Source organism: Lutzomyia longipalpis, chromosome 4, assembly GCF_024334085.1.
Source record: "Lutzomyia longipalpis isolate SR_M1_2022 chromosome 4, ASM2433408v1".
In the NCBI taxonomy this organism is placed as follows: domain Eukaryota; kingdom Metazoa; phylum Arthropoda; class Insecta; order Diptera; family Psychodidae; genus Lutzomyia; species Lutzomyia longipalpis.
The window spans coordinates 22,486,381-22,549,463 of record NC_074710.1 but is presented as its reverse complement, the minus strand read 5'-3'; the positions used below and the strand labels follow the sequence as shown (position 1 = coordinate 22,549,463).

Below are 63,083 nucleotides of genomic sequence, written 5' to 3'. Positions count from 1 at the left end.
TATTTAATTTAAAAAGTATGATCATACAAAGTAACAAAGAATAAAGGAAAGCAATATGCGCATATCACAAAGCGGTTCAGCGTCCAGGTACAGCGTCAAACAGGTACTTCAGATCATCGTCTTGACTGATCGATCAGTTTAGCCTGAGGTGGCTCCAGTAACTTGGCCAACAACGCTGTTCACTCCATCGACGATTCCATTGGCGAGATTGGTGAGCGCAGCGGGGATTTGAGTGCCCAGGCTGACCAGAGTGTTGATCACAGTCTGGAGGGTGCTCTGCAGGGCAGAAGACACCTGTCCAACGATGTTGGTAACAACACTGATAATCTGACCAACACCATTGAGGACGATGGTGACGAGCTCGCCAGCAAGACCAACAACGGTCAGAAGAATGGTTCCAACGGCCGTAACGACGACTGAGACGGCATTTCCGAGGCTGGTCAGAGCTTGGGTCAGAGTTGCAGCCAAGGTGCTAACCAGGCCAGTTACGGTATTCCCAAGACCTCCGAGGATTCCTCCAAGAATGCCAGTGCCGGTTTGGGCGACAGCTCCGGCAGTATTGGTGGCGGTTGCAACTGGACCAGCTGGGGATCCTGCAAAAGATGAAACATCAAAGATCTCAGTTAGATCCTGAAGAATAAAAGAGAGAAGGATTGGTCTTACCATAGGTGAGAGCCGCAACAACGACGACGATGGAGAGGGTGGCGACGAAGAAACGCATTTTGCTTTATTAACTTTTAGTTCGAGTTGCTAAACTGATGCCTTCTCCAACATTTCTGGGCCTTTTTATACCCAAAAACTCTTTAATTTGATGACGAAAAAGTCGGAGAAGCCACAAAAGCCTTCAGGAAGCTCGTGTAACTGAACAACTGCTCCTGTTTGCCCACGAGGCCACAAACTTCTTGGTCCAACAGCAATGTTTTGAAGATTTCGTGTATTCACGTGTGAGAAAAATTCACGAGCTGAAAAATTTACCTTACAAAACCAGATATAATTCAAACAGATGAAGTTGTTCAAACATTAATCGCATACGTTCGAGACAATAATATTTAGCGTGTGATTTGAGATAATAATTTCTGTTTTTTTTTCTCTTCTACATGTTAAACTGCTTCAATTATTTCACTATCACTCAAAAATTTATTAACAAGATATTTGTTCAACTGGTGTGATCGTTCAAATCTTCAATAGACTGACTATGATGATTGACGACTGAGAGCACATGGAGTACATATTTCAGAGCAAATATTTTTTTCAGCTCAGTTTTAATATTTCTCCACGTGAAGTAAAATTGTTATTTTTATGGATTAAACAAAATCTTTAAAAAGATCCTCATGGCCTCGTGGCCAAATAGAAGAATTTGTTCAGCTACACGAGCTTCCTGAAAGCTTCTTTGGCTTCTCCGATTTTTCGTCATCAAATTAAAGAATTTTAGAGTATAAAAAGGCCCAGAAATGTTGGAGAAGGCATCAGTTTAGCAACTCGAACTAAAAGTTGATAAAGCAAAATGCGTTTCTTCGTCGCCACCCTCTCCATCGTCGTCGTCGTTGCGGCTCTCACCTATGGTAAGACCAATCCTTATCTCTTTTATTTTTCAGGATCTAATATAAATCGATGATGTTTCATTGCAGGATCTCCAGCTGATCCAGTTGCGACCGCCACCAATACTGCCGGAGCTGTCGCCCAAACTGGCACTGGCATTCTTGGAGGAATTCTCGGAGGTCTCGGGAATACCGTAACCGGTCTGGTTAGCACTTTGGCTGCAACTCTGACCCAAGCTCTGACCAGCCTCGGAAATGCCGTCTCAGTCGTCGTTACGGCCGTTGGAACCATTCTTCTGACCGTTGTTGGTCTTGCTGGCGAGCTCGTCACCATCGTCCTCAATGGTGTTGGTCAGATTATCAGTGTTGTTACCAACATCGTTGGACAGGTGTCTTCTGCCCTGCAGAGCACCCTCCAGACTGTGATCAACACTCTGGTCAGCCTGGGCACTCAAATCCCCGCTGCGCTCACCAATCTCGCCAATGGAATCGTTGATGGAGTGAACAGTGCTGTTGGTCAAGTTACTGGAGCCACCTCAGGCTAAACTGATCGATCAGTCAAGACGATGATCTGAAGTACCTGGACGCTGAACCTCTTTGTGATATGCGCATATTGCCTTTCTAATCTTTGTTACTTTGTATGATCATACTTTTAAATTAAATATTTTGAAGAGCAAAATTTTATGTTTGGTCTTTGGTTCTGAGTCTTCCTTTTTAGTTGGTGTTCTTCTTCATGGTTAATGCAAAGTATTTTTCACTGAGGTGCAAATCGACTTAACCCTAAAGAAGCCAATAGGATAAATGATAGCTTTTCGACCTTATGAAACTAAACTCGTTGTGTATCTGTAATACATTTTATTAATTTTCCTTATTTCTTTGTTCGGTTCGTTCTAATCTAGTTTAAAAGTCCTATCAGGATTAAAATGGGTAAAATAATGATCATTTTTTAATGAATATTTCAGGTCATTAACGGCAACCGTACTTTTGTATATTCTGGTTAGAACTACACATAGTATAAATATCCAAATTTAAACTTTAAAGCTTTTCATTCAATAATACGTCCTGTTCAGTTTAAAATAATCTTTGCAATCAAACACGAATTGTTGAACATTTTTCCTTTTCTATTTTTGTATTTTCCTCAGTTATATTTTCTTTAGTTCCACTTGAGACGCACGTAACTCATCCGGGTCGAAAGGCAAAGAGAGAATCAACCCCAAACCACCCTCTCCTGCCCCCATTTCCACTCGGATGTGTTGTGCAATTCTTTGCCAACGTGCATTTAGAATATTTTGCGGATGTTTCTCACGGGTACATGGGGGTTTGGGAAGGAGGGGGGTGATCCAAAAAAGTTATAGAGTAGTGTTATGAAAGACGTGACTCTGATTTTCAATGTGGTGGATTTAATCCCCCCACAAACCTCAAGTCATGAAAAATATTATGGATGTTTTTTTTTTGGGAGGAATTTTCACCGCAGAAAATCTCAATTCGACAAAAGAACAATTGCAAATGTCGGAGGAATTTTCTGCAGAAATCGCAGAATTTTATTTAAAAACAAAAAAGATTAACAACGGCCATTAACATCTTATTTCCCATCAATTATTTTTCCTTAATCCCTTTTTAGGTATTTAAAAAAATGTTTTCTTCTTAAAAGCATCCCCCTAGAAAAGACTTCTAGCTACCCCCTAGGTGACGTTTCATAGAAATTATGTACATACATAATTTTCATTCCTTTTAATTCCATTCCGAACATGCTCCACAACATATTCCGACGATGATGGAATTTTTTTTTCAATTCTCCCCCCTGTATGTCGTCAAGGCGTCTTCATCTTTCACCCTTCACGAGGAAATTGTATCGCATTATTGAATGCATAAATTAGATGCTGTGACTTCATAATCAATCTCCATCTGTCTGATGAATAATATTGAGGACTTATATTGCGCTGTATAATGGAAAAAATCAAGAAGCCTCCAATACGGAAGAATTTTCCTCCTTTGCAGACTTGTGCAAAGAAGTCGAGGGGTTGGTTTCCTATTTTTTTTCCTTCTTTCTTTCCTTGCTCCTGCCCTCACCCTTCGCATCCGCCATTGATTGCATACGTCGTGTACGTTGGAGGAGGGTTGAAATTGAGTGATCAGCAGCATGTAGAAAACATTGAATAAAGCACATAATCCCAATGATTAATTATCTGTTTCTGAACGCGCCTGCATCGGGACGGGGGGCAGGAGGAGGACGTCATCATCGATGGCATCCCCGATTGACGTGCAATAGATCTGGGGTAATGTGCATACGGAGTTTGCGGATATGCAAGAATAATGGGAGCAGTCACTGTTAAATCAGGTAAGGAAATGATGATTCATCGGAAATTGTCTCTGAAATGTTTATCGAAGGGGGCAGGGGGCAGACTACTCTGCTGGAGCTTTTCATTTTAACTGCAATTCACCGATGCTGCGACAAGGTGATCCAGCTTCATGGAAAGATGTACGAAGAATGACTTTTCGGACGTTTTTTTCATTTAAAATTGTCGTATTCAAACGACACTCTAACTTTGCCTCTAAAATTATGCAATTTTTGTCTAATCTAATCTCTAATAGAAGCTCAACAAACGTTAGAAAAGGTTCTCAAACGCTAAAGAAAATTACGTCAAAAATAAAATAAAACCCTAACAGAAAAGAAATGTCAACCGTTAAGGAATAAACGTTATCTTTAAAAAAGGTATGTCAAATGTCAATAATATTAGACAGTAAACATCAAACGTTAAAAAACGTTACATGTAAGAATAACATAAAATAAAAGAAAAACAAAAATAACCTAAAAACATAAAATTTTAGAGAATAAATGTCAAATAAGGAAACGTCAAACATATTAGAAAAAATCTAAAGCGATTGAGAATAAATGTCATATATTACAGAATAACTGTCAAACGTGAAATAAGAAAATGTCAAACAATAGAATCTGCATCAAACGTTAGAGAATAAATGTCATAGATAATAGAATAAATGTCAAACGTTCGAAAAGGCATAACAAAAGTTAGAATAAATGTCAATCGTGGGCTGTGTGGATGTCGAAATGACGTCCGGCCCTGAAAAACATAGAAAGAAGAAGAAGAATGTCAATCGTTAGAAAAAAGATATCAAACAGTTGAAAGAAAGAGAATAATTTAAATAAATATCAAATTTTGAAATAAACGTTTCAAATACAATAATTCGGCGAAAAAGAATTGTTGGACATTAGAATGAATGTTAAACGTTTAAATAAACGTCAATCGTTAGAAAAGAAACGGCAGAGATTAAAAAATAATCAAAAAAGTGTTAAAATAGTAAAAAAAAAAATAATTAAAAATTAATATAATTAGTTTAACATTCCCTAGGAATAAATTTCTGATTGCGCCTTGGATGCGTTTTGTGCTCAGCAAAATCCCTTAATTGCCATACCTTGACAGGAGATGGTTTTTCATTCGCGGTACGTTGCTCACGTTGCCGAACACAAGACACGGCGGGTAATTACCCCTTTTCCCTGTTTTTTTTTTGCCTATTTTCCCGTCTCATCGCAGCGTACCATCATAGCCAGGTCTCTCTGAGTGATGGTCCGCGACAGAAGGACTATGCGCGGAGGTGGAGGGATTCTGATTAAAGCGCTCTCGTATACATTGTTGAACTCTCGAGAGGATAATTGCAAAAGGAATCACCACAGCGTTTCGTCCTTCTTGTCAAATTAACTTGTTCACAATTTATTGTTTGAGAATTCCAACTTCTCTGCCTGACAAATATGACTTATTCTCTTCCCTCTCATCCGCGCAATTTTCTTCACCACCACCCTCCAACCCCCCCACCGTCTCTAACTTTAGATCTGTCAGGTCTGCTTTTAACTTTTTCATTGGAAAACTCTTCACTGGGGTATTGTTAATCCTCTCCAGCAGAATACGTCACAAGAAAGCTAAGAATTCTATTAATTAAATCTACTGAATTTTTCCGAGGTACATTCTAATGCACTTTTCATGAAAAATTCTCGGGAAAAAAGCTCATTGTTCGCTTTTAGAAAAATCCCTAATCTGTGCCTTGTTATTGAGCGTTGAGCACGAAATAATTAATTTTAATGCTGGACCAGCTCTTCTCTCAACTTTTGTACTCATTCAAACCGACATTTTCCCAATTAAACTGCAAAAACTTTTAATAAAAGCCACGCGAGAGCTTTTTCCCACCCACGCGCTGATGAGCAAAAATTTCCACCCCCATTGCACGCCTCATGCCCAGCATACAGTGCTCCTGGGGGGCATCTACCGCGGAAGTCCCCGACTGACGACAGATTTGAATAAATAAATTAAATGCGCAGGAGGAATGTACCGGGGATCAGGAACGGGGGGCTACATGTTGGGGACAATGCCTCTGCAGAATTGGGTTAAATGAGCAATCAGAGAAAAAAGTTGCTCGCTTTGGAACTTTCACATTGTTTTTTTGACGCTGCTCTCTGTGCTTCTGGGACCAATTTATCGGCGTGTCCCTCTTTTGTTCGCGCCGCCACGAAAGGTGGTGAAAAGCTTAAAGGCTACATGTGGGGTAGTTGAATGTGGGACAAAAAGGACAAACTGCAGTTACATTGTGTTTTAAATTTTAACTGAATGAACTTTAAGACAAGCCAGGAGCTTCCAATTGAACTGATTTTTTTTACTCTTTAACGTTTTGTCGAGTCTCTATTTACTGCATTATGTTGTCAGTAATCTTTTCTGAATTGACAAGGAACTGTAGGAAGAAAAAGCTTTTTGTTCAGTTTTAGATGTAATTCTAATCTCGAATATACTATTTTTTATTTGAAAAAAAAACAGAATTATTAATGCTTGATAACTGGCTTGATACATGACGTGTACTGCACGATTACTGTATAAGAAATACTGCGTAAAAAAAACTGCTATGAGTAAATATTCCTTTGATAGTTCCTGAAGGTTATACTGCAAATAATTACTGCATGAATATTGCAATTTTTTAATATTTCATGTTTGCATCCAGATTAAAGCAAGATACTGCAAAGATTTACTGTTTACTGCGCTTAAAATGCATAAAGTTGTCTTTCAAGTATTTTTAAATATCTACATGAATACAACATGGTTGCTTCTTGGTTACTGGAAACTGCCATATGTTTACTGCATTACTTTGTGGTTACTGATTAAATACTTCCTGTTTTCGTCACGGTTACTACATTTGGAGCTTTTTCGTTACTGCATTATTTTTTCAGTTTACTGCATTATTAGGTTTTTGGCTACTGCATGATTGCTTCATGGTTATTAAATACTGCATTTTTGTATCTTGCTTACTACATCGGGGCATTTTGGTTGCTGCATCATTACTTCCCGGTTACTAAATAAATACTGCATGGTCTCCTGGTTACTGAATTTAGGGCTTTTAGTAACTGCATGATTGTATTCTTATTACTGCGTGAACACTTTATGGCTGCTTCGTGGTTAGATAACTTTTTAGTTGCCTCAGGATTGCCTTTCTGACTCATTGTGGAGCATCTTGGTTACTGAATTTGGGATTTTAGGTTACTTCAAGTTTGTATCTTGGTTACTGCATATGGAGCTTTTAGGTAACTGCATGATTACTTCCCGACTTCTGAATAAATATTTCTTATTTGGTTTCTGGTTGCTGTCCGTAAACAGCATAGACAATCTATGGTTACTGCATGTACTGCATACTTGTACTGTACATACATATACTGTACATACATATACTGCACAATAGTTTTTCTTACAATGTAAATAATGCAAATTTATTTCAAGGTTACTGGCATATAAATTCTACACGGAAATAGAGCATGAACAGAGTAGAAAAAATCAAATCTAAAGACGTTGCAGTTATTTTAGAAAAAAATAACATAATACATAAATCAGTAGCAGTAAAAGGTGATAGAGTAAGCAGCTTTTATTTGAAGCAACATAATAAATAATGATACCAAATGTGCATTATCCGATTTGTTCACAGAATTCAATCAAAGGGACTAATTGGATTGATTACGAATTAGTCCACATCACCCCAGTCTCCGCTATTATGCAAATATTGTTACGTTTAGAAGTTAATTGAATTGACGTTGAAAATAAATAGTTATTGAAAGTTAAAAGCAATTTGATTTTGAATAAATTTTTGGAATAACGTCCCATCACACCCGGTGGGATAACCTTATTTCCGCTGGTCATCAATTATCCTATAAAATATATTTGTTCATCAATTGAAAATTTCAAAAACACCTTCCATAATATGTAGCAACTAAATTTATCACCTGTAATTAAATATTTATTGTGCTGTTACCAACTAAATTCCCACCAAAAGCGAACAAATAGTTGTTGTCCCTTTTTATTTGAAATTTTGCTTCATTAGTGTTTACATAGGTGGATGCAATGTATATATAGTTTGGAGATAGTTTTACCATTTTGATGAAAACATGCATGTAAATCCATTTTAATGACGAAACGTGTTGAAAAAAAAAGCACGTGAGGGGATGTCCTTTGAGCACATCATTGTGCATCGGATGGAGGAGCTTTTAGTGTGATGAAATTTTCAACAAAGCTCAACAGCTTTTTCTCCTGGCAAACACCACCCCCCCCCACCACCCACACAGGTCCATTCTAAAGCATGCAATTACGCAAATTAACAAAATTAATGATAATTGCAATGGAATTCATGCAAATATGATAAATAAAGTGGAATGCTAAATGGATGAAAATTGATTTACATTGCGCCTAAACCTTTTGATTACAGCTCACCCTGCACCGTGTGCGGGTGAATAAGTTGATTGGAGGTAACATAATTCAATGGAATAGGAGAACACTTGATGGCGTTATTGCAAATTCACATACTTGTGAACAATTTGAAAGGCTACAGTTGACCAAAAACAGGCAAAGTCAATTGAAATGAATTTTCAAATTAATTTAATTTGTTGACTAAAAATATTTCACTAAAATTAGGGGTGGAGAGGCTGATTAGGTGTCAATAAATCAATTATTGATAAAATATTGATCAATCACAGATCAAATGTGATTGCTCAATAATTGATACTCTATGCGAATCTATACATAACTCAAAATTCACACTATATTGAGTCAATTTTGACTCAATCAATTTTTATGAAAATAATTGATCAACTATTTAGCAATTATTGTTCCTCAAAGGAGTTCATGCACCGACCATGTAAAAACTTCCTCTATCGCAGAACAATTTTAACCCATTCCACCTTGTAGGGAATAAAAAAAATAGAAAAATCGCGAGAAACTCCCCAATATCCACTGAGATAATATAGAAAAATAAAAATAAAAATTACCAAAAACCCTTAAATATTGCAGAGCCATTTGCAGTTTTTGTCCATTTAAAAAATACTTTTGTAGACTTGTCGCGCATCTTCCGCGCAGGTTTTCATCTTTTTTAAATTAATTTTGCATAATCAATAAAAATGTCAATTTTCTTGTATAATAAATGTTTATTATTAATTTAAAAAATAAATAAAAACTCCGCGGAAAATGCACGACAAGTCTACAAAAAAGTTTTGAAACATTTTCTAGAGGGACAAAAATTGCAAATGGCGACAAAAAGTTTCGCATTTTTTTCCAACCTTTTTTTTTGCATTTTTCTATGCAGTCCCAGTGGATATTGGGGAGTTTCTCTCGCTTTTTTTTAAATGTATATTTTTATTATTCTCTACAAGATGAAATCTGTCTAAATTGTTCTGCGATAGAGGAGGTTTTGTGATCCGTGCATGAATTCCTTTACTCATCAATTAATTGATCAATTTTTGCCCAATTATTGACCAATCACCTATTTTCCACGCAACATTTGTCATATTTTTGTACATTTCAATGTACTGGAGAAAAAAAGCTTTTTATTTTATAGCATTGAACATAAAAGCTATTATTCGAGTTTCTTTCTCTAGTGTTCAAGTTATTGAGAAAATTCTTTAAAAAAAAATGTGAGTTGTTCTAAAAATTTCAATACAATCAGCCTAGAGGTTTTCGAAAAGTTCATTTACTACAGACACATAAAAAGTGCTGAGTTTCCACTCAATGTCTTCTCAATCAATTTCTCTTCTCAGCTTTAATAAGAATTTGAGGACAATTAATATAACTTTCACTTTTGCTCTCTGGTTCGAAAGACGCCGATTTGACAAAAAAAATAGGGCAAAACAAATGAACTTTTTAACTAATTTATGAACCAAAAAACACAATTTTCCTTCCCACAAATCTTTTACTTTATATTATTTTTCTTGGCAAAAGTGGAGGATAAAGTGCCAGAATTTTATTGGTTTCACAAAAGTTTCAACACTGAAACATGAAAAATAGGGGTTTACAATTAAATAAAATTAATGAAATTTTCAATAATAAAAATAATTTACAAAAAATAAATTTTCTTCGCGATCGTGCGGGAAAAGCTTTCATGTGTAGAATTGATTTTTAGTGATTGATCAATAATTGATCAATAATTGAGCAGGTATTGCCTATCAATCAGATTAATCAATAATTCACCATCTATGTGAATCTAAATTGGTTCAATATTGAAATTGTAACGGAATATTAGTTAAAAATATTTTTCAACTTTCATTATACTTTCAATTAATTCAATCTATTGTCACACGAATCATCAATTAACCCTTTTACGCTCTTTGGGTCATACGTAGACCCAAACTCGAAACATTTTATTTTTACAAATTTTTATAAAATTGTTTTATGAATTTATTGTTTTGCGTAAGAACTATCCTCTGAGAGCAGTTTCCATATTTCATGTGGTTGCTAACGGGTTAAATAAGTTTCTTTTATGTTGATGATTTATTTAGAAAAAAAAGAGCTTTATGTAGGGATGAAAAAATCGCCAGATAAACACCCCTTGCCTTTCTTATGATAAAATTAATTTGAATCTCTTCACAAATGATTCTTTTGTGAGTTTTTCCTTTAGTTTGAAATTTTTCTCTTTAATGTTTGAAATGTGGCCAAAAGATGAATATGTGAATAATTTCTATGGCATTGGTGGTGGAAATGCCATAAAGAGAGGATCTGTGTGTAAGAATATATCAATAGAATATAACTTTTGTGAGGCAGACAAACCAATTTCAATATCTGCAATTCAAATTTCCCATACATGCAAATTCTTCTTTTCATATCTCGCCCAGCAGCATGGTGAGAATTTGCTGCTACTCCACCACATCCTCCCCTTTTTCAGCACACACACATAATTTTTATATTATTTCCCACCCCCCACCCCACGCTCACTCACCCCTAAATCGATATGTGGAATCTATTAGTGCCATAGATAGATAGGAATAATGCTCATATATTTTAGTGGATTTCTCATCGTCTTTTGAAGTTCAGGGGGTGGAGACGGGGAGTTGGGGGGATTGGTGGAGAAGGAGATCGTCTGGTTGATGCTGTGGAAGCTGGAAGGGTGTATGCAGAGGGATTGTGGTGTGAACAGACATGAAATATTTCTTGCAAAAGCTCATCATTGCATGTTTTGCAAATTCCCATGAATAATTCTCATCATGTGCAGTTGTTGTGTATTTGCCATGAGTACGATATGTTGGTGGAGTGTCACGCTCAGAGTTCTGCGTCGCTGAGAATCAAGATTTCCATCCATGGACACCTCGCAGTGCTTTCACATCTAATAAAACTCACTCTTCACCATCCAGATGCATTTCACCTGTGAGATTTAATCTTATACGTTCCCATCACATCCGGATGCTGTTTGTGTAACACAAAACTTTTCTTCATACTCCACCCCCCCCCCCGCCCTTCCCTTTTTTTGCAGGGGTGGGATATCAACGAGGAGGTTTTGGGTGCGGAGGAAGTCCCCAAGATTGCTTTCCACCCACTGCTGCCGCCCCTTTTTGTGTCACACAAGACACTATAGTTTTCTCAGGTGAATATTACACAAGAAATATAAATATTGCAGCACATACAGGAGATGTATAGTTGAAGATTTTATACGGTGTTAGTACATGACACCTATCAGGATATATCGACAGAGATTGCAGTACAGTGAAGCATCGCTTTATGTCAAAGGTAATTTGGTAAGAGAAATCATTTCTTACTATTATTTTGTCTTTAATCTAAAATAGATTAAGAATATAAATAATTAGAAAACTTAGAACAAGATATAAAAATTAAAAATTATATACATACACGATACTCTATTCATTAAAATCAGTGCCACTAGCGAGCGAAATGCAAGAGGTCAAAGTGAAAGAAAGATTGTGAAATGTTGAAAAACGTATCTTCCACTTTGGTTTACCAAAATGACTACCAAAAATTAACGGGTTGCCCAAATATTTAAAAATTTATATTACTTGGAAAGGTGAGAAATGCACCTTTCCAAAACTGATAAATTTTTCAAAATCGGTTAACCACAGCCGGAGATACAGCCATTTGAATTTTGCCTTCAAAAATATCCCATTTTAGCCTTCCCTGGAAGATTTTCATGGGTAGACTTTCAACTAAACAATACTTCTTTCTAACAGCTATAAAGAACAATCATCGGGAACTAAAAACACAGTCAAAATGATTAAAATACAAGAAATGCTGTTGAAAACATTTAATCTAAAAGAGTATGATCATACAAAGGAACAAAGAATAGAAAGGCAATATGCGCATATCACAAAGAAGTTCAGCGTCCAGGTACAGCGTCAAACAGGTACTTCAGATCATCGTCTTGGCTGATCGATCAGTTTAGCCTGAGGTGGCTCCAGTAACTTGGCCAACAGCACTGTTCACTCCATCGACGATTCCATTGGCGAGATTGGTGAGCGCAGCGGGGATTTGAGTGCCCAGGCTGACAAGAGTGTTGATCACAGTCTGGAGGGTGCTCTGCAGGGCAGAAGACACCTGTCCAACGATGTTGGTAACAACACTGATAATCTGACCAACACCATTGAGGACGATGGTGACGAGTTCGCCAGCAAGACCAACAACGGTCAGAAGAATGGTTCCAACGGCCGTAACGACGACTGAGACGGCATTTCCGAGGCTTGTGAGAGCTTGGGTCAGAGTTGCAGCCAAGGTGCTAACCAGGCCAGTTACGGTATTCCCAAGACCTCCGAGGATTCCTCCAAGGATGCCAGTGCCGGTTTGGGCGACAGCTCCGGCAGTATTGGTGGCGGTTGCAACTGGACCAGCTGGGGATCCTGCAAAAGATGAAACATCAAAGATCTCAGTTAGATTCTGTATAGGATTAAAGAGAGAAAGGTTGGTCTTACCATAGGTGAGAGCCGCAACAACGACGACGATGGAGAGGGTGGCGACGAAGAAACGCATTTTGCTTTATTAACTTTTAGTTCGAGTTGCTAAACTGATGCCTTCTCCAACATTTCTGGGCCTTTTTATACCCAAAAACTCTTTAATTTGATGACGAAAAAGTCGGAGAAGCCAAAAAAGCTTTCAGGAAACTCGTGTGGCTGAACAAATGCTCCTGTTTGATCACGAGGCCACGAGGTTCTTTTTGAAAATTTTGTTAAATCCACAAAAATAACAATTTCACTTCACGATGAAGAAAAACTAAACCTGCGTTAAAAAAAAAAATTGCTCTGGAATACTCCATGTGTTCTCAGACGTCAATCATCATAGTTAGACTCTCGAAGGTGTGACTGATCACACCAGTTGAACAAATATTATACAAAAGAAGATACTGATCATCTTGTTAATTAATTTTTGAGTAATTATGAAAAAGAAATTAATATCTCAAATCACACGCTAAATATTATTGTCTCGAACTTATGCGATTAATGTTTGAACAACTTCATCTGTTTAACTATATCTGGTTCTGTAAGGTAAATTTTTCAATTCGTGAATTTTTCTCACACGTGAATACACGAAATCTTCAAAACATTGTGGTAAGACCGAGAAGCTCGTGGCCCCGTGGCCAAACAGGAGCGTTTGTTCAGCAACACGAGCTTCCTGAAGGCTTCTCTGACTTTTTCGTCATCAAATTAAAGAGTTTTTGGGTATAAAAAGGCCCAGAAATTTTGAAGAAGGCATCAGTTTAGCAACTCGAATCAAAAGTTGATAAAGCAAAATGCGTTTCTTCGTCGCCACCCTTTCTATCGTCGTCGTCGTTGCGGCTCTCACCTATGGTAAGACCAATCCTTCTCTCTTTTATTCTTCAAGATCTAATATAAATCGATGATGTTTCGCCTTTTGCAGGATCTCCAGCTGATCCAGTTGCCACCGCCACCAATACTGCCGGAGCTGTCACCCAAACCGGCACTGGCATCCTTGGAGGAATCCTCGGAGGTCTTGGGAATACCGTAACTGGCCTGGTTAGCACTTTGGCCGCAACTCTGACCCAAGCTCTGACCAGCCTCGGAAATGCCGTCTCAGTCGTCGTTACGGCCGTTGGAACCATTCTTCTGACCGTTGTTGGTCTTGCTGGCGAACTCGTCACCATCGTCCTCAATGGCGTTGGTCAGATTATCAGTGTTGTTACAAACCTCGTTGGACAGGTGTCATCTGCCCTGCAGAGCACCCTCCAGACTGTGATCAACACTCTGGTCAGCCTGGGCACTCAAATCCCCGCTGCGCTCACCAATCTCGCCAATGGAATCGTCGATGGAGTGAACAGTGCTGTTGGCCAAGTTACTGGAGCCGTCTCAGGCTAAACTGATCAATCAGTCAAGACGATGATCTGAAGTACCTGTTTGACGCTGTACCTGGACGCTGAACCTCTTTGTGATATGCGCATATCTTATAGTCAGTCAATTAACCACTCGGTAGCTTTTTGTGTACCTTTCAATACGTTTCATTTAATAAATCACTTGCAATGATAAAGCATATTTCCTTGTGTTTTGTACAACACATTTTATGATTCTCTGTTTTTGCAGTTATTTTTATGATAAAATAATTCTTCTTACAGCATTTGCAACTCAATGGGAGAAATTATTTTTGTTGGCCTTTTTGTCACGTAATCGCTAATGATGATCAACAATTCTAGGAGATCCACACAAATGCAGATTCTATCGCATATTAATTGACTTGTAATTCCCACCTTTGATACTTTTGCAATCATTCAGCTTGCTCCAACGTTCTATTCGCTTCTTTCTTCGTGGGCTTCTCACTTAAACTTTGTAGGTGCCGTTGAGCAATTAATTGATTAATTAAAACAGTTCGCGCGTTCGGGCAGTGAATTCAAGTTTGTGGATCGTATAATTCTCAGTGACGTCACTACGCATAATTTGCAGTTATATACATACAAGGGGCTAAAATGTAAAGAAGAAAAACGACTAATACAATATTTTTCGATTAGGAGAGTTTGGAGCGACTTTAGTCAAAGAAGTTTTTAAAAATATTTTTACGAATGGTTTTGAATTGTATAATGCGTGAAAAATTCGATGTTGACTTTAACCCTTTCAGGACCACGATAAATCTAGCGAATTGATGAAAATAAAAATAATTTTGTGAGTTCCTTTGAGCTCAAAAATACTTTTTTGGAAAAAAATCTCAATTAAAAAATTTTCAGTTTTTCGTCCTTCCTGATCCTTTAATTGAGTCCTTGGTGATGTCCTTTTGTGGTCATAAAATGATCAGCAGTGATTGTTAAAACTTACTCTTTTACTAATGAAATATTTTCAAAATCGGGCCTTTAGATAAGTGTATGGCCTGAGGGGGTTAAGGACAACAAAATTACACTAAAAGTTCTTATTCTGATAAAATAAAATGAAGATTAAATTAAAAACTTTGAAAATTTCTTAAGTAAAGTTTGAAGTATTTTGCTTAAGAATTAATTGAATTTTTGAACAATTTTGTAGTCAAACTTTGCAAAAATTAAAAAAAAACTTCAAAAAGCTTCTGTGTAAAAAGGGGTCAAAGTAAGTAAAATTATTTAAAGCTTTCCCATTGCCGAAAGAAAAGCTTTCATAACTATTCTCAGGATAATTTACACGAGGGAATTACAATTTTTCCATAGAGTTTCCGATATTTAAAACGAATTTAATCTATTAAGTGATTTTTATCTAAAAATAAAGCTTGGGGTAAAATGATTCAATACTAGTTTTAATTACTAGAGTACAGCCAAGATTATTTGTTTTTTTTTTAATCATTAAAGGGGTTAAAAATTTTTCTTTAAACTTAATTTCTTTAATTATTTTGTAGTTCTATATCTTTAGAAAACATAAAATTGGATATTTCTTCTAAATACTTATCCAACTTTACTGACCCCGGTGTCTCCTACATTTAAACAGTCGTTAATGAAAACGAAAATGAATATTCGGAGTTTTTATCAAAGACAGCTTTTAGTGCAAAACTATCTGAAATATCTGGAAAAATTTAAATATTTTGCATATTTTGAAATATTCCGAATAAATAAATGAGAAAACATAACAACAGACCACACATTTTTGCCCCTTAATTACTTTATACATTTTTACATTATACAGACATTCGTAATATATGTGTATGCCCGGTGTGCGAGTGATTATTGCTCGTTTGTATGTGAATGCGAACTGATTAAAAGGCCAAAACATGAAGCCAGCAGAGCTGTGGTGGCTTCCTCGCTTTGATACTTCAATCGTCTGCGAATGCTGAGCACGATCGCATTCAAGAGTCGCGCTCTTTAGAATGCTGCCGGTCTGGTGTTGAGAATTTAGCTGCAAGTTCATTCTCAATTTAACACAAAATTAGCGTTGTTCTTGCGCCGGAAAGTGAAGGTTGTCTGCTTTTTTTGTGATCTCAGCGGTGAATAAGATTTTGCTTAGAGTGAGAAGAAATTGATTTTGTGCCGAAGTGCGATCGCAGTGAAATGCAGAAGAAAGGAACATCAATCTCAAGGAAGTATCCTTCCTTGAGGGACATCCCAACGAGGACTCAGTACAGGTACAATGAAGAACTCTTTTATTTTAGAAGAAGGAAAAAGAAAATTTAAGAAGAAACTTCCCCTCTGTACGATAAGAATGAATAACGTTGTAAATTATAGCTTCAAATCGTACAAGAAACATTGCCATAGGTCTCAACTAAAATGATAAACTCTTGATAACACCAAGACCTCGCCTTGCCTTTCTTCGCTTCGTCTTTGTGGGATTTAAGCTTTTTTTTTTCAAATTAAAATTCTATTTTGGGGGAATGATGGTGGAAGGAGGAAAATCATTGAAGAATGGATCAATTTATTCGCCAAGTGGATATCGCATAAATATCTCATTCTCAATTGGTAGCAAAGTCCATGTGAATTGGAAAAACAAATATAATTTTTTTTTAAACTTTTTCTTCACAAAGAATTGCGCGATGCTTTTAACCCCGCAAGATGTTTGCTTTATCATGGGCTGGTACGATAAGGCATTAATCGACATTTATCAGGCATCACATAAGTATTTACATAATGATACAGATAAATTTTAATTTTTCAAGAATGGGGAGTCAACAAGAAAAAAAGAAAATAAATAAGCAAATAAAATTCAGACAGTTTTTTATAAAGATAATTCTCATTGATTATTCGGTTCTGCTTTGTCTCTGAGTTAGTTTGCAAGCTTGTGAGCATGTTAATTGTGCTAAAATTGCGACGAGTTATAGTTCTGAAAGTCCAAATACAAAATATGCCAGAATTGATTTCTAAAAATCAAAAGTAAAAAAAATAAATTCCAAAAAATGAAATTTAAAAAACATTTCAAAAAACAAAAAATAAAATTAAGGTGTTTTTAAAAAATTTTTCTCAGATATTTCTGTGAAAGAATCAACATTATTTAGGAAATATAAACACATCTAATTTTTAACTAAATAAAATTTCTTTAAAAAAAATTAGGAATTAAAAATTTAGAAATCAGAATTTCAAGAAATAACAGCCCTAGAATGCGACTTCCTATTAAATATGTCTCTATCCAAGATAAATTTTAAGGCAAGTATAAGTAGCAATTTTGAAAAGAATTTCCTGATTTAAAAATTTCCAATAACTTGAAAATCTTGAAGTTTTTTGAAAACGAAGAATATAATCCAATATTTTCATTTAATAAAAGTTCTGTGAACGAGAATTATTAATTTTTAGCTGATTTCAGACACATTTTGTGCTATAAAAGAAAATCTTTGGTTTCCTTTTGTTAAATTCAAAGTATAATATAATTCTAAGGATAAATGAGATGATTTTACGTACCCTTGATGAGATACTTTGCAATTTTTAAATTTTTTTAACGGAATTATGACATTAGTTTTTAAATACAAGACATTGATTTAAGGATGCAAGACATTTTTTATGCATATAAATCATTGTCTTAGGGAAGCCTTATCCAGTGGGTAATTAACAATTTAAGAATTTATTAAAAGTCAACGAACTTATAGCTCAACTAGGTTGTTTTTTTTGCTCATGCAGTGTGTAACGTACAATTAATAATGAAACTTAAATAAAATTCAGTGTGTGTTTAAGGTAATTTTAGTCAGAAAAAATGGCTGTTGAATTCATTTTTAAAGTGAGTAATCATGTCAAGAATGTCGAGTTTTGATCAAATTCTACACTGAGAGCTTAAAAATATTTTTATTCGTTAATTTATGCTTAAGCAATAAAATTAATTTAGTATCTGTTAGTTTTAGAGAAATTTGGGAAGACTCTTACATTTTTTCGTGGATTGTTTTTGTATGGAAAAATATATTTTTATAATCTACTTTCTTTAAACTTTACAAACTTTTAAGTAATAGGCAAAAAGAATCAGAAAAACTTAGCCATAGACAGGAAGACTTTTCCTAGGGATGTCTACTATTCGATCGTGATTAGACCGTTAAGTTTAAGTTTAAAGTCTGTGAGGGGGTTTACATTTTAAATATGCGCACAAATTTTACTCCCAAAACATTAATTTAGACTTTATCAGCGTTATCACTGCCAACGTAATAACATCAGTATACATCTATGTGGAGTTTATGTGGCAATCCCCGTCGCATATTTATTAATCGAAAACTCTTTTAACCACTTCAACGCCTTTTTGTGTTTATTGTTTGACTACAAGCAATTATTCTAATTAGCAATATAAATAGAAATAAATATAGAAAGTTTTGATAAGAAGGATTCCCCTTTTACTATCAAATTGTTTATTGTCAACCGATTGGCATATTATGATAATTCAAATTTTTTTAGTTGGCTCGAAGGTCGTCGATTGGATGACGGAGCTGAGGGGCTGTGGAGAGTCCATGATGGCATTTATGATTTGACGGATTTTGTTGAGAGGCATCCTGGTGGAAGGGAATGGCTTGAATTGACAAAGGTTTGAGGAGCCTTTTAACCTAACTTCTAGTCCTGATCTTAAAATAAAAAAAGAAATGTTGTCCTGATTTCTCAGGGAACGGACATCACTGAAGCCTTCGAAGCACATCACATCAGTGAAGGGCCAGAGAGATTGTTGGAAAAATTCAAAATCCGCGACGCGAAGGAGCCGCGAAATTACAATTTAACCTTCAAGGAGGATGGGTTCTTTCGCACCTTCAAACGGAGGGTTCGCGAGAAGCTGAAGACCGTTGATATGGTCACACCGGCACGTCTGTCCAATCTCTACACTGATGTCCTCTTCATTATGACGTACGTCATGGCGGTGGCGGCTCTGGTTACAAAGAACTACATTGTTGGCTTCTTGGCAGCGCTCACCCTCACGTGGTGCGTCATTTGTGCCCACAATTATTTCCACAGAAGAAATAACTGGCGAATGTACATCTTCAATTTGTCCTTCATGAGTTTCAAGTAAGTCCTGTTTTGACATTTTTCCGTTTTTCTTGAGATTTCTTTTTAATTTTTTTCTATAGAACTTCCAGAGCTTTATTCTAGGGTTTTTTTTTATACAATTTACTTTTAAATTGAAAGATAAATAAAAAGAATCACAGCTAAAATGGATTCAAAAGAGCGGCTTTAAAGTTTAGTTTTATGAATGAGATTGAGTGTTTTTTCAGCCGCTTTTGACAATTCGTTTGAGCCATTCTAATGTTTGACATTTTTTATAACGTTAGAATATCTTCCATCGTTTGGCGTTTATTTAAATGTTTGACGTTTATTCTAAAGTTTGACATTTATTCTAAAGTATGACAATTTTTTCTAAAGTTTGACATTTCTTGTAAAGTTTGACATTTATTCTAAAGTTTGATGTTTATTCCAAAGTTTGACATTTATTCTAAAGTATGACAATTTATTCTAAAGTTTGACATTTATTCTAAAGTTTGACATTTATTGTAAAGTTTAACATTTAATTTAAGGATTGACGTTTCTTTAATCCAACATTCGAAGTTTTTTTTTTCAAAGTTTGTCGTTTCTTCTAGTTAAGTAAACTTGGAGTTTTTGTACCGTTTCACGTGTATTCTAACATTTGACGTTTATTCGAATGTTGGACGTTTATTCTAAATTTTCACAATTATTCTAATTTTTAACGGTTTTGACATTTATTGTAACCTTTTACGTTTATTGTAACCATTTACATTTATTTAAATTATAATGCTAGTTCTGACAATTCTCGTTTACTCTAAGATTTTATATTTAGTCTTACGTTTTTTAATTTATTTTAATAAATTTTAATTTATTAACATGTTTGAAGATCTCCTTTTCAGTTAGCTGTATTATGTTGGTAAAACTTCAACTATTTTCACAAGTTCAAGTTGCAAAAACCTCCCATACTTGTCAGTAAATTGATCCTAAGTAGTCGCAAAAGGGTTTAAGAAATTCAAATAACCTAAAATCAACGACTTTTTTTTAAACTTTTTCAGTTAGTATGTCATAAAATTCATATAAAAAAAACAAATGCATTGTGCCGTTAAATTTTAAACAGAGAATAAAAAAATGCCCTTAAAAACTCCGACCTAGAACTTTTTATTGGACTTTTCTTTTAATAGGAAAGACAGCAAAATTTTTTAATAATGATTTTAAAAAATAACGAGTGATTGCGTGCGCAGGTCAATAAACTTAAACTTCTTAATCATAACTCGTAGCAATTTACCTTGTAGGTAAATAATTAAAATTTTTATCTCCAGATGAAAACGAGCGTAATTTCCAGATATCTGTGTCACATCCGCCTTCACTTATTTATTCAAATTCTCACTCATTGTGAAAAATGTCTTTTTGTTTTTACTTTGCAGAGAATGGCGAATTTCGCACGCGTTGTCTCATCATTTGTACACAAACTCCCTCCATGATCTGGAAATATCTCTCGGTGAGCCATTCCTGTGCTGGATCCCCGACCCAAAGATAAAGAATTGGTTCCAGAGATACGCATCGTGGATTTACGGGCCATTCATCTATTGTCTGATCTACATTTCTGAGTTTATCAAGAAGTGAGTAACACTCCTCAAGGATGCTGGATGGAGCGCAAATTCTTAGTTCGGGTTGAATGAGCTTCTTTCCTTCTTTCTTATCAAAATAGGTTAGTTCTGTCGAAGAGCCATCTTGGGTTGGATGATTTGATCCCCTTCTCCGTGCCTCTGGTGATGTACCTGGCAACGGGTGAGAGTATCACGAGTGTCATCAACACGTGGCTCTACATTGTCTTCGCGGGAAGCTTCATCTTCTCCCTCATTGGCTTCAATGCATCCCATCATCACAGCGGTGTTGTGCATGAAGGTGACGCCATTCGGTGAGTTGATTATGCAACAATAATTAAGTTTTTTCTCCGCAATTGAGCTTCCTAGCTGTGACAGTGCACGAGAAATAATCGAAAAATATAGTTTTGTCTCAATTTTGGGTAGTTTTACCCATTAAAATGCAAATAGAGAAATTATTCAGTGCACAAATGCTCAATCAAAATTGAATCAATTTTATTGATCGAAGTATTATCGATGATTTATAAATTTTATTGATAAATTATTGACATTTGAGCAATTAAATTATCGAAACTGTTTGCTTCCCATTAAAAAAAAAGCTGTGTCTGAAAGAAACACAGCTAATTACCAAATATTGATCAATCATTGAGCTGAAAATTGAGTCAATATAGATAAGCATTGAAGATCATATTAATCAATCTGATTTGAAGACATCACTGACATAAATCCACACTTGATTGAGATAAAATTGACTCAATATTGACTATCAATATACAGCCAATTTAGGGTCAAATAGAGGGTTAATTATTGAGAAGATTTAACCTGAAGTTGGTCAATCTATTTTCAAGAATAGTTGAATTGATCGATTAGCATTATCTAACTCAATTGATTCCTTAGTTATTATTCCATTATTGATCAATATGATTGAGCATTTTACACCTCAACCGGCTCAACCAATTATTTATTGGTTATGAATATTGAGCTAAACATTTGAAGCAAAATCTGATCATTTTTTTCCTATTCAAGTTTTCATGAATAATTTATCAAAAATAGTCAATATCTATAGCTCGTAAATAAAGCACCACGTTGGCTGAATATTGAGCTCAACGAATGCTCAATTTTTGTAGGTTTTAATTACTAAAAATTCCTTTTAGTCATTCCATTAAAACTAATTAAACTACCTACGTAAGAGATTCTGAGCAATATTTTCGGTACACAAGATCTCCCCAAAGTTTGATCAATAATTGAGCTCAATATTTACTCAATACATAATTTCATTGTTAACCAATTATTGATCAGATTTTTTTTATGATTTTGTTGGCTAGTTTTTATAATCAAAAATTGCTCAATAGATTGAGTCAAATAAATGCTTCAGAAGGCATAATTTGAATTGCCAATTTTTGATCAAATATTGATCAATTTCATTGACATGCAGTAATTCATCAATACAATTGGTTAAGCACACAAAAATCAATACTGAATATTAGTGATTAGAGAGTAGAAGGTAAATTGTGTGAAAATTGAATGAAAATTGAGAGAAAATAGAGTGATAATTGAATAGTTTGTACGTTTACGTTTTCCTCAAATTTTCCTCAAAGCACACTCATTTTCGAGACCATTAGTACGAATGCTTGATTGAGATAATGTTGATTAGATATTGCATCAATTTATTGACTCAATATTAACTCAATAACGTTGTATCTCAACAAATGATCAATCATATTTTACTATACCTTTTCCACCTAAATAACAGTCAAAACTCAGACTGGGCCATCTACCAAATGGACACAGCTATGGATCGTGAAGATATCAATCGTTCCCACTTCTTCACACTCACTTTCTTCGGACAGCACATCCTCCATCACATCTTCCCAACCCTCGATCATGGCGTCTTGGCGCAATTTCAGCCGGAATTCGTGCAGACGCTCAAGGAGTTTGAGTACGATTTCCGAGAGTGCAGCTGGTTTGAGCACATCATCGAGCAGCACAAGCAACTTGCACGCATTGAGCCCAGAACTGCGTACAAGGGCCAAGTGAAGAAAACCAAATAAACCAGAGATTTACTCAACTTATCTAACATTTCAATAAAATTATATATTTTTTATTATTGTTGTGATATACTTAAATATTTGTGCCTTTTAGTGGGGTGTGCTGGTAAACACTGCGCCACTTTTATAGAACTAAATCATAATTTTTTGGGTTGTAAAATGTCTTTTTTATTCATTCTCAAATAAATAATTGAGATTGTCGGGGAAATAATAGCTCTTGTAGCTCTTTAGTGTAAGTGTTTTTGTAAAAGGGGAGACTCTTAAAAATCTTCAAAGAGATTGTATGATTTTCTTATGGATGAAATAAAGAAAATTCAATTCAAAATTAAGCCAAAAAATGCTTTTTTTTAATGAATTATTTCTATTGAAATACAATTTCAGCTACTGAAGAAGATAGACAGCAGCAACGAAATCTTTGACTAAAATTGTAAATATTCATTGGTTAAAACTAATGTTGACGCAAATTTGCTTTATTATGACTCAGAAAAAGACTACTTGAGACTCAAATCCCCTTTTGCGACTCAACTCTTTTCTTATTTAGACTCATCCTTTGACTAATGTAGACTCAACCTTTATCTTACGGTGACTCAATTTTTAACTTATCTGTACTACAAACTATCTAACGTAGCTGCGAGTTTTAACTTAAGGCGACGTTAATGATCTGGTCCACCGACCCTTGATTGACGCTCTTGGAAAAACACAGCATCCTTTTCTCATTAACTTATGTTCTTATTTTGAATTTAAATAAGAAAAACATTAGAAAGTCATGCATGAAACATTGATTCACATGTTTCATTTATTTTTAAACTAAATTAATCGACAAAATGAGAGAATGCGATTCTCTTGACCCATTTTTTTTGTACGGGAGTGGATAGATTGTGTTTAAATTTTTGATAAGATTTTTTTCTTATCACAAACCTAAACAAGAATAGTACTTTTGGAAGAGATATTAAAAGAATGAATCAGGAAGATTTTGTCTTCTAACACTTTTCACAGAAGCTCTATTCTTTTGTAGATTTTGGCTTGTTCCCTAAATCGATCCACTAATAACTGAGCCGGAAGGCTCTTTTCATCTTCTAATTCTCAATTAAAAGAGGCCTTCAATGAGACGCAGGATTAGTAAAGATTCCCAGCGGATGCACAATTGAAACAGGAACAATGACATTGCAAGCAACATTGGACCAACTAATTAAAGTAATTAAGGGACATCAAATACAACCCTTAAGACAAGATGTCTCTGGCATCTCCAGCATTGTTTTACGCACAAGCATCAGAGCATAGAAACTGCTATAAGTCATACAGCTGTCACTGTTTCCTAGCAAACAGAAAAGATTTAAATTAAATAAATAATCAATAAATAAATAAATAGATAAATAAATAAGCAAACAAGAACAAACAAATAAATAAATAAAGAAGTAACAAGAAGAAAGAATAAGACATTTACATTTACATTTAAATCTTCCGCCAACCAATTTTCCCGAGCCCACTGTTCCCATTTCCCAACTCCCACTCCAAAACATTGTAGTCCCTCCCATAACATATTTTAGCTTATAAGACAAAAAATACATTATAAAATTGAATAGTAAAATAAAATTAATTTCAGTCTACAAAATTTACTCTTTCACTAAAGTTCAGTCACAATATCTCCAAGCTTAGTAATCATAATTATGCTAGAAGTAGGCTGGAAGTTAAGGCATAAATGTGTTAACAGGATGCAGAAGAAATCTATACAATGCGATTCCTTTCTGCTAACTATCCCTTGTCAAAGGCATTCCAGATTTCCACACACTCTCTCTCCCTCTACCCTTCCAACTAAAATAGCTGGACCTACCTAGAGAAAAAATCGTACTTGTACTCGTGTTTTAGAACAAAACATGATTAAAAATATTTAAAGTAAAAAATATATATAAATTCAAATGTAAATGCCCATCCACATGAAAAATAATCGAAGGCAAAATAATTTGGATAAATAATCAGAAATCAAAATTTGAAGAAATTGCATGTGGATGGGCAGAATGACGCAAATTAAATTGTTAAGAATAAGCAAAAAAAAGTGTATAAAAGGAGAGAAAATTATTCAAAAAAACCATTCGATTTCTATGCTCTCAAATGAGAAGTTGTTTTACTAAAAAACAAGTAAGCATAGTATTGCCAAGTACCTTAAGAAAGTACTTGAAGGAATAAAATTCTCTGCGAGGCAGCTACCAAGCGCCCAATCACGGTACGGGTGGCTCCTTCCAAAAAGGAGCCTTGTCAACTTGACATACCGGTGGATTTAATCAATCCTAGCGTGTCTGACAGGCTAAAGTCCTCCTTAGAGAAAAACCTTCCCTTCAATCTTTCTTAAAGGGAAAACAGACTTACACAAGAGAGTCTCGACCGGATAGGCCGAGATTTTCTTGGTGTATTTTGTTATAGGAATTTATGTCCTTAACAACTCGATTAGAAAATCTTCGAAAATTATGATTTCCTGTAAAAGGGACCGAATTCGGATTTATAAAGTGTTTTAAAGGTAGAGGAACTCTACAAATTCAGAAAGGATGCTTAAGAATGACAGAGGATTCCAGCTATTTGCATCTCCTAAAATCTTAACGTCCTGAACCCCTGTAGTATGGTAGAGATTGATGCGTCAGCCATTTGTTGGAAAAGACTGGTGCATCGAAAGAATTGTATGTGGATGAGTTTTCAGATTAAAACCAGCTATCAAAGAAGAAACAACTATTGTTTTATAACCCCCTTTTACAAGTTTAACTCACCCCCCACAGATTTAATAAAGCGTCAAAATTCTCGCAAATATCCTTCGTAAATTAGTCGACCCATCAAAAGTGTTAGTTTTAGTATATTACATTGTTATTTACACAATTATTTTTATGATTTCAGATGCTTAAAATTATTCGTGATAAATCGAAAGATGGCGATAAGATTGTTATGAAGCTATTTCTCCGTGACAATCCTAATCTTTGCCCTATCTTCATTGGAATTCGTCCACTTGCGATCCTCAAAGTCCCTATTATATTTGCCCATTTGGAAAAAGACATCAGAGCACTTCGGCTTTTATTTCGTCAGATGTGCTTGGTGTACGAGCATATCTCCTGCATGCGATGGAAGGAAGAGGTTACACTCAGATGGCTTCTAGGATAAATCCTGAACAGTTGCGACGTTTCAAAAGTAAGAGTATGATAGACGTTAATCCCGAAAAAAATTGTTTACCTATTGCCCTTATATTTGCCATGATGTTGTGGAATGAAAACATCGAGGAAGTGAATAAAAACCTCAAGAGCTACAAACGTTACTCTGTAAAACTAAATAGAATTGCAGATCAATTTAGTTAAGAAGGCACCTATACTTTGGCTGGTTGAAAACCAAACCAGGATATAACATATTAAATAGCCCCACCAGTTTCATCGAAAAATATGTATAAAAAGAACATTGGATTTCAATAATTGAGCTATTCTGTGCTATTCTTTCCTTCGGGCTTTCGCATTACGACATTTTTGTGTTTTCGCCCAATACTATTTCGATACATTGTCATGATAATTTAAAAAAAAAAAAACAAAAAAATTCTATTCACATAGATTAATGCTATCTGAATTCAAAGAATAAAAGTAGTTTTTTTTCTAATTTAGTACCATTATGGAATCTTTTAATTATCCTTCCGTGCTTTAAAAGTACGGTTAAAGTCTACATAATTCCAATTAGAGAGAATATTTAAGCTTCCATGAATAACTAAAATAGATAGCTCCACAAGCTGCTAAGCAAGAATATAATTTAGATTGAATAAATTCGCGGGCCTGGAGGTACTAAATATCCCTCCCATCCCCTCCACATATAGGCCAAATTTAACATTTTAGCTTGCCAAGTGGTTGACCAATGCGGGTGCCCCCGGATGTGAGTTTGGTGCATCTAAAATGTGAAATAGCCATAAATATTTTCATTAGTTCCCCTTCCGCCCTCTCAATCCAACCCCAAACTTGGCATGCATGAGTCAATATCCTCCCTCCCTGTATGGTGGTGCAATAGGTGGGTATAGGGAAGGGGGGTGGGTGACTTTTCTGTCCAAATACTCTGGCTACAATAATAAAATTAATGGGGAAATGTGTAAATGAGCACAAATTGGTTTTTCAGTTTATTCATCCAAAAAGCTCAACAACTAAACAAAATTAATGGTCCATTTGGCCCCTGTGCTGTTGGTTGTGGGTCCCCGGGGGTGGGTGGGTGGTTGGCTAACGGGGTGGCATTAAACGCATACAGGCAGAGAGAGACTAACGTACTATATATAGTGGAGACATTGGAGAGCAATTTTGGGGTCAGAAGAGAGAATGTTTGAGCCACTGGACCATGCGAGTGAAGGCGCATGAAATTGGACCCGTACGGGATGGGAGGACTGTTTGGGGAGATTCAACGGAAGAGTTGATATGCTACGTTGTAGTGGCTTCTGACATCTCATGTTGTGTCCCCAGACCGAAAGGATTTCCACCCCCGCATGTGTGCACACATGTTACACGCACAAATTACATGGAGATTTTAAACACAGCACGGGGATTCTTTGCTTGGATTATGTTGAATTAATTCAATACAGAAACACTTGCTTGGAGACCCTGTCGCAGCTTAAACCACCCCCTTCTCCGGCAAAACAGTTAAAGTTTATTTTGTGTTTTGGGTGAACTTTTGCGCTCTATCGCATACCATTTAGCACAGAGAACATTCCTTAACTTAACACAAGTTTAAATCTCTTAAAACAAGGATTTACATTGTGGGTCTATTGAACTGCAATATAGGGGGTAAATAAATTAGCTTAAAATTAGCGAATTTTTAAGGATGTTCAATAAAAAAAACCATTTAACAATTAGGTTTCAAAAAAATTAAGTTTATTTAACCATTAGGTGAAATTTACTACTAAATCTAACCTAGTCTGTTTAATAAATCAGGACTAGGTTTTTTAAAGGCCACACTTTTAAAGGTTATAAATTTGAACTACTTGAATTGCGGCTGATTGCAGTTCTGGATTCAACTTTTTGATCTGAGATGGACGTAAAAAACTAAAATTAAGACTTAAAACTTGGGTCTAGCTTAAAAAAAATTATAGCCCAGATGAATGAAATTAAAATCTAACTCAAAATAATTAAATCTAGACTAATAATCTAAAGCCTAATTTAAAAATTTTAGGCATGATTTAAGAAAATTTAAGTCTAGTCTAAAAAAAAATTAGGCCTAGCCCGAAAAGTTAGAGCCAATCTTAAATAAAATTCCTTCATAGTATTGCCCTTCAATAACGCCTGATTTAAGGAAACTTGTAGCATAAAAATTTAGGTTTAATTTTGGAAAAGAAATTAAAAACTAGGGCCTCGCTAAAGAAAATTTAAGACAGACTTAAAAAACTTTTACCGGACTTAGTAGTGAATTTCACAAGATGTTAATACATATTACGGGTCAAGCATTCAAAAGTAGGTAACGATCAATATTACCTATAACGTTTATTTCCTAATATTGAGCTATATTTCTCTGTAACTATGAACTTTTTTTTCTAAACCTTTGAATATTTTTTTCAAACAATCAACTTTTCTCTTCAAACGAAGTTAAAATTTAATGCTCATTTTAATGTCTTACATTTCTTTCTTAAATTTTTTCTGATTTTAAATGGTTTTCACTAATATTTGGCGTTAATTTTGACATTTGACGTTTCTTTTCAAAAGTTTTTGAACAATTTAAGAGAATATCTTTGACAAATCTCTTCTTACGTTTTATATTTTTCTTGACGTTCGTTTTAGCGTCTGACGCTCCTTTGACATTTGATTTCTGACATTTGACGTTTATTTTAACCTAACGCTTTTTTTTCTTAAGTTTGAGATTCTTTTTTTTAACTCTGTGTTATAAAGTTTTATTAATTAATTTTTGATGTTTTTCTTTTGGAACTAATTTCTTTTGGAAAATCTGAAGTTCCTAAACTTTTAAGTTGTTTAGACACCCAAATAACAATTTTGGTTACGTTTCTGGAAATTATAGAGCAAAATGAGATAAAAAGTGGACAACAAAAGGATTTAAAAAAAAATCTTTAAACGGCGTGCAAGCATAAATTAAACTCACCTCCTTTGACTTAATCCAATGTGAGATAATTAATTTTTTTTCCATGAGTTTTCTATTAAATTGCCGTGAGATGAAAAATTTAAATCACACGGCGAGGATTTTGTGGAATCTCTCCATACGATGTGTGGGCCTTAATATGGGGGGATGATGCGATTTAAATGCGAAATCCTTCATTAATCGCTGCTGCGGAACAACGAGATTTCAACCCCCGTTCACAACCCCGCGCCACCCCTCTCAAGACACGCAAATGGGGGTTGGCAACCGTGAAGGTACATCAAAGTGGCGTAATTGGGTGTTGTTGTGCTCGTGTAAAAAGTTTAACTCCTATCTATGCGTCGAGGGGGTGCGTGATGGGGGTGGTAGAATATGTAATGCGGGATGCGTGCGTGTAGCGTTGGGGGGTGGTGAGGGGAGGTCTCTTAGCTCTGAAATCAACTCCTTTAGTGTAATTAATTTTGCATACATCGCTCAATTTGTGTACTATGAAGCCATAAACATGTAGCATCGATGCTGCTGATGGCCCCAATACGATGTTGGAGTCTATCGAGGGCATGTGGTGGTTGGTTTATGGGGTGGGGATGGGGGCGTACTTGCCTACATGGGTGGAGCTGGTAGAAGTTCATCAAGCGGATGCTTTGAATGTTTTGTGGTGCTCACAATGAGCTTCGCAGTCTGTACTTTACCCATCACTACCACCCCCCAAAGCCAAACCACCCGCACCTTCCTCTACCCCCCTCCCCTTGCCATTCAGTACTGCTCAATCATACAGAAACGCGACTCGAGGCCCTTTCTGAAGCACCACCGAGGGTGTGTTTGGCACGCACAATACAGAAAACGTGATTCGTATAAATTGAGAATAAATTCACGGGTATAAATACAACAGTGAAAACCACCTTTACTACAGTCACTACAAACCAATATATAGCCCATTTCGTTACTGGAAGTGGGATCTCATAAATACAGCTTCGAAATGCTTTGCTAATTGACTCATTCAATGAACATTTGGGGTGGCTCTTCAATGCGTCTAAATGGAAGTGATTTAGTTTGAAATTTTCCTATATGTTGCAAAGCTCAGCGGTGTCTTTTTCAATAATAGCTTAGCCTTTGAAATCGGTTAAGCAGTTCAGCCAATATGGGCGCCTAAACGTAAAAGTTCTATGGCTGGAATACCTGGATTGATTTCAATCAAATTAAACTAGAACTAAATATGTATTTGTAGCGCCCGACTCACTATCCAGCGAATATTAACCTGCTCATAGAGTGAGTACCCTTAGATTGGCGGTAACTGTAACGGCTGCCCACCCTTGGCAACGGCTTCTGCCTCTAGGTTACAAACCCTCAAATAGGCGAGAGAATATGAGAATCCACAAGAGAATGTAGGAGAGCACTGAGAGAGTAATTAGATGAGAGAATAGCAAAGAGTGCTGATGTGTGTAGAGAGAGAGTCAGTCGGAGCTCAGCCTTGTGCGGGGATGGCTGTGCGTGTAAAGTGCTCCGTAGATTAGTTTGAGGACGAGGGTTGAGGTTACTAGAGGAGTTGACCAAAGCCCCTGTGGCGCCCCCCTATTCAGGGCGCCACATATTTAAAAAAAGTCAAATTAAATTAGCTTTTGTGTCTAAAAGCTAGGCTCTTTAAGTTATTTTTTAAACTTCAAAATAGTTAAATAATTAGTTTTTATTAAGATTTTCTTTGAAAAAAAAAAAGAAATTGAAAACTTATATTGAAACGTTGTACAAAATTTAAAAAAAAACGACATTTAGTAAACGTTAAAAGATAAAATAAAATTCATTCAAGTTTGACGTCAAATGAAAAAGAAAAAAAAAAACAAACATTACGAGAAATGTCGAAAATCAGAAAAAATATCAAATGACATAATAAACGTCAAATGATTAAAAAAAATTATAAAAATAAATGTCAAAATAAATGTCAAACGTTAATATTTAACCCTGGAAGATTTTGCTGGCCAATGTGGCCATTTCGACTTTTTTTAATCGCCACAGAATTAAAATCTATTTAATATTTCGTGATAAATTCTACATTTGTGTATAGAGGAGTTTCATTACTTCAAGATCGTCGAAAGAAAACTTGGAAAAATATTTTCTTTTGAAAGAAAATGAAGGTAAAACTTTTTAGGTACGAAACCTCGATCCTCCAAGTGTTAAAATCAGCAGATTCTATGACTTTCTTTGAAAGATTTTTTTATCGAATAAAGGTCAGTTAAACACCCTAAAACATTCAGTCGTTCTCAAAGGGTTAACAAATTGGTGTAATTTAATGCAATTTCCCAAAAACTCCTGAAAATTGAATTCTAATTTTAAATTTATTCAATGAGATTGTTGTGGAATGGTCTTGCTGAAGTATTTTAGAGAAATCGAAAGTGCTGACTTTGGGACTTTCGTCATCAAAAGCAAATACATGCCTCAAATTTCTGTTGAATATCATATCGGAGCTATCTGAGCGTGTCTCCACACACAACATTCTTCTGTTGTGGCATTCAGAGTGGGTGAGGGGGCCGTCATACATTCATTCCATGTACATGAAGCAGCTTTTGAAGCATTCAGACACCAGAAGTGAGCATACACGTGCCCGATGTTAATAGCTTCAGCAACATTGTTGGCATTGCTGACAAATTTCATTGTTACTGCCGCAGAAGCGCGGGAAATTTTTATCGGTATGGAATTACCTTCAGATGAGCACTCTGCTAATTTTATTGGGTCATAGCCATTCATGTGGCAAAAGAGTCGCCTCCGCCAGGATTTTTCTCATCAAAATGATTTTATTGTTTGCCATTTTCCCGCCAAGATTTCTTCGTGGAATTGATAAAACAATTTGGAGCCACTTGAACCCCAATTTGTCCTGGAAAATTCTTCGTGACTTCAAATTTACCTTTTCTTGTCACACGCCGGAAATCGACAAGCCAGACAGGAGATGTTGCGAACAGAGAGGAGATACAAGACGCATATTAGAAAGGATACGTCGGAAGGAGTATTTGGCGGATGGGAAAATCCCTGTTTTAGGGGAGGGGAGTGAGTGAAATATTTTTGAAATATAAAATTTTCAAGAGAAATTTCCCAATAAAATGGTTGTCTTTATCATCTCATTCAATCGAATGGAATCCACCCTCATGCGCATAAAGCTCAGAAACCTCTCAAAACGATAATGCCCAATAAAAACAGGAGGAAGGATGGAAAAAAAAAACTAAAGGGGGGAATTGTAAATATTTACATTGCTCGAGACAGCTTTCGAAAGAGTTGGAGGCAATGGGGAGGATCCCTCCACATAGAAGCAAAAAAAAGAATCAGGCATTTTGGCGGAAGAACAAGCGGACAAGATGCTGAATGTGTTTGGAAAATCGTATTGATTGTGGAAGCTATTATGGCTTTCGCTTTTTTCCCAGCCATTGCTGCAAAATTACAAGGATTTTGCCTATCCCCGGAAGAGATAAAGAACAATTCTAATTTGACTTTATGGCTTTTTTTTCTCCCGTCTGAATCTCTCAATTCCTCCCTCCACATCTCATTTTCAATTTTCAGGGATATTTCCTTTTTCAATGTTTCGTATTTTTTTTTCACCGGCATTCATTCGCTTCGTTTGCATTGCCAATTGCCACAATGAATGAATTGGATGCTTTTTAGTTTATTTGAACAGGAAGTCTGCTATTTGCAATGAAAAAGAAATATTCTTACGTTAAAAAGTTTCGATGGGATGCATAAATTATGAATTCTTTGTTATAAATTGTTAAAACTGAACGATGAAACATTAGCGCGCATGTTTCATGAATTTCAAGCGACAAAGAAACACAAAAAAAATTTGAAAAGATGACTTTGAAACTTAAAAAAAAAGTCAAACGTTAGAAAAGAAAGATACAGGCAGGGAAAAATTTTGACAAAAGAAAAGGAGTGTTGAATGGTTTGAACGTGAAACGTAAGAAAAGAAGTGTCAGATTTTAAAAAAGATTGTTAAACGTAATTAAAGAAGCAAGAGAAACGTTAAAACTAACTAAATAGTAATTAAAACTAAAAACAAAAGAGAAAATAGCGAGAGTCAAACGTTCAAGGATCGTTAAAAAACGAACGTTACAATTAAAAAAAAAACGATTATTGAAAAAAAAAACACGTTATTTGACGTTTAAATGAACGGCAAATGTAAGAAGAGGAAAGACAGATATTAAAACGAATGTCGAACATTAAAACAAAGCGTTAGATATTCGAATTAACGTCATGCTTAAGTAAATTAGCCAAAGACGTTAAAGCTAACGTTAAACATGAAAAGAGGAGAGTCAGACGTTAAAAGGGATGTTAAAATGTAGAAAAGAAACTTCGAATGATAGAAAAGAACGGTTAAATGTAAGAAAATAAGCTTTTAGACGTTGAAGCGAGCGAAAGAACGAAGAGCCAGACGTTAAAACGAAGCGTTAGATATTCGAATTAATGTCAAACGTATGTAAGTAAATTAGCTAGAGACGTTACATTTAAGAAGAAACATAAAAAAATGAATCAAACGTTAAAAAGAATATTAAAATGTAGAAAAGAAACATCGAATGATAGAAAAGAACGGTCAAATTTTAGTTATTAAGCGTTAGACGTTGAAGCGAGCGAAGAAACGAAAAGTTAGACGTTGAAACCAACGTAAAATATATTTAAAAAATGAGAGTCAGACGTTAAAACGTTAAAACGAACATCAAAATGTTGAAAAGAAACGTGGATCGATACAAAAGAAATGTCAAATGTTAAACAAGAAGCGTTAGTGGCTAAAGCGAACGAAGAAAGAAAAAAATTAGACGTTGAAAAAAACGTTAAACGCATTGAAAGGGAGCGTCAAAAAGTTATAACTGCACAAACAAATTTTCAAAATCTATTGATTTGAATACAACAGCCGTTAGTATGAGCTACTGAACTAAATCAAAAGAATGATATATCCTAACTGAAGAGATTCTCAGAAGTTTTACGATCTGTCAAACAGTTTTCTGGTTTCTCATGTTCTTTGAAACAACTTTCGGACTAAGATTATCATTTTTTTTTGTTTCGAAATAAAGTATAATACACAACATATTACGATTAAAAAAATATTTTATTTATACATGTTTTGTGAGTTTAATAATCCGGTAGCATAGGTGGACACGTGCAAACCAAATGCTTATCTCCGTAAATGTCATCAATTCTTCCAACAGTTGGCCATATTTTGTTATCTGGCTTCACAAGAGACTGCAAAAGAAAAAGAAGTTTTAACAAAACAATTCAAGACATATCTTCGTTAAAACCTACAATTGGGAAGGCAGCCTGTTCCCTTGTGTACGGCCTGTTCCAGTTACTCGAAACAACCTGAAGTTGAGTATGAGGAGCTAATTTAAGTGGATTCATTCGCCTGTCCATGCGTCCTTCTTCGATCTCCTTAATTTCATTCCTAATGCCAATCATGGCCTCACAGAAGCGATCCAGCTCTTCTCTGTCCTCAGACTCTGTTGGTTCAATCATGAGGGTTCCTGCTACGGGGAAAGACATTGTTGGAGCATGAAAACCGTAGTCCATGAGGCGCTTTGCAATATCAACAGCTTCAATATCGGCTGTCTTCTTGAGATCCCTAATATCGAGAATAAATTCATGGGCAACCAAATCACTACGGGGATCCTTGTAGAGGGTCTTGTAGTGCTTCTCAAGACGCTTTGACATGTAGTTTGCATTGAGAATGGCCACCTGTGTGGCACGCTTTAATCCCTTTCCACCCATTAGTTTGATGTAAGACCAGGAAATTGGCAAAATTGCCGAACTGCCGTATGGGGCAGCACTGACTGTTCCAAAGCTCTGCTGATCAGCTCCTAAGAAGCCGAATGGGGCAATGATTGGATGACTCGGAAGGAATGGAGCCAAGTGCTTCAAGAGAAAAGTTAGAGCAGGACAGGTTAACGGATTTCTTTTACCAAGGCTGTGCTGATTAACTTACATTCTTCACACCGATTGGTCCCATTCCTGGTCCTCCTCCACCGTGAGGAATACAAAAGGTTTTGTGAAGGTTCAAGTGAGAAACATCGCTCCCGTAGTCTCCAGGACGACATAGACCAACCTGAGCGTTCATATTGGCTCCATCTGAAAAGCAAACAGTTTACTCCCAATTCCTGATCAAACACTCTTGGCAAAAATCTCAAGGAAATCACCTAAATAAACCTGTCCACCGTAGTGATGAACCAGACGACAGATGTCATGAACTGTCTCCTCAAAGATTCCATGTGTGCTGGGATATGTAATCATCAGGCATGACAGGTTATTGCTGTGCTGCTGAAGTTTCTCCTTCAGATGAACCATATCAATACTCCCGTCGCTGCAGACTTTAATAGCCTGGACCTTCATTCCTGCCATTTGAGCTGAAGCTGGATTTGTTCCATGAGCACTGATAGGGATTAAGCAGATATTCCTGTGATGTTCTCCCTTGGATTCGTGATAGCTCCTAATTGCTCGAAGTCCAGCATATTCACCCTGTGCTCCTGAATTCGGTTGGAAGGAAATCTTGTCATACCCGGTGATCTCACACAGATCCTTTTCAAGCTCTTCAAACATCTTGTGGTAGCCTTTAGCCTGCTCAACCGGAGCAAATGGATGAATTTCTGTAAAGTGTCTGAAGGAGCATGGGATCATTTCTGTTGTTGAATTAAGCTTCATCGTACAGGATCCTAAGGGGATCATTGAGTGAACCAAGGAGATATCCTTATTTTCCAACTGCTTCATATATCTAACCATACGGGATTCGCTGTGATGTTTGTTGAAGACAGGATGCGTAAGGAATGGTGAGGTGCGCTTGAAGGGTGAATTGTGAATAGAGTTCTCCATGATGTTTTGCCTATCAATGACTTCAGCAACAGGTTGCGCCTTGAAGATCCACAGTAAGTCCTCGAGATCTTCAGTTTTAACCGTCTCATCCAGAGCAATGCTAACAGATCCGTCGTCGAAGTAGCGCAGGTTTATCTTTTTACTCTCAGCGCGGGATTTTATTTCATCCACATTCATGCTGCCATTAGGAACGATGTGAAGTGTATCGAAGAAGACGTTGTTGGTGATCCTGTGACCTGCGGCACGAATTCCTTCATACAGCGTAATGGCACCGTTGTGAATCCTGTTTGTATCTCCTTAAGTCCTTCTGGGCCATGGTAGATCGCATACATTGCTGACATATTGGCCAGTAGAGCCTGAGCTGTGCAAATATTGCTTGTTGCCTTGTCTCTCCTGATGTGCTGCTCACGTGTCTGCAAGGCTAAGCGGTAGGCATCATGACCGTCCATATCACGTGTTACTCCAATCATACGACCAGGCAAGAGCCTAACAAGAGTTTGCTTGCATGCAAAGAATCCTGCATGTGGCCCTCCGTAACCCAGAGGAACTCCAAGACGCTGTGACGTACCAACTGCAATATCAGCTCCAAACTCTGCAGGTGGTCTCAGCAGGGTAAGAGCCATCAAGTCTGTTGCAGCAACAACCAGAGTCTAAAAAAACAAGCCTATTTAGTAACCTAAGTAAGGCAAAACGGTCAAGAGTAAGACGGTCTTACCCCGTTGGCTTTAGCGGTTGCAGAGAGTTTAGCAAAGTCTTGGACATCTCCGTAAGTGTCTGGATATTGCAGAAGAACCCCAGAGATGTCTCTCTTTGTCAGATCAACTTCACTTAAAGGTCCAACAATGACTTCCTGATTGAAGGCAACAGCTCTGGTCTTGACAACGGATATAGTTTGAGGATGAAGACGATCAGACAGGTAGATCTTCATGCGTTTATTGTGCCGCAAACACAGGCTCATAGCTTCAGCAGCTGCTGTACCTTCATCAAGGAGTGAAGCATTCGCAACTTCGAGTCCTGTTAAGTCTGCCACCATAGTTTGGTAGTTGAGCAAGGACTCGAGGCGCCCTTGAGCTACTTCTGGCTGATATGGAGTGTACTGCGTAGTCCAGCCGGGATTCTCAAAGATATTCCTCTGAATTGTGTGCGGAACGTAGCAGTTGTGATAACCCAAACCAATGTATGAGCGCCAAATCTCATTGGTTTTTGCAATACTCCTAATACGATCAATCAGCTCGTGTTCGTCTGGGGAGTTGAGAAAATTGTGAAAAATGAGATGAAAGGTCAGGCATTCGTAACCCAAAATGTGACTTTATGATAATTCTCCATTGGGGGTAACCTATTGAAGATGATCCGATGGGGGGCAAAAAGTGTGTGTGTGAGGTGAAATCAGACGACCTTTCGTGGCAGGAAAACATTATGCGCACTGATAAGGAGTATCAGAAAGTGAATGGCGAGACGCGCCATACAGAAGCTTCTTTGAAAATTTTGAGAGATTCTTTACTTACTCAGAGGATCTTCAATTATTAGTGGTCTGTTTAGTTGAATCTCCTTTGGAACGGCTTTGTCTGATAATTCATCCAAGGACTAAAAGGATAAAATAGGGAGGTTTTGGGTTAGTCCTGATGTTCAGCATTAGAACAAGGTCTGGACTTTAGAATTCTTTACCCTCTTTATCAATTTAAGGACTTTATAGCTCAGAGAATTAATTCGATAAGTCCAGTTAACCTATATACCTTGAAGCCTAGAAGTTCCAGCATCATCACTACGTCTGTCTTACGTGGACCAATATGTCGTGTTGGGAAATCCGTTTTATTGGGGAAAAGTTCAGGAATTGTGGCCAATGATCGGGCAATTTGCCTGAATTCCTGAAATTTGGCCATCTTCTGCCTCATCCTGAGCACAGCACTAATTCTATGCAATTGATTATGCATAGTGATTGATTTTTCTTTTTACAAATTCTCGCCACTAAACACTGAGCTCACAATAGGGAAGAGTTGAGAATACTCTGCGGGGAATTTGGATTATTTCACTGCACCACTTAATCAACGACTAATTCTCATGCTGAGAGCTCGCGCAAATTTATATGTGAAGTAATAAAGTGTCACGATGGGTCATCTTGGGGTCAGGCATGTTGTCTTATCAATTTACGAGCACTATGAGATTGGAGCAAAGGAGATCTTTCATGGGAAAATCATTTGAGTTCTTTGGAGTTTTTTCCTAGGAAAATCTTATATGTACTTAAAAATATTTTCTTTTAATTTTAGACAAATTTTCATCCATGAAAGAATTGAACTTTAAATTAAAGTTAATTTTTTTTTTCTCTCCCACCCCTCCCTAAGGTCTTCGGGTAAATTAAAGTTAAATAAGGTTTAAAATTTAAATTTTTAGGTTATTAGATTGAGACAAAATCCGGAAAGAGGGAGAAATTTCTTCTTTCGTCTCAGAATGAATTATTTTCTCATCTCTTGTATTTCTTTTAAAGAATAATTGAAGCTTGTTAATAATTTCTTTTATTCCTTAATTGTCTAATTCGTATAAATGTCCTAAAACTTAAAATCTCTGATTAAACAGAATGAATATTTCTTTCAGAATAACTTTATACTGTAAAAAAAATCATACACTGTGCTTATCTTAAGTTAATCTTAAGAAATGAGATTTATACGCGATTTTTTCCCTCCACCAACGATGAGTAATTTAATCCAAATCCAGTGTGGAGAGAGAGTTGGGAATTCCGATAAAGCGAAACATGTGAGAAATCTACGAGATTTTCTCGGGCAATATTGAGCGCAAAACTTCAATTTGGGATTATAGATATTTTCACACTTCTTCATCCATGGTGAAGCTTTATTTATCAAATGAGAGAGGAGAAGGACCCGGAGCCATCGCGTCGTATTCGCTAATCCAAAACAGTTTTGCGATTGAAGATTTGCCGGATTATCGGCAGCTTCTCGTTCGCGTGCTGTGCGCGGGGGTGTGTGGGAAAAGTTTTTCCACTCATACCCCCTTCATGGTGTGGCCTAGATAAGAAGAGCTGTTGGGGAAGGAAAAAGTGGCACAAGGAGGGAGTCTTCACATGCATTGAATGAGACGCCAATGGAATTTTCCATTAATTTCCCGATGAGTTGCCCTAAGGGTGGTTTGGGGTTGTTTGGTTTTTCTGCCTTTTTTTTACACTTCTTTGCACACAACTCTCTATGTGTGCAACTAACCCCCTCCCCCACCCTCTTACACACACCCTTTTTTTGATTTTCTTTTCCCCCCATCCATCCATAGAGGAACTTTTCTTTTTCCTTCTTTTTTCATGCCTGTCAAAAAGTCTCGTGGATCATCCAAATAAGCTGCAACTTTTAAGAAAATGTCCCCATAATCCGCTTCTTCTTGATACTCGTGTGCTATGGTGGAAGTTTTGGGCCAATTGAGAAGAGGAGGAGGATGGAAAAAAAAGAAGGAGAAAAGCGTTGAAATTGACTCTATGCGACACCCTTCATCGTGATTCGCGTGGTAATAAGAAAATTCCTCGCGTCACAACCATCCACCCTCCCCCACCCCAAGGGGAGGCAATGGGTGGGTGGGCATATATAGAATCTCGCGCCTCAATAGCACATCAATAACCTATACGCGGGAAAAACCTCTGGCGCCACTTGTATATTTTTCCTCACAATTTTTATGATCCTGTTTTGTGTTGATTCCAAAATTTATATACCCACCAACTTTATACACCGGCAATAATACAAATTCTCGTTAAAATACCCCCCCCTCTACGTGCATGGGGGTGGAGGGTGAGACGATAAATTTCCACTTTTTTCCCATTCAGCCGCGACATGATTGAATTTTCCGCGTAAAACCTATTTCCACGCGGATTTAGCTAACGCGCCTAGAAAATCTGGAAACAAACCAGACTATTGGGTATTCTATGCACATTGAGGATAAATTTTTTTAATGCCAAAAGTTTACTGCGTAGCTGTGATAGTAATGGAAATAGTGAGGAATGGAGGTTCAAGTTTTAAATTTAATTAACCTCAAATCACAGAAATTTTGCAAAAACTCAATTATTTTTCTTTTTTAAACTTTGAAAAAAAACTTTGAGGAGGAAATATTAACTAATTGAAACGGAATACCATCAGTAATAATTAATGTAAATCAAAGCAAAGAGACAATAGAAATTACGTAAAAAATGTTCAAAGAAACATATTTAAAAGGATTTATACGTTTTTTTTTTTTCAGAGGATAGGATATGATCAAGAGAGGATAGAGAGACAAAAAATATTCAATGCAATTGATTTATTAATAGAAACGTATTTCAAAATATTTTTTACAAAAAGCTTCCTGTAGTTAATTGACTGACTAAGATATGCGCATATCACAAAGAGGTTCAGCGTCCTGGTACAGCGTCAAACAGGTACTTCAGATCATCATCTTGACTGATCAATCAGTTTAGCCTGAGGCGGCTCCAGTAACTTGGCCAACAGCACTGTTCACTCCATCAACGATTCCATTGGCGAGATTGTTGAGCGCAGCGGGGATTTGAGTGCCCAGACTGACCAGAGTGTTGATCACAGTCTGGAGGGTGCTCTGCAGGGCAGAAGACACCTGTCCAACGAGGTTGGTAACAACACTGATAATCTGACCAACACCATTGAGGACGATGGTGACGAGTTCGCCAGCAAGACCAACAACGGTCAGAAGAATGGTTCCAACGGCTGTAACGACGACTGAGACGGCATTTCCGAGGCTGGTCAGAGCTTGGGTCAGAGTTGCGGCCAAAGTGCTGACCAGGCCAGTTACGGTATTTCCAAGACCTCCGAGGATTCCTCCAAGGATGCCAGTGCCAGTTTGGGCAACAGCTCCGGCAGTATTGGTGGCAGTTGCAACTGGACCAGCTGGGGATCCTGCAAAAGGTGAAAGAGGCGTGATCTCATTTTGATTCTGAAGAATTAAAGAGAGAATGGTTTTGTCTTACCATAGGTGAGAGCCGCAACGATGACGACCATGGAGAGGGTGGCGACGAAGAAACGCATTTTGCTTTATCAACTTTTGGTTCGAGTTGCTAAACTGATGCCTTCTCCAAAATTCCTGAGGCTTTTTATACCCGAAACATCTTCTCGTTTTGATGACGAAGAAGTCAGATAGCCAAAAGTTTTTAGGAAGCTCGTGTAGCTGAACAAATGCTCCTGTTTGATCATGAGGCCACGAGGTTCTTTTTGAAGATTTTGTTTAATCCATAAAAATAACAATTTTACTTCACGTGGAGAAAAACTAAACCTGAGCTGAAAAAAATATTTGCTCTGAAATACTCCATGTGCTCTCAGTCGTCAATCATCATAGTCAGTCTATCGAAGGTATGAATGATCACACCAGTTGAACAAATATTATACAAAACAAGATATCGATCTTCTTGTTAATAAATTTTTGAGTAATTATGAAACAGAAATTAATATCTCAAATCACACGCTAAATATTATTGTCTTGAACTTATGCGATTAATGTTTGAACAACTTCTTCTGTTTAACTTATATCTGGTTCTGTAAGGTAAATTTTTCAGCTCGTGAATTTTTCTCACACGTGAATACACGAAATCTTCAAAACACTGCGGTAAGACCGAGAAGCTCGTGGCCTCGTGGCCAAACAGGAGCATTTGTTCAACTACACGAGTTTCCTGAAGGCTTTTTTGGCTTCTCCGACTTTTCTGTCATCAAATTAAAGAATTTTAGAGTATAAAAAGGCCCAGAAATGTTGGAGAAGACATCAGTTTAGCAACTCGAACCAAAAGTTGATAAAGCAAAATGCGTTTCTTCGTCGCCACCCTCTCCATCGTCGTCGTCGTTGCGGCTCTCACCTATGGTAAGACCAATCCTTCTCTCCTTAATTCTTCAGGATCTGACATAAATCGATGATGTTTCATCTTTTGCAGGATCTCCAGCTGATCCAGTTGCGACCGCCACCAATACTGCCGGAGCTGTCGCCCAAACTGGCACTGGCATCCTTGGAGGAATCCTCGGAGGTCTTGGGAATACCGTAACTGGCCTGGTTAGCACCTTGGCCGCAACACTGACCCAAGCTCTCACAAGCCTCGGAAATGCCGTCTCAGTCGTCGTTACGGCCGTTGGAACCATTCTTCTGACCGTTGTTGGTCTTGCTGGCGAACTCGTCACCATCGTTCTCAATGGTGTTGGTCAGATTATCAGTGTTGTTACAAACCTCGTTGGACAGGTGTCTTCTGCCCTGCAGAGCACCCTCCAGACTGTGATCAACACTCTGGTCAGCCTGGGCACTCAAATCCCCGCTGCGCTCACCAACCTTGCCAATGGAATCGTCGATGGAGTAAACAGCGTTGTTGGCCAAGTTACTGGAGCCGCCTCAGGCTAAACTGATTGATCAGTCAAGACGATGATCTGAAGTACCTGTTTGACGCTGTACCTGGACGCTGAACCTCTTTGTGATATGCGCATATTTTAGTCAGTCAATTAACTACAGGAAGCTCTTTGTATGAAAACATTTTAATACGTTTCTATTAATATAATCAACTGCATTGAAGTTTTTGTTGTTGTTTATTTGGTGAAGTAACTTAGCTTCAGCGTCTTCTAGAGACAGAATCCCCCAATTAAATTGCTTCAAGTTCTTCTCTTCCCTTTGACACGTAATAATTTCTTTTATCAAATTGCTGGCAAGATTGGCATCATCTATGTGTCCATGATTAATAGTGTCTCAAATAGTAAAATATCACCATGAAGGGGAGGAGAATAACTCATTTTCCACCCAATATAGCCAAAATGTTCTTCCCAATAGTTCTCCCATTTCTATGCATATACTTTGAGAATCTTTGTCGATTCCACGTTGCCTCATCATTCGTCGTAAGACTCCCCGAAAGCTCAAGTTGAATTTTCACATTTCTCATATTGCTGAAGCTCAAATGTGGATGAAGGCCCCACTTGAATTTCTCTCCCGGAATGAACGATTGCTGAACATTTTTCCATTGGGGTGGCTCCACCACCCCCTTTCTAAAAAAAATTATACTATCTCTCGTCTCTTGTGAGATTCCGCCTATGAGGAGAGAATATTTTCATATTCATGTCGATATCGGGCCTGATGTGCAAAAATATACATATATAGATAGCATAGGCTCCCTAGCTGTGTTCTATGCTATGTAGGGGTGGTGCCCCATTCCCAGCATTGTACACAGCAACCATTCGCGGGATGATTTAGTGCACTTTTTGAATGTTGAGGAATATTAATGGGATTCATCATCGACTTTGCGGAGCAATTTCAGTTTATACATCACGGATTGTCAATTCGTCAATGAATTGGAAAATTGCCTAGGAAATCTGCATGCACATGGTTGGACTAAAATTCACGGAGGGTGGGACATCAGCCACCACCACCCCCTGTTGGGCTGTCACCCACCCTTCTATTGCAAGAAGTTCGATCCTTTTGGGCTGATGAGAAATTCGTGGAGCGTTCTTTTAAATTGGAGGCGTAATTTATTTGAATTCGATTGGGGTGGATGGTGGCATTGCGGAATTATTGAAGCTAGATTGATCAATGTTGCTTCCCTTATTCCTCCTTTAGGCTCAGCACAACCCTACAAGGTTTAACGCCACTCTGAATGTCTCGTATGTGCCAATCTATGCGTCCTATATGAATTTTATCATTTTTTTCTTATTGAATTTTCTTTATCAATATCTCTGTCGTTTCATGTAATCTACTTTACATGCCCCCATCGAGGGTGATGGAAGCAAAAGAAGGAAGAAAATTCTAATAAATATTTTTTACAACAGAGCTATGAAAAGATTTTATTAAATATCTCCATAACTTTTTCTCTTATTTTCATCGTTTGTTTTTAAAAGATTCCTTTTTATAAACTAACAAACTCATTGGTAGTTAGTAGTTAGAAGTTTATTCAAGTGTCTTTTTTTGAGAAAAAACATCAAATTCAGAGTATCAATAAAATTTATGAGATTAGATTAAGAAACGTCATAGAAAACGAAGGTTTTATGAAGATTCAAATTAATAAACCATATTAACGTTTGTTCTAATCAAATTAATCACTTTTGAGAACTTATTTCTACAATTCTAACTTTTAGCGTCTTTTCCAATGTTCGTTGTTCCTTTATTTTTATTTGACATTTCTTTTCTAACGGTCGACATTTCATTTTAATATTTGAAATTCCTTTTGTAACATTTTACAATAAATTTCTAACATTTGACAGTTCTTTTTTAACGTTTCATGTTTCTTTTCTAACGATAGATATTCATTTGTCTTTTAACTTAATTTGTCTTTTACTTTGAACTTAAGTTCACTGTTCCTTTTCTTATGTTTCATATTTCTTTTCTAACATTTAACATTTATTTTCAAACGTTAAATTTTTTTTTACGTTTGACGTTTTCTAAACTGTCGACATTTCCCTTCTTATGTTTTGTAATGCTTGATGTATAATTTCTAACGTTTAATTTTTTTTCTTTTCTAATTTTAATTTTTTTTATTAAATTATTTTTAATTGTTTTCATATTTGACAAATTGTTTAATTGTCTTTATATTTCACATTTTGACATTTATAATTTTTGACATTTAATGAAATATATGACATTTCCCATCTAAGATACAACATCTTTATTTTCTAACGTTTGATGTTTCTTTAAACACTTAAAAAAATTATTTATTCGATTGAATTTAAGCCCTGAAAATTTTATTTACGTTCTTTTAAGTATTAAGGATTAAGAAAGAAAAATCTTTCAGATCTTTTGGGGTGCTTAGACACCAAAAAACATTTTCCCTGGCTACGACACTGAATTTCTTAACGGTGTCATTGATGTCACCTAATTAAATGTCTATGTAGTTTGTCATAATGATTTTGATTTGCTCTTGAGCAAGAACAGGGAAGCTTCCGCGTGTAGCTCCATGAGACATCCCCGAAGTTGCCACATGTGCTGCCAGGTGTGCACACACGGTGTGTTTGATCCGGGAACCATTTCCGCAGCAGCATAACTGGGGAGTTGGAGTAAGTGCTTTTAAAGGAGCTTATACCGCTGCTGTATGCCTCCATTCTGACAGTTTCACAAAAGAACAACAGCACTAATTAGATCTTGGTGGAACAATGTTCTCATGACGGGGAGGGGGGGTATGAGGGAGTTTTGACAGGAGCGATGCATCGCGCGGTGGAAAGTGGGCAAATTGAACTCCCGCGTGTTCACCCTGTGATATCAACCCCCTGCACGCGGTGGGTACGCCCCAATGGTACTCTACTATATAGTGCTGCCTTAATATACTTTAAAGGTGAGCCCATTATGCGATTTATATCATCACGTAATAATGCGGTCTTCACACCACTCTCACTGTGCCAAGCAGCGTCAATTTGTGGCATCTGACGGGATTTCACAATTCAATCTTAATGACATTAATACACCTTCATCCTCTTGTTTGCTAATTTGCCATCATTTCGTTGCTGATTTTTGGTTCTGATGCATTTTGCATCTTCATAATGTCTCTTAATGGGGCCCAGGGATGAAATATAGATAGAGCACTTAACATGATTGTAATATTGATACATTTGCAAATGATTAAAAAGTCCTTGCGTTGTCTACTCCGAAAGCCCTCTGCTATTTAATTAAAGAATTTAAACAAACGGACAGTTTATTTTATTTACTAAAGCGGAATTCTCAGGATTTTTTTTAGTAAGTTATAGAGCTCAGTTAGACATTTTTATAAATTATACAAATACTTGAAAATCAGTCAAGCCGTTTAGCAATATTTAGCAAATCTACATAACTATATAACTGGAGAACGGCTTGACCGATTTTGACCAACTCAAACTCAAATGAAAGGTTCCAAGAAGCCCTATAAATATCTGAAATATTGCAAGTTCCAAAAACGTCCGCGAGAGGCGCTTAATGCAAAAACAAATTTTGCTTAACTTTTAGGGTTAATGATGTAGATTCTGGTAAAAATATTTTGTTTTTTTTTCAAACTTAAAGATTTTTGTAAGATTTTGACAGTTGATATTTTTAAATCGTTCTATTGTCGGTCTATAAAAGAAAAACAGCAAAACTTGTGGTTCTAGGAAATAGTCAGAAATACCTTTTAAAAAGCTCTGGAAAAGATTTTTTTTTCTTTAAAACCATGAGTAAAGTAAGAAATAGTGTGTTAAAATTGTATAAGATTTTTCTTAAAATACAAAAACTCTTATAATTGACAAATCGTAAGAAAGATAAAATTTTTATTAGAATCTAGCCCAATATCTCGGAATATTTCTACGGAAATTAAAAAAAAATGTGTCGCTATTTACGAGTTATATAACTGCCATTTAAAGAAAATCAAAAGGACATCCCAAGGATTCACATAAAAGACGAAAAAGCAAAAAATTCAAAGTTGGGGTTTTTTGTAGATCTCAAAAAAAAAATCCCTAAAAATTATTTTCACATCATTCCACCCGTTGGAACATTTACGGTCCTTAAAGGGTTAACTCCTCAAACACTTCTCCTGAAAATTTCTCTCCTCTATTAATTTTGATTAATTATCAAAAGGCATGCTCAAAGTCTCGAAGAACTATTTTTGATATGTCTGACAAAAGGATATTAATTTCATTCAGATAAAATATTCATTTTCTAATTGTTTGTAAACTTGTGTTTGGTAAAAGTGGGTTAAATTGTGTGGTTAAATGTGATTTCTTGACATTCAACGAAACCACAAAATGTGGTTAATAAAATGTGAAAAGCTCAAATAACTAGTAAATCCCCAACCCCCAACATAGAAGCTCTTCTTTCTCTATCAAATCACTATGAATTGCCTTTCGTGTGAAAGCTCATCAAGGAGCTTTCGTGTGACTGTGTCCATTAAAGAGGAAAGTCCCATAAAGCAAAAAAGGAGGGGGGCGGCCTCACTCAATATATTCTTCTTATGTATACGAGACTTTTGGAGTTAAAAGCATCCCATAAATTTTAATGGATCTCCCCATCCTTAAAGCTTTCCCCTATGGCTCATTTCTTTTTGGAACATCTTCACATCACGCTCTACTGCTATGAGGGGGGTGGGGTGGTGGCAGGGACCAAAAAGGGAGCATGGAGACAAAAACAATCAATAAAACTTACATAAATTCACTGCGAGGAAACTAATTAGTCCTCTCACCAAAATGCGGAATCCCTCTCCTTGGAAGTTGTGTCTCCGATTTATTTTCTCGCTCCAGGGGTGGAAGACTGTGTACGTATAATGAAAATGGTGTCCTTGCGCACCCTATTTTTGCCAATTAAAACACAATTTCACCATCCAGTGTTAAATCTGGCGTACGCAATAATTGAGTGGTGCAATTTATTAACACCCACCTCCCACGCACAGGTAAAATGGGGAGAGGGGGGTGGAGAGGGTGCGGAGGGAGTACCACACGTGCTCATCAAATTGAAATTTGTACAAACTTTCCTTTTTCAATGCGTTCCACAACACCACGATAGGGGGGAGGAAAAACAAGAATTGAAATCCCAAAGCAGGTGCTCAAATTCAATTTTAGTTTTGCACTTTGTAGTTGCATCAAATTTTATTTACATCACCCCCCCCTTCCTCCAGGACCACATTCCTACATTTCCTCACATGGAAATCTCTAAACATTTGAGGTTTTTCCAAGGGGGGTTTATCTGAAAGGAATTATTCGAATCTTCGGAAATATTCGGAGTATTTGCTAATATTCGGATAATTTGCCAAGGAAATTCAAATATAAGTCTAAGCATGAAAATGTTAAATTCAAGCATAAAACCACTTAAATCAAACCGAAAAATAGTAAATTTAAACAGAAGAGTTCTAAATTTAAGCTAAAAAGTAGTAAATTCAACCCAAAAAAGGCTAAATTCAAGCCAGTAAATATTTGCGGTTTTCAGTCACAAAACTACACAGATTGAAGAACAATAAAACATTAAAAAAAATATATATCATTAAAGCCAAAAAAGGGCTAAATTCAACCTAGAAAGTAGTAAATTAATTCTAAAAAGTGGTAAATTGAACCAAAAAACGACTGAATTTAAACCAAAAAAGTCCAAAATACGTTTTTGGATTTTTTCCGGTTTTGAGTTGTTCGATTTTTAGCAAAAGACGTTGATGTGAAGTCAAATATTCAATTCTTCGAAAATCTTCGGATGATTCAGTTAAAAAGCCAAATTATTCGCCAGATAAACACCCCTTGGGTTTTCGGGAGTGGAACGTAAGTTTACGAAGAGTTTCTCCATAACTCTGGGGTTTACCCCGAAAATTCCTGCACCCCCGCAAAACGACATACATCGAGTTCTCTCTATGTCATTAATGCATTAATATTTTCACAAAACTCTCCTCTGGCTGCTGTTTGAAGTACTTTTGTGGTGATAAACACAATTTAAACTATAAAGTGTTCCACAACTTCTAGAGAAGCATATTAGATTGAATTGCTCAACTAAACGCATTTCTTCAATTAAGGTTTCGTCTTTTTTTGGCTAAGCTTTTTTAAATTTAAAATTATAGCATTATTGCATTATAACGAATTCTTTATGAATTTAATCGAAAGAGTTCATTCAAAAGTAAATTGGTGAAAACTTTATTCAATATAAAAAAATATTGACACGAAAAGGAAATTTAAAAACAGTAAGAAATTGCGTTTTGTTTTGGAAAATTCTTATTCTTTTTTCTCAATTTTATGAAAGATAATGATGAATTGTCTAAGAACTTGGCAAAAAAAATTTGTTCTAAATTAATCAATAAAAATATTTTCTCCAAGTACACTCAGTCCACGTTTTAGACCCCAATGTGTCATAAATTACCCCGATTTATGTATAATTTGCAATATGTACACAATAAAATGAAAAAGAAAATGACAAAACTGGCAATGATTTAATGTCAACACAAATCACACGAGTCAATGATGCAAGAATGGCGATGCAATTGGAAATGATGGATGGTCAGTTGAATTTATATCATTCAAATCATTTGCAAATTTCAATGGGACTGAGCGCGCAAACAGACTCCCCCCCCCCTCCCTCTGCAAAGAGGGATGAGGGGATTTAAATATTCATTGCATGGGGTGGGTGGGTGGCCAACAAACTCTATGTGGCGCCATTTAATTAAAGTAATTACATAGAATGAGATCAACTTCTGGTGAATTGATCTATACGCGCGCCACAATGCATTATTGGTTTCCGATTGGAAATTCCGGGCGTCAAGTGAGCCGATTCACCAGCATCCCCATTGATGGAGGAATCCCACCCACAAACCCTCTCTTTTGGCTCCTCTGTGGACACCACGGATACCCATTGAGAACGTCCACGCGGGGGTGGGATTCACTCCGGGATCTCATAGGGAATTTTGGACAATATAACGATGCCATGGACACCATGGCGATGAGGAATGAACGAGGATGTATCGCAAAAGCGCGCACTGTTTTTGTGTTGCGATGTACAAATTAATTGCGAATTTACTCGAGTGTAATTAATTTTATTGTTCTACAGATTGCATTCAATTCTCTCCTCCAAAATGACCAACTCGTGTGAGATTTTTTTCCGCCTTTCCGCTCTCCATGGATTTTCCACGGGGACACAGACGCCTGAATCAATGAGTTTTGTCCTTAAAAAGAAAAAGGATTTAAAAGGGATTTTGTACTTTTTTTTTCTTCGCACGTTCATCCCTTTGTGGCCAAAATGAGTGCTGCTCTTTTCATGTGGTTCGTGTATTAGAATCATGACTCCCCTCGCACACACACAAGTCCAATGTTTGGGGAAAGCTTTCGCGCAAATACGTATTTGGTTGAAAGTTCAAAATTAGAAGCTCGTGTCAAATATTGACGATGCTTAGTAATTAAATAAATTGCTTTTGAGGTTTTTCTTTGACGAAGACGAAACTTGCAATTACACAGAGAAAATCAATAAAGTCAAATCCATTTCGTGCTACATATAGCATACATACATACATATGTTTGGTCGTTCTATATTTAATTAAATGTAGCACACACATTTCTAAGTAGAACAGCAATATTCGGTCCTATTTAGCGACCAAATCCATGTTTCAAGGATTTCTTGGTCACTGAATACGATTTACTATTAAAAAAAAATCTGAAACAATTTTGAGAAAAGATTCACTCAAAATTCAAACAATGACGTCAGAATTATGTTTCTTTAATTGTCTTTTTAGAATGCGTGAAACATGCTTCCCAATGTTTCGCAAGTGAGTTTAAGCTGGCTTATGGTTTGCAAAAATATTTATCCAAAAATGTCTTACGTCTTATTCTGTTTCATGCCTCATTCAATACATGAAACATTCACACTGATGTTTAACCTGTGTTTTATCAAGGATTTCTTTTTATGTTAAAACAAGTTGACGTCGATATCTAATCATTGTGTCTAATTTTAAAAATATTTCAAAAATGACGTAATTTTATGTTTGTTTTTTTTGAATGCATGAAACACTCGCGCTGATGTTTCATCTGTGAGTTTTGACAAGGATTTTTTTTTATTTCCAGCATTGAAAGAGACAATAAAAACAAACAACGAATTCTAGTCCTGAAAGGGTTAATTCTTTTGCTTCCGCATGAAACATAAAAAAAACATTGAAACATTATTTTTTTTCCTTCTAGAATATTTCTCAGTGAAAATGTTGTCTTTGGCCTCTTTCTGCGTATTCTAAACGTTATTTATACCTTGAAGAAATATTTAAATTAATTTAAATTCAGGAAAATAAAATGTTTCACCTTTATGTAAGCGTTTCAATCGTCTCAACAGACGCGAAAACTCTTATAATCCAAGGTCAAAGAATATCAAATCCCCATTTAATCCGTTTGTTTTTTTAAATTGTTAAAGAGTAATGATTTAAATTAAATTATCTCTCTTAAAATTATTTGCTGCTTCATGCAAAAAGGCGTATACCATAATTTTAAAAGAGAGAGAGAGAGAGCTACGATGGAGCTAAACCCTTAATCCGAATTAAAACATAAAATTAATCCGTCCGTTGGGGACTGAATAAACACCATCCACTGGTCCGCAGAGAATATGATTCAGGCTGCGAGTATGGGCGTACTGAGGCAAAATATAGATTGCCAAACCCTTTGCTTAATAGCCTAAACTTTGACCCTTAACATCCAATGGAATATTAAGTGACTGTTAACTATATAAATTCAATTTAAATACACTTTAAGTTATTTTGCAAAGATCTTCTCCGGGAAAAGCTCTCTCTCTTCGTGCTTCTGTAGTACATCAATTTTAATTGAAGAGAAAATTTTAGAGGATGCTTGATTAAAGGAATTTTCTCCTCTCACAGGAAGCTCTTTCCTCTCTGGTTTTCCCAATGAATTCCGTGTATGTGTGGTGCCTAATTAAAGTTCAGGCTTCACAGGGATGAGAATAAAAATCGCAAATTCCACAGAGATTGGTTGGATGGAAGGTGTATCAACCACCCCACCCCCTCCCACACCCACCTCCTCATGATATTACTATCATATTAATTTTAATGCGATACACAGGAAACCCCTTTGGGGGCTTCCTCTCCTACAATTTATTCCAGTTTGAAATGTCGGCGGATATGGTACGATTCCTCATCGAGATTCTCTTGTACAGCGAGTGGTTGAAGGGGTAAAACATTTTATTATATAATAATTATGCGCAAAATGCTGTATTCAATTTTCGTGACTCCCCACCCCCGCCCCATATCCCAACATTATTCACCGTTGGAACACATATAAGGGCTAATCTAATTAAGGACTCCAACGCAAAATTACCCAGTCACGAGGATAACTTGTTCAGTGACTTTATACGTTGGAAAATTTTCAAGATATCGGAATTGCTCTATAATGTCGCATCTCGATGAATTTTGGCAGTGTGAGTGTAGCCAAAAATAATTGCGATTGAGTTTGGTTGAAAATTTGGCAAACAAGTGGGTTGGCAGTCGAGACTTAACTTCCCAAACTGAATCTCATCAATTGGCGGGAATTTCATGAAGTTTCAGTGGTTTGATCTTTGATTTTCCCTTCACATTCTTTGTGAAGTTTTAGTGTGCAGCATTTCTATTTTCCCGCACAAACATTCATCCACCCAATCCACCCCTAATTTACAAGATTTTTCCCATAAACTGATATGAAGAGAATTTTGCCCTCATGAACGATCGTTTTTCTTCCATTGAGGAGGGAATAAAAATGATAAGAAATTGAGGGATAAGTCGGTTAAGTATCTTAAGGAGATATCCTTAAGGAGATGTGTCTCAGACAGACAAAGAAAAAGTACAACAAATTTTGTGAAAATAAGAAAATTTTAATGTAAAATACGAAAAATTATCCTCAAAATCTGAAAAAAAAATCTCTTTGATGTTGAAGAAACTGGGGTAAAATGGTGAATTTTTGGGAGATAATTTTTCCTGATTTCCCTGAAAATATTTGAGTTTTCCCATGACGACTATCTTATAGCAAATTTTCCGGGCTACAACTTTGTTTCAGACGATTTCTTTCTATCTCAACGGGAAAATGCATTTTCAGGCCATGTTCCAAACCCTTACACTTCCAACTGCTGTTTTTTGTACCCTAATCTTAATTTAATGAAATTATTTTAAGTAGACACTATAATATCTATTGATAATGAGATATTTTTTTACCAAATTAAATTTTTTTTTAATAAATAAAATAAAATAATACCTTAAATTTAAGAAATTGCATTTTGTGTTTCTTCTTTATTTTATTTTTAAATTTATTTAAAAAGTGGTGAGATTTATTTTAAAGGCAAATCTTAGACGATATTTAATGTCAAAATCTACAAAGGTTCGTATAGAAACAAATAAATTTTGACAAACCTTTTACAAACTATTTTTTCTTCATGAATATTGTTTTGTTTATAATATGAATATTCTAGTAATTTGATTAGTTTTCTATTTCCCGATAGAATATACAAATTACAAATAAAAATAATAAACATTTAAACTAATTTTAACTCTCCTTATTATATGGTTTTGTCCTTAATTTTTAGTCAGTCCCATTGTACAATAGAATAAACTAAATAAATTCTTTTTCTAATAATTTGAAAATTATAAATATTTTTAATGTTCAACAATACAAAGCCAACAAGTAATATTACGTGTTGAAAAATAATCAAAAAAAAGCGAATTAATAAATATTTCATTTGTATATATTGTTTCAATAATCAATTTTTAATTCTCAATAAAATGAAAATTTTATTGAGAGAAATGTTGTCAATGTTTTTCAGATTTTCTCGCAAATAAACAGCTAAATGTGTACAAATACGAGTTAATTTGTCGATAACAAAGGACAATTTATTGAAAAACAATTTTCATTTTTCCAATTACGTGGTGGGTTGGTGGGGGGTGGGTTTGCCCGCACTGAGGGCACCCTTGTGGGGGTGGTTTGGCATTATACACCCTTTGAAAAATTTGTATATTAACAGCGCTATCTCAATTGTGTCCCCATTACTGTGTACAACCATGGATGGTTTTAACATAAAAGCTCCCCCAATCAAGCTTTGCATTCACGAAAACCCAATTAAAATACAATGTAGAAGCTGATATCTTTTGCAATATGCTCTCTAAAGGTTTCATTTGTTTTTCTGCATTTTTGTACATTTTTAATTAAATTATTTTAAGGGCGGTTTACATGGGGGTTGTTTGAAATTTTCAACCCTTTGATATAAAAGTTTTAAAAGTCGCAGAGAAAGCTCAATAAATTAATATCAGTCTGTTACAATTTGTAACTTTGTCATTTCATCACATATCATCCATTATAACCCATCCCCGCCCCCCTCTGCAATTTCTGTTGCTTCTCAGGCGTTGAATATTATGTAGCATTGCGGGGGGGAGGATGCATAAATTGTGTAAGCAGACAAACAATGGTGTCCATCAAATATCGCAATTCATGCGTAAATATGGTGTAATATGTATTCACACAGCACCCAGTAACTCTTTCACCACCAAAGATAAAACAATCTCCGTAGCAATGGAGCCACCCCCGCCCCTTCCCCGAAGAGTAGCGCATCTAAATATCAAACAAAACGTGCTGATCTCCCCTAGTTTGGCTCACAGCTATATTGTACGCGCTATTGTATTATTTCATGCTAATTTATTCAAATGCAACCAGAAATATTTGAGCAATATTATCTCGCATATCCATTTTGATGATGATTCTCGATGCACTTTAGGGGGCGAGGGAAGGGAAGGGGTGGGGGCAATCCTATAGTACATAGAAGCTCACACACCCATCTCATTGAGATTTGAGAATATATGGAGCAATGTGCTTTCGAATAATCTTCTCTAATGTTTGAATATTCATAGCTGAAATCCCAGTATTTTGGCGTGGTTTCAGCAGGTGTGTACCCGTTTGGTAAAGGAGACTATGCATTTTTGCTTGATAAGTGACTTTATTATAAAATTCCCACGAAATGGAGCAGGGGTGTAGCCAAGAAGGGTTTTTGGGTATTTAAATAGAGTAAAAGTTAAACGGGTTAAGTTTTTCCTTTAGATGTAAAAAGAAACTATTTCCGACCCTTCCGAGTAAAACTAGCTTAAAAAAATAAAAAAATAAAATAATTTTTAAACGTTATTTGAAATAAAAACGGTAAAGAATGAAAATGTGAAAAAGTTAACAAAAAAAAAACGTAAAGCTCAGAAAGTGTCAAAACTTAAAAAAAAAACGTCAAAAAAGCAGAGAAACGTCAAATGTTGGATGGAAATGTCAAAAGTTTTTAGGAAAAACTTCAAAACGTCAAGAAATGTTTGATTTAAAATTTTATCGAAGATATACTAAATGTATAAAAAATTTAGTTTAAAAAAAAAACGTAGATCGTTTAAACTACGTCCCAAATAGGTTCCACAAATGCATAAAGCTTATGCTTCAGTGCTTCTAACGATTTTTAAAATAAAATAACAACGATCAAGGAAAAATTGTACAAACTTTACAGCAAAATAAATTGATGGGGTAATTTTAATCCTTTCGAAAATTTTAAAATTTGCAAATTTATCAAAATCAAACAACCAGTTCTCTATTTCACTCAACCCCTCTTCATGGTAATTTCCAATCTCAATATCCTTCATAGAGAATGAGACAAATCAGATTCTGTGAATTTGATAATGAAATTGCCGCCCATTCCCGCCACAATTCTTTTTTATTTTGTTAATACTGAAATTTTTAATGTCTTCCACAGTTGCTCAATGGGGTTCATGTCAGGCAATTGGGGGGATTGGGAAGGCCACTCCAACACCTCAACCATATTGTCTTCCAAGCACTTCTTGGCCTTTTTGGAGGTGTGCCTGGGATCGTTATCCAGCATGAATATCCAATCATGCGGGTAGGACCTCCATCAGGCTTATTCAGGGCATTAAAGACCTTGCTGCATCCCACTTCATCTGCAATTTTTCTTTGTGAAAATCCGACTTTATGGCGGATTAAGGAAAATTTCCAAAAATACACTTCTTACGCACTCTGGTTCTTTTTGAAAATTGACGTGGAGATTTTACAACACAGAAGAAATCAGAATAATTTAAATTTCCAAGAATAAATTATTGCAGGTAGTTGTGGGAATTAACATGTTCCCCATAAACTTCGGTGACCCAACATTTCTGGACTTGCTTTTTCTCTCCCCACCGGTGTGTGGATGTCTAACTGATCAAAAAAGAACATTTTCCTCAGAAAAATACAGAGATTTGCAATTTTTCACCTATTTAATCTTGACTTGTGCTAAGGATCTAAGTCTCAAATTTAGACGTTTCCTTAAAAAAAATTCCTTTAGATTCCCTTAAATTTAAATCCTCAAAATGAACGTTAAAGTTTCCCCCAACTGTTGAAAAGAGAAAGTCATGCCGATGTCGCCAATGTAACTTTACCTTAACTATTTTAGAATTTATGGCAAATCACGTTGTGGCTGAGGAAAGTATTCAAAGTGTGACAATTGGATGAACCTACCCCCTGTTTCCCTTCTCATCGTATAGAAGATTGGTTTTGGAGACCTCACAGAACACAGGGTGGGGGGCAGTCAAATGCAAAGATACTTTGGGGATAAGACAAATGACTTGGCTACAGCAAATGATGGTGGGTGGTGTGGTCCAATCAATCATGGTTAAATGCGAAAAGTGCATCGTTGCTGGTAGAAGGGCGATGGAAATGACTTAAAGACCATTTTTTAGGGGTTGGAGAAAAAGAGATTTTGCTGCAATTGCAATTGAAAGGGATGATCGCGCGTCTTTCTAATTTAATCCCATCGTGCGGACAGCGTGAGGGTGGGCATCAACTGCGAAGGGTTGGATTTTCTCTTGACACCCGGAAGTGTGGGTGGGGGAGGGAATTGCGCAATAAGGAAATGCGAGGGTTGGACGGTGAAATTAAGAGAAATGAATTGAGTGTCACTTTGTGTCATGAAGAGGACAAATCAAATAAATTTCTAATCAAATTTACTTCCAGTACACACCATTCAATGGGAAATGGGGGGATGTGTCCTGATCGTCCTTCTGGTAGAGAGTCTTCAATGGAACTTTGTCTGTCCATCTCACCCCATTTCCAAATGCTTTCGTACTGGCTAAGCTAAGTATAAGGGGATGAGGGTGAGGATGTCAGGCAATTCCATGGAGAATTCCAAAATAATTTTGGGTGGAAAAATGTCCTTTTGCAGAGGATATGTGCGAGGATGGCGCGGTTAAGAGCAAAAGGAAAATGATGAGACATTTTTCACACCCAACAATCGTTCTTGTGCTTGACCACGCCGACAAATCCATCAAAAGTGCCACAAGAAGAGACGTGCAAAAGGACCTCATCCTTATATGAGGTATAATCGATGAGGAGACATACAAGCAAAGCCGGATATCTTCTTTCTGCTCACGAGAAAATAATGCTAGTCGATAATTTCGTGAAGGAGTCCCGCATAATGGAAGACAAGGGAGGAAATGGGATTCATTAGTCCACTCACACCACGACCGGATGCTACAAAAGGAAGGCCACCAATGAAAAATATATATGTGGATAGGAGATCTCGGCACCGCACTCAAAATACAACTTCCGTCCTGAGCCCCTTCACCATCCGCACGAGGATGAAAGGCCAGAAGACAAAAAAAAGGTACAAGAGCACCCAGATTACTTTTATTGTTTCGCAGCCCCAAATGGGAGAGACTTTCATTAAGGACCACTTCGCATGGCACGCAATCACAACAGGAAGCTTCGAGTGCTTCATATAGGGTCCAACTACTCACAGACTATCTACTATGTGTGTGTGAGATGGATCCAAAGCCTTCACAACGAGTAATGATTGAAATGAAGAAGATATTGCACCAATAAAGGAATTTAAAAAAAAAAATCAGCCAAAAGGATAATACATTTATTGAATTATTATTTTTTAATTAAATTCAATTAAAGTGTCTTTTTATTTCAAGTTAAGGCCTTTGCAAAAAAGAAAAGAAGTAAAACTAATCTTATAAGTCTTTATTAATATATTACGTCAAACGAAAAGAGAATTGGTTAAGAAAGTTTTTAAAAGTAAAAAAAAACTTTGAAAAAGTTAGAAAAATAAATAAAGAATTCTCCAGAATACCGTTAGAGCACAAAAATTGTTACTCGATTCTTCAATATTGGATTAAATTCACTATGTGAGACAAAAGTATAAAAGAATGAATTAAGATTTCTTAAGAAAGGCTTTCTTTAGATTTATTTTTAATTTACCTAAACGTGTCTTAAGTTTTCTTAAGAAAAACTTGAGATTTTTAAAATTTTCTTATACGAAACTTAACTAAGTTTTCTTAACCGTAAGTTAAAGGTTCATAAGTTTTTTTAGGTTTCTAAAGATTTATTTTTTTATATTTAATTATTATTTCTTAAGTTTTCTTAACCGAAAGTTAAGAGTTCTTAAGATTTTTTGAATTTTTTAAAGATTTTTCTTTAATTCTATTAATTTTTCTCAAGTTTTCTTAACCGGAAGTTAATAGTTCTTAAGATATTTACGGTTTCTAAAGATTTATTTTTTAATTTTAATAATATTTCCTTAGTTTTCTTAACTAAAAGTTAATAGTTCTTAATATATTTACGGTTTCTAAAGGTTTATTTTTAATTTTTATTAATATTTCTAAAGTTATCTTAACCGAAAGTTAAAAATAACTTAAGACTCTTTGAGGTTTCTATTGATTTATTTTACTTTATTTTATTAATATTTCTTAAGTTTTCTTAAGCGAAGTTAAGATTTCCTAAGTCAGGTTGAATAAGACTAAATGCAAATCTTTCGACGATCTTTACGATTTTTGATGTCCGAAAATGTCCAGGAACAACAATAAAAAAAATATGAATTTGGCCTGATTCAGCTTGACGTAAAGCTTAAATCTTAATGAAAAAAGTCTTTAGAAATCATAAGAATCTTAAGAATTCTTAACTTTTTGTTAAGAAAACTTTAAAAAATTTAAGACATTTTTTTTTTAATTTTAAGAAATATAAAATTTTCTTTTAGAAAACTTAATAAATCTTAAGATTGTCTGATTAGTGAATTTCACCCTTATAGATAAAAGTGCAATAGAACCCGCTATTTATCATTTTTAGGCAAATTAAACAATTTGCACGAAATAAAATTGTGAGTTTGTATGGGAGCTATATTTTTGGAGGGGTAGAAAGTGATGGATACAGTATAAAGTTTAAAGACAGTCTGCTATTAGAAGTTATTTAAAAGATTGGAGCCCGTTGTCAATCCTTTTAGTAATAAAAAGTTCAGAATTTATGAAAAAAATAACGAATTTGTATGGGAAAAATGAAAATTGGTTATAATTAAAAAGGCTTCATCTAATTACGAATCAAGTTAAAATTCGCGGCTACATTAGGTCTTTTGTATTACAGATAAGTTACAAATTGAGTTAGCCAAAGGTAACGGCTGAGTCAACATTAGTTAAAAATTGAGTCACCATTAGGCAAAGACTGACAATGAGTCTACATTAGGCAAAAGCTGAGTCTGAATAAGAAAATTGCGTCGCAAATAATCTTTTGAGTCGCAAGTAGATAAATTTGCGTCAACAATAGTTTCAACCTAATTTAAAATAACAATTAAACGGTCATCATGGATATTTTTAAATGTCATTTAAACTTCCCCTCACTCATAGAAAAAATTCCGTATTTATCACCGCAAAGTGATAAATACCGAAGTAGAAGTGGTGTTTTCAGTAACACTTTTGAGGAGTGGTAATTTACCACCGCAAAAGTGGTGCGGCAAGATGTCAAATTTTTTCTCTCAAAAAAATGCCTTATAATTTTCACTAATATAGAAAATACATTATAAGAGATAATATAATACACCAAACAAAGGTCTATTTAATGAAAAACTGCTGAAAATCATGGAAAAATACGATTAAAATTATTTATTTTTTCATCACCCCATTAAAATTTTGTCCTCTATTTGCCGACACAAATAGGACATTCCATAGGAATTTCACATGTCACGTGTCGACATTAAAATATGAATATGTAAATTCATTTATTCTTTAAGAAAATTTAATGACATTTAATGAAAATAAAATCACAAGATTTCTGTCATGAAAACAAGATGGCGACTATTTCTTTCGAAATTTCTTTTTTTTTGCAATATCTCGCCCTCTATAAATAAAGACGATAGTAATCTCAAATTTTGGTAAATTGTAGGTAGAAATTAATAAAATCTTTCCCAAAATTTTGGCTAATCTCCAAGGCGCCATTTTGAATTATGTCATTTCGCAATATCTCGTTTTCCACTATAGATAGAAGAGTAAAATTTATATATTTTGTAGATCTCATTAAAATCTTTCAAAAAAAAATGGCAAGTCTCCAAGCCGCCATTTTGAATTAGTTCATTTCGCGATATATCGCCTTTAACTAGAGACAGAAGAAGAAATTTGAATATATTATATTAAATCTTATTAAAATATTTTGAATAAGTGTGAAGGCAAAAGGCGGCCATTTTGTATTGACTATTTCTTTTTCAGAAATTATTTTAGAAAGTCTTTCACTATAGGCTTTGGAACGAGAAAGTTTTTTTCACCCATTTTTTTTATTAGTTTTTTTTTTAAGTGCTCCCTAAAATAACTTTTTTTGATAAATTTTGTAAGAAAAAAAATCTTCAAACATTTAAATTTTTTTAATTGGTAAAGCCATTCTTGAGTTGTATCCGAAAAAACTCTTTTTACTTTAGATTTTTGGGGTAAAAACCACCATTTTGGAAAAAAAAATATGGTGGCCATTTTTAAAATACGTCAGAAGAATTACCTTTTGTCTCCTGAAAACAAATCTACCATGGGATTTCCGGTATCTCAAACATAAGAAAAGATATTCAAAAAAAAAAGTTTTGCGCTTTCTTTTGAACACCCAGATATCCAAATTCACTCTTCTGTCTATAGCGGAAGGCGAGTTATCGCGAAAAAAAATAATTCAAAATGGCGGCTCGGAAATTAGCTATACTTTTTTTCTAAATATTTTATTGGTTCTGAACAGACGGCAGTGACTTTTGGTTGAAGTCTTCGCGAGGAAACTTTTTTGGCACTTGGAGGTGACCTTTTTGCGCAGACATAACCTCAAAGCAACTTTTTTTGTGCAAAAAAGTGAAAAATGTGGGAAAAACTGCAGGGGATCAGCAGAGTGTTGAAAAGGAGGATCCTAAGAACCCTTAAAAACTTCCAGATACTTATGGTACTTTCCTGGCACACATCATACCGTTCCGGAAAGAAAAAAGTGTACAAACTTCAAGTTGCTGTGCGAATTTTCGGCTGGAAAGTGACTTTAGGGGCTTACGGGAAGCCCCCGGGGGCATTGCAATACACTTTATCCCACATTTTTCACTTTTTATTTGCATAAAAAAAAGTTGCTTTGAGGTTATGTTTGGCGGGGAAAAAATTTACCTCACCCAAAAATTCAGTTGAGTGAGGCAACTTTTCGGGCGGGGAAAAACCTCCACCTGACATAACCTCAATTTAACACGCGATAAAAATTCGGAATTGAGCAAATTTTCGCCTAAGAAATGCATTAAGAGCATAAGGGAAGCCCCCTGGGGGCGCTGCAATGCAGTTTTTCCCACATTTTTTCACTCTCTTTTGTACAAAAAAAAAGTCACCTGCAAGTTTCAAAATTAGTTTCCTCGAAAAAGTCACTTTCTCGCGAAGACGTCAACCAAAAGTCACCGCCGTCTGTTCAGAGCCATTATGAAATGAGATAATTCAAAATGGCGGCTTGGAAATCAGCCATACTTTTTGAAAGATTTTATTATAATCTACATTATATCTAAATTTCACTCTTTTAACTATAGCGATAAGCGAGATATCGCGAAAAGAAATAATTCAAAATGGCGGCTGGAAGGGCATAATAAAAAACAAGAAATAATTGTAATAATAAATAAATAATTTAATAAAAGATTTTATTAAAATCTATTAAATGTCAGATTTTTAAACTTTTATCTATAGTAGAGGCCGTAATATTGTAGTGAATAACTCAAAATGGCGGAAAAATAGTCGCCATCTTGTTTTTTTTATGCCTACAAATCGTTTGGCATCTTTTCTCTCCTGGTACCCTGTTCTCTAATTTTGTTCTGGTAAAATATAATTTTTTAATAAACGAATTTGTTTATTTCCACTTCACCGTACGACATTTCCTATGGAATACGGAAGGATGTCATATGGAAGGGTGGAAGAAATTATTTTCGGGACAAACGTGCAAAAGTTTGACAGCCGCACACCACTTTTGAAGGGGCAAAAATAGCACTTTTGCGGTGGCAAATTTGCACCTCCAAATTTTGTTCTATGAGTGCTTAAAAAGTTCGAACTGATTTAAATAAAATCTGTCTCTGAAATTAATTTTTTCCCGAAAAAAGCTGTAAAATTTGTAACTCTTCAAATGATTTTTCAGTCTTTCCTCTCCATTATTTGATATAAAATTGAATTTTCTTCTATATAAAAATTTTTTGTAATAAATTTCTGACAAAATAACTTCCCATAAACTTCATATAGCCAGTCAGCTCTTTCGTGCTTGTCTCTAAAATATATGGGTGCCTATTGCAAGACGGGCGGAGTTCTTAATTCCATTTTCTGTCAATATGGTGGAACGCGCAATTTCTTATCTAAAAACGAACGGATGGAGATTGGGAAAGAAAAGTGCAAGAAAATTGCTCCTAAAATTTATCTTTTCCCCTTACGGGCTTTAATTGAGTTTCCAGATAGCATTTTGCAATTCAATAAAATTTCACTTTATCACCCATATATAAAGGCACATGAGAAAAGAATCTCGGTGTCTCCTTAAAAATCTCATTTCTTTTCCTACATAAGACGAGATAAGATGGCGCAAAATTTAATCAGAAAACTTTTCCTTCCCTCCCGTTCCATCCGGAAAGGACCTGTGCCATCTGACACACACACACAATGAGGGTGGTGGATAAAATCAAAAGGATATATTAATCCTTTTTTGATTCCCCCATTGGGAAGTAAAGTCCATTCGGTGCATGGACTGTGGACATGTGACCATGACAACTAATCGAAATTTCTAAGAAGAATTTCCTTGTTATTGTAATACAGCATCACAGGAAAGTTTTGCAAGAAGCAAAATACTCTTAAGGGGGCATTTGTTGTGCGGTAGGAGAGCTCCTTCATAGTTCTCCCTGCCTCCCCTGGGGGAAGGGTTTTGTCAAAAGATAGAGAGCAACAACACTTAAATTGGATTGAGATCCTCAGGAGGGATTTAGGAGGAGGGGAGTGTGAATTGTTGGGATATATTCCTTAACCCAGAATTGCAATGCAGCAAAAGAACATTTGCAATTAAGATAATAAAGCTTTGTTGAGGGGGGGATGATTCTGATAACAAACATTTGCTGTTCTTTGGAACTTTCGTGGAGGTATCGCAGAGATCATGGAAAGATGATGAAATCCATGAAGGATTTTCTTGCGTCCAAAATTCTATAACCAGTAGATCAAACAAAATATTTTTTGGACGATCTTTTTAATCGTCTTCGGGTATCAAAATTCGTAAAAATTATCGTAAAATATACATTTTACTCGATTTGCTTTTTAATAATCCTAAGTTTCGCTTAAGAAAACTTAAGGAATCTTAAGTCAAATATAGTGAATTTCACCCTCACAAGCATCTAAAGGATTTTTTAAATCAAATCCTAAGTAATAGCACTTGTCAGCCCCTTTTGTGCCTTTCTTGCACCTTCAGCGAATTTGTCAAATTTCCTCGCGTGAATTCCACAACAATAATTTCCCATCGTGCAGTCACGCGGGGAATTTTAAAACGTCATGCAGCGCATTTTGGAAGTGCAATTAATATTCATGAACCCCTCCGCATCAATTTATGATGGATAAAAGTGACGTTCCTTCGGAATATGGTGCGAAGTGGATCATAATTCAAAATTAGAGGGCGCACATGAAGAAAATCCTCTCGGGGGAAATTGGCATTTAAGGGCAAAATGGGTGAGAT

At 35.9% G+C, this 63,083-nt stretch overlaps 5 protein-coding genes across 6 annotated transcripts in view; 2 read left to right on the top strand and 3 right to left on the bottom strand.

Annotated features, from left to right (window-relative positions):
* LOC129794952 (uncharacterized) overlaps positions 1–760 on the bottom strand; it is a 772-nt gene extending 12 nt beyond the window's left edge. The window contains exons 1-2 of the mRNA XM_055835890.1: positions 664–760; positions 1–593 (exon numbers count right to left, since the gene is read on the bottom strand). The exon at positions 1–593 is cut by the window's left edge and continues 12 nt beyond it. Of these exons, the coding sequence (XP_055691865.1) occupies positions 139–593; positions 664–721 (513 nt within the window). The 5' untranslated portion in view covers positions 722–760 and the 3' untranslated portion in view covers positions 1–138. The remainder of the gene's footprint in view (positions 594–663) is intronic.
* An 11,323-nt stretch (positions 761–12,083) lies between these two features.
* On the bottom strand, positions 12,084–40,769 carry LOC129794954 (uncharacterized). The gene is made up of 2 exons (XM_055835894.1): positions 40,673–40,769; positions 12,084–12,687 (listed from the first exon to the last, which is right to left on the bottom strand). The coding sequence occupies exons 1-2, from the start codon at positions 40,728–40,730 to the stop codon at positions 12,233–12,235; spliced, it is 513 nt and encodes a 170-aa protein (XP_055691869.1). The 5' UTR covers positions 40,731–40,769; the 3' UTR covers positions 12,084–12,232.
* LOC129794953 (uncharacterized) lies at positions 13,536–42,242 on the top strand. Of its 2 annotated transcripts, none has more exons than XM_055835892.1 (2): positions 13,536–13,632; positions 41,624–42,242. In XM_055835892.1, the coding sequence occupies exons 1-2, from the start codon at positions 13,575–13,577 to the stop codon at positions 42,076–42,078; spliced, it is 513 nt and encodes a 170-aa protein (XP_055691867.1). In that variant the 5' UTR covers positions 13,536–13,574; the 3' UTR covers positions 42,079–42,242. The 2 variants fall into 2 exon arrangements, with proteins under 2 accessions (XP_055691867.1, XP_055691866.1); XM_055835891.1 differs by lacking the exon at positions 13,536–13,632 and adding an exon at positions 41,460–41,553.
* Positions 15,931–23,144, top strand: LOC129794951 (cytochrome b5-related protein-like). Its single transcript, XM_055835889.1, has 6 exons — positions 15,931–16,366; positions 18,603–18,729; positions 18,805–19,199; positions 20,579–20,773; positions 20,863–21,072; positions 22,512–23,144. Exons 1-6 carry the CDS (start codon positions 16,293–16,295, stop codon positions 22,807–22,809), a joined length of 1,299 nt encoding a protein of 432 aa, XP_055691864.1. The 5' UTR covers positions 15,931–16,292; the 3' UTR covers positions 22,810–23,144.
* Positions 33,943–37,768, bottom strand: LOC129794950 (glycine dehydrogenase (decarboxylating), mitochondrial). Its single transcript, XM_055835888.1, is given in 8 exon segments — positions 33,943–34,095; positions 34,156–34,761; positions 34,832–34,974; positions 35,043–36,002; positions 36,005–36,362; positions 36,428–36,954; positions 37,218–37,296; positions 37,446–37,768. Coding segments are annotated over 8 exon segments (2,982 nt in total). The 5' UTR covers positions 37,644–37,768; the 3' UTR covers positions 33,943–33,984.
* Positions 42,243–63,083: the final 20,841 nt, after the last annotated feature.

Coding starts and splice junctions, on each gene's coding strand:
- LOC129794953 (XM_055835892.1), top strand. CDS start 13,575: ATGCGTTTCTTCGTCGCCACCCTTTCTATCGTCGTCGTCGTTGCGGCT. Junction 13,633..41,623: donor CGTTGCGGCTCTCACCTATG/GTAAGACCAATC, acceptor CATCTTTTGCAG/GATCTCCAGCTGATCCAGTT.
- LOC129794951 (XM_055835889.1), top strand. CDS start 16,293: ATGCAGAAGAAAGGAACATCAATCTCAAGGAAGTATCCTTCCTTGAGG. Junction 16,367..18,602: donor CCAACGAGGACTCAGTACAG/GTACAATGAAGA, acceptor AAATTTTTTTAG/TTGGCTCGAAGGTCGTCGAT. Junction 21,073..22,511: donor CATGAAGGTGACGCCATTCG/GTGAGTTGATTA, acceptor CCTAAATAACAG/TCAAAACTCAGACTGGGCCA.
- LOC129794954 (XM_055835894.1), bottom strand. CDS start 40,730: ATGCGTTTCTTCGTCGCCACCCTCTCCATGGTCGTCATCGTTGCGGCT. Junction 12,688..40,672: donor CGTTGCGGCTCTCACCTATG/GTAAGACAAAAC, acceptor CATCTTTTGCAG/GATCCCCAGCTGGTCCAGTT.